Source organism: Tasmannia lanceolata, unplaced genomic scaffold, assembly GCF_043159265.1.
Source record: "Tasmannia lanceolata isolate RefF3 unplaced genomic scaffold, GAP_Taslan_0.1 ptg000008l, whole genome shotgun sequence".
Lineage (NCBI taxonomy): Eukaryota > Viridiplantae > Streptophyta > Magnoliopsida > Canellales > Winteraceae > Tasmannia > Tasmannia lanceolata.
In genome coordinates this window covers 23,359,054-23,429,741 of record NW_027518685.1, presented here as the reverse complement: position 1 = coordinate 23,429,741, position 70,688 = coordinate 23,359,054, and the positions used below count along the sequence as shown (strand labels likewise).

At 39.3% G+C, this 70,688-nt stretch overlaps 4 protein-coding genes across 9 annotated transcripts; 3 read left to right on the top strand and 1 right to left on the bottom strand.

Annotated features, from left to right (window-relative positions):
- The first annotated feature begins 15,925 nt into the window (after window positions 1-15,925).
- On the top strand, window positions 15,926-20,758 carry LOC143884871 (WEB family protein At5g16730, chloroplastic-like). Of its 3 annotated transcripts, none has more exons than XM_077388703.1 (4): window positions 15,926-16,245; window positions 16,669-16,873; window positions 16,980-19,472; window positions 20,394-20,758. In XM_077388703.1, exons 1-3 carry the CDS (start codon window positions 16,226-16,228, stop codon window positions 19,455-19,457), a joined length of 2,703 nt encoding a protein of 900 aa, XP_077244818.1. In that variant the 5' UTR covers window positions 15,926-16,225; the 3' UTR covers window positions 19,458-19,472; window positions 20,394-20,758. The 3 variants fall into 3 exon arrangements, with proteins under 3 accessions (XP_077244818.1, XP_077244819.1, XP_077244817.1); XM_077388704.1 differs by lacking the exon at window positions 20,394-20,758 and adding an exon at window positions 20,235-20,390; XM_077388702.1 differs by lacking the exon at window positions 20,394-20,758 and having other exon boundaries at window positions 16,980-19,727.
- Window positions 20,759-29,004: 8,246 nt separating this feature from the next.
- LOC143884867 (plasma protein) lies at window positions 29,005-40,727 on the top strand. 4 transcript variants are annotated; one of them, XM_077388699.1, is made up of 8 exons: window positions 29,009-29,472; window positions 29,604-29,705; window positions 31,374-31,488; window positions 32,292-32,407; window positions 33,402-33,590; window positions 35,431-35,570; window positions 36,876-37,104; window positions 40,518-40,727. In XM_077388699.1, exons 1-7 carry the CDS (start codon window positions 29,348-29,350, stop codon window positions 37,055-37,057), a joined length of 969 nt encoding a protein of 322 aa, XP_077244814.1. In that variant the 5' UTR covers window positions 29,009-29,347; the 3' UTR covers window positions 37,058-37,104; window positions 40,518-40,727. The 4 variants fall into 4 exon arrangements, with proteins under 4 accessions (XP_077244815.1, XP_077244814.1, XP_077244813.1 ...); XM_077388698.1 differs by having other exon boundaries at window positions 40,503-40,727; XM_077388700.1 differs by lacking the exon at window positions 40,518-40,727 and having other exon boundaries at window positions 29,005-29,472; window positions 36,880-37,348.
- Window positions 40,728-44,288: 3,561 nt separating this feature from the next.
- Window positions 44,289-48,648, bottom strand: LOC143884868 (cinnamoyl-CoA reductase-like SNL6). Its single transcript, XM_077388701.1, has 5 exons — window positions 48,435-48,648; window positions 47,690-47,841; window positions 46,507-46,698; window positions 45,510-45,841; window positions 44,289-44,724 (listed from the first exon to the last, which is right to left on the bottom strand). Exons 1-5 carry the CDS (start codon window positions 48,553-48,555, stop codon window positions 44,628-44,630), a joined length of 894 nt encoding a protein of 297 aa, XP_077244816.1. The 5' UTR covers window positions 48,556-48,648; the 3' UTR covers window positions 44,289-44,627.
- Window positions 48,649-66,653: 18,005 nt separating this feature from the next.
- Window positions 66,654-69,032, top strand: LOC143884866 (uncharacterized). The gene is made up of 3 exons (XM_077388696.1): window positions 66,654-67,329; window positions 67,828-68,000; window positions 68,569-69,032. The coding sequence occupies exons 1-3, from the start codon at window positions 66,706-66,708 to the stop codon at window positions 68,672-68,674; spliced, it is 903 nt and encodes a 300-aa protein (XP_077244811.1). The 5' UTR covers window positions 66,654-66,705; the 3' UTR covers window positions 68,675-69,032.
- Window positions 69,033-70,688: the final 1,656 nt, after the last annotated feature.

The following is a 70,688-nucleotide window of genomic DNA, read 5'->3' as shown; positions in this document are numbered from 1 at the left end:
ATCCCTAAAATTCCGCACGAAATTTAGGAAATTGGTCGAAAATTTGAAATTTCGCACGAAATAAAGCCACGTTTCGGGTCTATGCCATTCCGGTTTCGTTCTCCACCGAAACCCGAAATTTAAAACTATGGCTAAAGTATATCAACGAAATTGTGTCATTTTTGTCAACGTGACCTCTTTGTATCCCTTTGTTGATGATTAGTCAGAGATGGCTGGCATTTCTAAGTTGAGAGAACTATTGTTGATTATAAGAGAAAAACCTGGTTCTCATTCATACGGAGAACCTCACATTTAAATAGCACTGCTTTATTGAATGCCAATAATCACCCTCCATGGTTGATGGGAACCATCTTAGGGCACATGTTTTTTTATATTTAATTGTCTTTCAGGTGTTTTTTTAAGTCTTTTAAGTCATAGGATGGTAGTATAGTCTTTTTCCATCAAAATCAGTTAAGTTCTTTGCACTGTGGGTGTTTTAAATAGGCCAAACACATGCACTGCGGAAATTAAGTTGGGGAGAGTCTCTTTAAGTCATTAGAGGGTATTTTAGTCCCAAAGTGTTAAAAGATTTTGCTTAGGGATTTAGAACCTTTTAGTTCTCTTATTTTTCTTATATAGATGTAGCCTCAGGGCATTTTTCTTTTGTACTATGCGATAATGGAATGAATAACGATTTGAAGTTTTTACTCTCTCGTGTGGATGTGATGCCTTTTGATAGTGTGATGCTTTGTATTTAGTCAGTTTTCTATCCCTAAATTTATCTTTCTCTTTTTTTTCTTCTCTCTTTTCTCCTATTCTCCTTTTCTTCTAGTTCATCTTTCTCTTCTCTTATCGTCCCTTCATCTCTTTCTCCCCTTTCATATCTCATATCTTTACTTATTTGTTTTGTTCCTTCCCTATTTCTCTTCCTTATATCCTTTTTCATCCTCCTTCGGTTGGGTTTATAAACCACTTCCCTTTCTACCCCTATCTCCCCTCTTTCTTGATCTATCTCTCTCTTGATATTTTTTGGCAGGTATTTCTTTCTTTATCTCTTTCTTGATCTTGATCTTCTTCTTGACCTTTTTCTCTTTCTTGGTCTTAATTATCTATTCTTTCTCTTGTTTTTCAGGGATTCACATCAATTTGGTATTAGAGCTAGATTGGCACCAATTTGGTGTCATAGCTAGATTCACATCAATTTAGTATCAGAGCTAGATTCACATCAATTTAGTATCATAGCCATGCTCTAATAGCGTAATAGTGGGATTATGATAGGAAGATCCAAAACTATGAAACATAATCAATACACTATGAGGATTAGAGACATATCTGGATTTTGTGGAGTTAATGAAGCGTTAGAGACATATTTATGACAGCATAATCCAGACGATTGCTAAATGATTTACATTACGAGGATAAATTTGGTCATGCATGCCAACAATGCATAATAGACAAACCACTTGTTATTCGTGGGTATGATATAGGTGTATTTTTGGAAAAGCGCTCCTAAGACTTTTCAAGAATGTAAAATACTACGACCTAGAACGATTCGAGAGGTGAAAGCCAAAGCTCGTGCAATAAAATTATTTGCTTGCCTGAAGATCGAGAAGCCTTGGTAAATGTACCAGGCCAAGCAAACGTACAACAAACAAGTCACTCTAGCCATCTAGATCTAGGCTTGTGTGCGAGAAATGACAGTGCGAAGAGTGCTCGCCGTCTAGCGACATACCAAAGTTGCACTCATTTTCCAACGACAATTTAAGAGTGTGGCTCGCTCTTGCTACTTGAGGATTCAAAAAGCAACAATCCTCCTTCAAAGTTGGTTTCGTCAAAAGTTGGCCTATGAATACTATATGATGATTAAAAGGGCAACAACCATCATCCAACACGCCCGGAAGAGGAAAATCAATCGATTTAGTCAACATGAGCTTTGGATCCAGCCAACAAAGTCACAAATCGTATTGTTTGGATCCTTATTGAATATTTACTGCTTAATCAGAAGCACACGAGCGAGTGTCTACAGATCTAAGGAAATAGAAGAATCGGGATTTCTCCCTAATGCTCCGTTTGGTTGCTAGGGATGGCTCGGAAAGTAGTGGAATATGAAGTCAAAGGGAGTCAAACGGGATGAGACAAGCATTTTATTTGTCTAGAATTACCTTGGAGAATAGTAAACCAGTGTTTGGTTGCACGGCATATCCTCGGAAAGCAGGAGAAAAAGTAGGGGTGTCATTACCAATATAGGGATAGAGAGAAGAGAGAGAAAGAGAGCATCATTCCCTAGAAAATTCAACCAAATTTTTTTAGTCTTGGAAGGATTTGCTTTTAGAGGGGACAAGGAATCCACATCATCACACAAGTAATTATTTCATGGGTAAAATCCAAGGGAGTTCAATGCTATTTTGGCAACCAAACATGGAATGGGATGCCAAATCCAAACCAAATTCCGACGGCTGCCAAGCTTTTATGCAACCAAACGAAGCACAAGTTATCACGGTACAAGGAGAACATCGAAGGCAGACCTTGTAATTACATTACTTCAAATCGACACCACAATTGCCCAAAGCGCTTCTTGTGCGTTGTAAATACTTAGTTTGCTGAAAGGGCCAACCATTTGTAGATTGTGCGAGGATCAAAGGCGACAATCTCCCACCTTTTATGCCAATCGTTATATTCGACAGGATCAAATCTTTTGAAGCAAGTCTTTGAAGTCATAGGAGGGTAGTGGAGTCTTTTTCCATCAAAATCACTGAAGTTCTTTGAGTTAAGAGAGTTTTAAATAGAGGGTATTTAAAACATGTATTACGAAAATTTTAAGTGGGGAGAGAGTCTTTAAGTAATTAGAGGGTATTTAAGTCCAAAAGTGTTAGGTTTTTGTTTAGGGTTTTAAAACTTTTTAGTACTCTTTCTTTTATTATATATGTAGCCTCAGAGCATTTTTCTTTTATGCTATGCAACGATGGAATGAATAAATATTTGACTCTTGTATGGATGTGATGCCTTTTGATCTTCATCTTCTCCCATCCCCCTTCAATTCTTCCTCTTCTTTCCTATTTCTATCTCTACTTGTTGGTCTCATTCTTTCCCTATTTCTCTCCCTTCTTATATTCTTTTTACCACATCTCAGTTGAGTTCATAAACCGCTTCCCTTTTCTACATTAATCTTGATATCTTTCTTGATGTTGATCTTTGATGTTGATGTTGATGTTGATCTTCTTCTTGACTTTTATCTCCTTCGTCATCTTGATCTTTAAGACTTTCCAGTCCTTTTCAATATGGCTCTTGATAAAGAGAGTAGCATGTCTGACTCCTTTAGTGGAGTTAACAGTCATGTGGATTGGGCTGTCAGGTTTCGAAGGAATTTCTTTGATTAAGAGGTTGATATTGACTACCATTCCAAAAAAAAGAAAAAAAAAAAGAAAAGAAAAAAGAGGTTGATATTGTCGCTTCTTTCCTGTCTAGAATTAATTCAACGTGCTTAATGAGACATGGGGTTGATAGAAGAATCTGGAAATGGTCTTCAGTGGATAATTTTTGCTGCATTTTTTATTCTCAATTCGTTCCTCATTCGAATCCCTCGCCCACCTAGAGAGTTTGGAGATCTCAGCCATCCCCAACCACCAAGAAAGTTCATGCCTTCTATTGGTCGATGTGTCTTGATAAGATTCTCATTGTTAATCACCTTCTCCATAGAGGATCATTTTCAATCGCCGTGCCTTATGTCTTGCTGATGCCTATCAGCCACCTTTTGATTTGGCGTAGTTTTATGCTGGAGATTTGGTATTTTTTTGGGTCTGTTTGGAGTGAGGTGGGTTCTTTCTGGACATATTGTAGATCACTTTGAGCGGTGGACATTCGCTTCTTGGGCCTTCTAGGGTAGTGTTTTCTGGAACCTTTTTCTTCCCGTAGCTGGTCTAGAAAGAAAGGAACATGTGAGGTTTTAAAGGGCTTTCTTAGAGCTAGTGTAGCATTCATAGGCAAATCTTCTCTTTGATTGTCCGCTAGGCCACGCTCCTCCCTATTTTTAGGGGTTTCTCTATTTCCTTCCTCAGATTTTGGGAGGAGGTTCAGATGAGTAAGTTAGAGATGGGCGTTCTCGTCCCATGTGAGACCTGCTTTATGGGTTTATAATGCTAAACTTTGACAGTTCAAGCATCGACAATCCATGCCCTCTGCAGCCTTCAAAGCTTGGATCAATAGATTTATGGGATTTTTTAGGACCTATTGGCGAGAAGGATTCTAATGAAACAGAGGTCTCACTAGATTTATGGGTGTTTCTTCATGGAATCTGTCTCTTGGATTTCTCACAGCTTGACCACCTTATTATTGAGGACGAGAATAACAATGTATTTTGATGGGTGAGAGATGTCGCTTACTTCTTTGGAGATATGCACGTGCAGTCTAGATCCCTGATGCAATTGAGGGCCATGTTACGAAGATTGAGCCTGCGATCGAGGAGATCCATGATTGCCTCTATTTTCGCCTCATTTAAAATGATATTCTGTAAGTCGGGCATACCTTTGCCCCTCTAACATTGAGAGTTGTCCACCTTTCAGCTTGAGATCCCAAGCCTACATTTGAATTTTCGTCTTCCTTGTGTTGGGTCCAGCCCATGGCTTTTTCGTCTTCCTTGGGTTGGGTCCCACCCATGGTAGACCAATCACCAAGACCCCTTTAGGACATGGGCCCCCAATCCCCAAGATTTCAACCTTCAAGACTTCAACCTATTGTTTTCGGCCGTGAAAGAGGCCATCTTTTTGCTCCGACCACTGTAAACCAAACCTCTTTCTCTTGGCCCCACCCCCGACATCTCCTCTTTGACTTTGAGCAAAAATTCATCATTATCCACCTTCACAATGATGCATTTTGACTTTTGGCATTAAACTAGGGTTTCTTTTGCACTTGGCTTGAAATTCATCTCCAAAATCGTCCCTAGTGCCTCTCTGAAAGCTAAGATTGTCTCTGTCCCCCACCTTTGTAGCGGTACGCTGTGGAAGTGAAACAACAATGCCTTCTTTGTCACCTTTTCCCCGGACCATGCTCAAACCACACCTAGAGGTCCTGATAATCCCTTTTGGACATTGTCTCCTGGTCTACCTTGGTCTATTGATTTGAGGATAACACAAGGAGAATCGAGTCCATATTTCTCCTACAAATACCAACCCCTTCCTTCTAGTTCCATTTCACAGACACCCATGTTTTCAATTTGTTCACAGACTGTCTCTGGTTCATCTATGCTACCAGGCGCCTGCTCAAGAACTCCACCCTCTCACCATTTCACAGACACCCATGTTTTCAATTTGTTCACAGACTGTCTCTGGTTCATCTATGCTACCAGGCTCCTGCTTGAGAACTCCACCCTCTCACCATTCCCAAAAAAAAAAAAAAAAAAAGAACTCCACCCTCTCCTCCGCACTAAAATCCTCAATCTTTATCCTGGGTTGTTGTCTTCACCATATCGGTTATCTTGCAATTCTTGCCCTCGATTGGACATTAGCAGGGTCTCTGTGTTCTTGATTCGTGGTCTTACTCTTACCTAATCACCTCTGGCCAATTCTGCTTGTATGGTGGGTGAAAAGAGGATGGGGTTTCTTCCTCATTTTCTTTTCCATCTCTGATTTTCCTCTTACCTTCCACTCCATGAACTCTCAAAATTTGGCGCTCACACCTTTTTTCTGTCAGAGGTAACGCTACCCCAATTTTTGCCTCCGCCTGCAACTTGCATTGTCTGCAAGGCTTCCTGAAGTCAAAGTTGAAGAATTGTCACTTGTTGCACTCCCACTCTTCCCCCCATCAATCCTCTCCTTGTTTGCTTCTTCCTACACATCGTTTACCAATTCTCATCTTAACTACTGCCAGACCTGTTATGAGTCTTTGTGTGATCTGTACGAACTCTTCGATGGGAGGGTTCGATGCAATTGGATCTCCTAACTCTCTCCTCTTGAAGTTACTAAGTTCACAACTACACTTCTAATGAAGAGTTCCCCTATCCATCCATTCGCGCTTCCTGCATAGCGTCTGCCAGTTCTCATCTTGACGCTATGAGACTTGCTACAAGTCTCTGTCTCATCCACACAAACACTTCGCTGGGAGCATTTGATGCGACTGGGTCTCCCGGTTCTCCTTCGAATGAGACTGAAGGCAAAATTTTTGCCTCCTAAAGTTAGTAAGTCCAATCATGACACTTCCAATCCCTAAGCCTCCATTCATCCCCAATTTGAGCTCGACCTTCCTTTGTGATTCCATTCATCTTCCTCCTATCGACACCGCATCTTTCCACTTAAACCCTCACCTAGATTTCTCTATATCTAATATGAAAGTAATTTACATGTTATAATTGTCAATGATTGAGACTGAAATGCCTTAGTTGAGAGAAGCAAGTAAAGAACATGAAGTTAGGGATGATTCTATTTGATGGTTTTCCTTTTTCTTTTCTTTTGAAGCATATGATATCATGAAGTTAGGGATGATTCTATTTGATGGTTTTCTTTTTTCTTTTCTTTTGAAGCATATGATATCTATTCTCAAATCATCTTTCACCGTTGTTACATCCAAAGTGGAATCCGAGTTAGTTAGGTGTTTTGAAGCAGCTTTAACGAGAGGGTGAACTTCGCTAAACTGGTTATACTAGGTGGTGAGACCAAAGGATCACTGGTGGAGGATATGGCCAATATATTAGGTTGTGGCTGACCATAGTCTCCACGAACTTACCCTGGTCTCCTGCTTTGCATTTGAAAACCTTCAAAATCGTTATGGGATCCTGTGGTTGAAAGGTTTGTGAAGAAGCTATCAACTTGGAGTAATTGGATGTTGTCTCTTGGAGGGAGGATTGCATTGATGGTATAATTTACTAGTTTGCTATTTCTCGTTTTCATTTGCCAATTGTAGAGTGTCTTTATCATATTCAAAAGGACGCCCTCTAGAATGATAAAGATTTGTAGGAATTATCATCTTGTGTGTTGGGAGGTAGTTTACAAGACTAGTAACGAGGGGCTGAGATAAGAAGCTTGAAGTGGCAAATCAAGCACTTCTAGGGAAGTGGTGGTGGAGAAATGTGGAAGAGGAAGGTAATTTTTGGAAGTTAGTTTCAGTGAGAGAGTCATCAAGGCCCTTTGATCTGTATGGTCTGGGATTTGGAGGACTATAAGTAGGGTGGCTGATTCTTTTGCCAAAGGGATAAGGTTCGTATTTAGTGTGGGTGGTATGACTAGGTTTATTTGGGATGACCCGTGATTTAGGATGTTCCTATATAAGGTGGGCTATTTATCCTTTTCAGAGTAGCTGGTGACATGAGTATCATGGTGGATGACTCCTGCAATAGTGAAGGAGAGGGAGTTGCGTGGAGCCGTGGAAACCTCCGTTTTGGTGAAACTTTTTGGATTGAGAGTTATGGCCAATGGGAGTTTCTTGTTAGTTCTAGTGTTCAATTACATTAAGAGGTTGGGGCATGATAGAATGATCTTGAAGTGGTGTCCTAAGGGGGGCTTCTTGGTCCCGGTCTTTCTATTTCTAAATCGTCGCGCCTAGTGAAATGATTGCACCGAGCTACAAGCTTTAGTTGTACTCATCAGTACATTTTGTGGGACTGCAGGCCTTGGCATGATACGGAGAATGGACCACTTGATTCATGGCTTGTTGGGCTTCCCAGTTGGTGTGTCCTCATCCGCTCTACTTTGTTCTTCCAAGGCTTGGGATTTCATTCTCTTTATTTGGGACCTTTTGAGCTATAGCAAGTTTGTTTGTTAGATCTGTTGGAGGCTTGGGGTCTTTCTACTTGGGCACCGAGAGATAGGACCCTTGGAAGTTGAGCCTGCTGCTCATGTGTTGGTCCATGTGGAGGGTATGCAGCAAAATACTCTAGACGCAAGAGCAAGGGTGTTGGCTTTAATAGATATTCCTTATTACAAAATTTATTTTGGCAATTTCTGATCTCTTTTCAAGGAGCAACTAGTTTGAAGCCTCAACGCTCTAGGGACTACTTTTTAACTAGTACCGTGACCACAGATAGAGCTTTTCCTTGCTGGCCACTGCTTCCGCTTTACTCTCTAAAGCTGAATTTTTACGGTTCAGGATTGGGAACCTGGGTCAAGTGGCATCAGGTTCATTATGAGAGATCACGAGTGCTTGGTTAGAATTGTTTACGTTGCTTTGATAGGAGTAAAGGACTTTTACGAGGCAGAAGTGTTTTCTCTATTGCAAGGTATCGAGCTGATTGTTTTGTCCTTCAAAGGTCCCTTCCTTCCTAAAGAGGATTCTTCGTGTTACAGAATGAATGTGTTCTAGGCAACAATATCCCTGGAAACTAGCCAACATGATTGAAGAGAATCTTGGCCTCGTTAGGACAAGTTCTATTTCTACCAATTTTTTTAGATTCCAATTCGGAGGCAGATCCGTTGATTATAGGAGAGGTGACAAGAAGCTTTGGTTGTGTTCGGTCACTTTTCAATTGACAAGGTGATGCATGCCGGACGAAGGGAAAGAGAAGAACAATTTGTAATTCAATCTTATTCCAAAAACTACTCAAAGTTCAGTATATCAGGCCTATATATAGGCAACAAATAAAATAAAATAAATAAATAAAAATAAACTCCCTAAAATAAAATAAATGAAAGAAAATCCCTAAAAAGTCTAAAATGCCCCTATTAGGCTCCATGGGTGCCTAGAATAGGTCTGAAGCGGGCGCCTACGATCCCCATCACAAGGAGAGATGAGTGTGTTTTGCTTTTGCATTTCTGTTATCTTTGTTGCATAACTATGCTGGTCATGTCCTTGCATTTTTCTTTTTAAGCTTCTGAATGAGAGTGAGAATGAAGAGCGTATACGTCAGGATTGCTCTAGAAGGTTTTTCATGGGGAGGAATTCGATTAGCATAACATTGATACATCCATAGTTTGCCGGTTAGTGATTTGGTTGTACCAGCTTTTGAGCAGATGATATGCTTGTGCTTAAATTCATAAGGTTCTCGAGTTGTAGTCGTGGGTATGCATGGTTGCATGCATAATCAAGTCTAATTTGGATTGGTTTTCTGAGGCAGATTATTGGCAGTGAGGTACTCAAGTAAATTTTAATTGCTTCTTATGTGCATACCACTGTTAACTTACCAACTTATCCAAAAGCTTAAGCTGTTGGAGAAAGGCGTTATTTATCTTTTATACTACACTCCCCCGCACGTGTGGCCCACTTGGCCCACTTGGCAAACACGTGGCACATGTTGTCCCACTTTGGGCCAACCATCGCATGTGGATTTTTGCTATCCGGGAGGTTTGAACTCGAGACCTTTGGCTCTGATACCATGTTAATTTACCAACTTCTCCAAAAGCTTAACTGTTGGAGAAAGGCGTTATTTATTTTTTATACTTTACAACCACCAAGCAAGGAAACGCCAAAATAAGTTGGCTTTTTCTCCTGATGTATATAATGTTTGAAAAGTTGAATGTTTAATTCCCTTTCGGCATTTGCACTTGTAGTTATTTACTATTTTGATATGCAAGCTGGTATTGCATTCACATGCATTTTCTAATGTTTGGATTAGCACGTCTTTTATTTGCGTTGCAACAAGTATTTACCCTCACTCGGGGTGTCTTTGAGTCTTTGGCATAAGTTTATTCATGTTTAGTACACTCAAACGTGGTTTGTGAGCTTGGGTTGCAGAGAGTAGGGGCAGGGGATAGGTTAGATGGGTACTGTAATTCTGTAGCACATGACATTTAACCATCGGCTAAATGGGTATTCATAAAGCATGTAGCTGCTTCCTGAATACAGTTCGGTGTACAATTCTACATCTACTTTGTTGGGTTTCTCGGTTTTGGAAAGTAGAGAAGGCATTGGATTTGTAGAACAAACAGGCAAACAAACAAATGAATATAAACAATCTAGGACATAATCAGACCACGACAAATTTAGCAACTGAAAGACTATTACTTTAAGCACAAAACTGAGTTGTCCTTGGGAGACCCTCTATAGGACTCCTAATAGGTCCAGCCATTTGTTTTGTCCAATGTGTCTGGGCCCTGCCTTACAGGAAACACAGGTAGACCCGATGGACTTTTTCGCGATGCAAGAGTTTTGTGATCTCCTTTCTCTCCAACACTCAGGCGAGCACATCACCAACCTCTAAAACCAGAATATACTTCTCTTCTCACTCGTCACCGTCCTCCAAAACCATCATATGCTTCTCTATCTTCAGAAGAAGGCTTTCCTCTGGTTCTTGGCCATGGCTGCAGCCCTGCATGATCATCAACCCTCTGCTTTAAGAAAGCTGGAGACCTCGAACAGTACTTACGACTTTCTATTGTCTCTGCTCCGTGTTTTCTGAAAATGAAGGATTCGGATATGGAATTTCTCGCATCGGAGCTTGGAGTCGTCAAAATCTCCCCGGGGTTTAAGTTCTATTAGCCCATCAAATCTGTCAATCCAAGCCGGACTATTCAACCAATCGTGCTCAAGTTCTAATGTTCTGTTGATTTTGCATGATACTTTTTGGGAACTGATATTCCCCCATCCTAAACGGATAAAATCCAATCCCCCCCTCCCCCCTTTTTAACGGATTCTGTGGGAATGGTTCACTGCTCGAGGATAAATTCACCCACTTTAACGTTTTTCTTTGCCTTTAAAACTTAACGAATAACGTTAAAGAGGGGCGGGGGGGCGGATTTTATTTTTTGTGCTGCTGAAACATTAGGAAATGAGCCCCCATTGAGCACTGAAGGAATAAATTTGTAGGTCCATTCCATCTGATAATTTCTTGTCGAATTTAGACTCTGTGTTGGTTGTTTTTGCTAGTCTTTCGTGGGAGAAATTATTCCTATACTGGAAGATAGCTAGTCTTTCGTTTTTAATTTTTTGATTATGAAAACTCTTCCTACAGGTCAACTGGTTGTAATGAACTTGTTCTATATTCATTCCCACATCCAGCCAATGTTAAAAGTGATCAACTTTAAAACGCAGGAAGCTGCTATATTTCTTCTTCTCTCTTCTTTTGTAACATAAACGCCCTCAACAGATTCAAAAGGGGTGAAATTGAGAAATTATTGTTTGCGATTTGACTCTTATTGGCTTGGTAGGGTTTATGGGTGCTAGGATTTTGATTAGTACGATTTTTCTATTTTTTTTTTTTTACATTTTTAAAAGTCAAAAATAAAAAATGGTTTTTTGGTTTGAAAACATATTCAAAAGGGAAGTGATATATCCACCCCTTTTTTTTACTTGGGACAGCCAGCTCAAGTGTATCAATGGACTGCCCAGGGGCTGGTGTACTTCATGTGGGAAGGATTCAGCTGTCCTAATTTTCACGTTGGCTGTCCCATGTAAACAAAAGGGGGGAACATATCATTTCCCTATTCGAAAATGGGAGTGATAAATCCAGCCCGTTTTGGACCCCAGGGCCGGTGTACGTGGCAACAACGTCACTGAATCCTTCTTACGTAAAGTACATCAGACCCTCTGCAGTCATTGATGCACTGCTGCTGGGTGTCCCAAGTAATCAAAACGGGCGGATATATCACTTCCCTTCGAAAATAGATATATCCCTTCTAAAATATTGTATTGTGTTTGTTTTTGGTTTGAGGACATTATTCGGAGTTTTTATATGGTGGCCGACCGTCCACCAACAACGGTAGAGAGAAAAAAACTTTCTCCCTTGATTTTTGATCCAGGTCAAACCCCATTTTTTGACTTTGTACCTTGATAAAAATCAACGTGGTTGATATTTTCTCTCTCCGCCTTTTCCAGATATAATTTATCCATTATTGGAACTTGATTTCATACACGGAAAGGAAAAATAAGGGAAGTGATAAATGTGCCCCTTTTCATCACATGGGACACGCATTGCAGTGTACATGGCAATTAAATTCGTTGAATCCTTCTGACGTGAAGTATATCAGCCCATCTACAGTCAGTCAGTCATTGATACACTGCTGCTGGGTGTCCCAAGTGATAAAAAAGGGTGCATTTATCATTTCCCAAAAATAAATATATTCTTACTCTAGGAATCGTCCGGGCTGGTGACCTTAAATCCTTCACTCCCGGTGTGAGAGAGGAGATTTTAATTGATGTGTGTGCGCGGGAAAGTAAAGTATTTTTAAAAAGTACAACAGACCCACTTCATAGAATAATCTAAACCCACTTGTGTGGCAACAATGTAAATAGGCTGGACCACATAAATCATCTCCATGGGATGATCCTAACTCTCAGATCTAGAGGTTTCTATACTGTGCCTGTACCTATAAAGATCATAGGGCCCATGGTTTTAAATTTCGGTTTCGGCTAAAATTTTAGACTTATCCGAAACTGAAATTTCAGCTGAAATCCTGAAATTTCGAGCTAAATTTGGTACTAGCTCACGAAACGCCAGTTTTTTGGGACGAAATTTCAACCGAAATTATACCTGAAATTTCGGTAATTTTGTTCAAAATTCTTTAACGAAATAAAAGATGAAATTCCCGGAATTTCCGAAATTTCGAACAAAATTTGGTAAATTTTGGAAATTTCGGTTTCAGCACCTTTCCGTTTCGGTCTTCACCGAAATCCGAATCGGTCGAAATTTAAAACCATGGTACAGCCTAGGTACATCTAGTGACATTGGGGCCCCGGCAAATGAAAGGTTTAAACCATCCTATGAAGTGGGTTCCAGTGTAGTTTTTGAAAAACAATGTACTTCACGCGCACACCCCCAGAAAATATCTTGGTGACGCAGTATCCTAGAATTATATAAACTGAAACCTAGAATAACTACTCAGAAAATCACAAGTTTCTTAAATGATGCTCCTTAGCTCCACTCTTTCAAGGCATTTAATCCACTTTTTTTATTACTCAAAGCAGATTAACCATAATTCCACCCAAACAAAGACAAAGTATCAATGAACCTCTTCTCTTTTAACTTGTATTCTCGTGCCCAACATAAATACTCTCGAATTTATGATTTTATCCGCACTTTGGATAAGGTTGCACAATTCACAAGGGTTTTGAACCCTACCCTTGTTCGAAATTTGGAGTTCTAAAGTTTAAACCACAAGGACCCCAAGAATAGGATTGTCCGAGACTAGTCCTAGTTTTGCTCCAATTTGAACCCTACCCTTTTCAAGGGCAAATGGAAATTTTGAAGTGGAAACGGAATAAATTTTAAAAATGAGGTTGTTTCACTCTGTGCATCCCCAAAAAAATGAGGTTGTTTAACTACATTAAATGCCATTTTTGTTTCTAAGGATTGATGATATGAACAAGGTTTAAAATTTCGGTTTCGGTACCGGTTTCGGACCTTGAAATTTCGAAATTTCGGTCGAAATCTGGTACAAAAAAAAAAAAACAATATTTTATTCATTATTAAATTTCAGCAAATTTCGGTGAAATATTAAATTAATATTTTTAAAAACAGATTTTTTATGTCAAATTTAGGAAAAACCGAAATTTCGGCTTAAATAAATGACCATTTCGATTTTGTGTGGTTTCGGTGTCGGTCTCCACCGAATTTCAGTCCAAAATTTAAAACCATAGATATGAAAGCCCCCATGTAATGGTTTTATGACTTAACCTTTACAGTTTATAATCAAGGCAGTAAACATGAGGGTGTGTTTATCATATTTTTCCTTTTGAGGCAATTGATTTTGTTCCGTGCCAAAAAAAACCGAGGGAAATGACATGGCAAAAAGAAAAAGAAATGAAACCTAAAAGAAAAAGAAAAGAGAAAAATGGGCATTTAGTTATTAAGAAAAGGAAAGTAAATAACCCATTTTGTCATCTTTGTTGTTTTGTTCCGTGCAAACAAACCCATTACAGATGCCGGACATTCTGCTCTCGGATGCGATGGATAGAACTTTCCAATTACGAAGCGGCTGTGGCAGAGCTTTTGATCCTTCGAATTAGAGGACGGGCTCCTTCGGTCAGCGAATCCATCGTGGTTAGGGTTTTGGAGAGAGACAATAAAATGGTAAGAGGCAGATGATGGGTTAGGTTTTGGCAAAAAAAGAAGACAAAAATGGGCGAGAGTTGGGTTTGATACTTTGGGGGCACGATAGTGCAAGAGAGGGGTTTCTCCAAATGGGGTTTCTACAAATGGGGTTTCTGAATTAGGGTTTGGGGGTTTTGCATAGAGCAAGTGAAGAAACTAGTAAGAATTGGGGAATAAGAGTGCAGGGCAGGGGTCTCTGCAAATGGACATTCTGCCGTGGGGTTTGCATAAAGCAAGAGACGAAGGTGGGTTGTAAAAAGTGAGAAACGAAAAAATCATTGGAAAATGATCAAAATCCGTTGCTGGGAGATGGATTTTGGTGGGTGTCCACGTCATTTTCCTTCTCGGCTTTTAATGTTAACAGTACACATAATTTTTTGTCTTTTCGCTAAAAAGGATCATTTTCCTTTTCTTTTCTCACATAAGTTATGCAACAGAACGGAGCCTAATGATGTTTCCTATTCCCTTACAATTGATATAAGGGAAATGTTATTTCTACCCCTTTCTCAGCATTTTTACTCCCTTTTTGTTTGATTTTTTTTGTGAACATATAGCCGTATTTAGGAAAAGACAAACAAAAGGAGTGGAAGTGCTTGGAAAAGTGGTGAAAATAACAATTTTCCCTACCACTATTTTTCATAGCAAGTATTTTTAATGAGTGCTTTCATGGGGACCGAGAGTGGAACCTAACAAATCCCCACATGCCACATGGCATGGGAGGGGTAGTTTTGCCATTTTCAAGGAAAAAAAAGCCAAAAATCAAAGGAAAGATTGATAAGTTTCCTTATTCGAGATTCTATAGGAGGGAAATGATACGTTCGCCCCCTTTACTTCTTCGGGTCACCTACTTTGTAGTGTAAAAAGAGTAGTCATAAATATAGTAGAGGGGTCATAAATAAACTAGGTGGGGTGGCCTGGGAAAGTAAGGGGGCGAAGACTCATAGAGAGTGAAGTGGAGCCTACTTAATTAGATGATCTACCTGTTCAGTTGTTCACCCTAACTGACGGGGGAATGAAGTCTTGAGATTTTATATGGTTTAAGCCCGTATAGACTAGTATTTTTCAAAAAGTACTGTACTGCCCACTCCATAGGATCCTCCAATCTATAGTGGTTTTTATAGCATGCAGTTCCTCCATAGATAAGACGGCTAGGAATATCCTATGGAAATGATGTTTTTGAACAAAACCTATTTACTTTGTGGCCAATCAAATGACAGTTTGGATCATTATGTGGAGTGGACCGCACTGGAATATGGAATATAGGGGTGCTTATACCATATAAAAAGGGAAATGTTATCAACACTACTGTATTTTGATGATCGCACTTCTCACTTTATTAAAACTACAGTATGGCCCGTATCATAGGATGATCCAAACCGTTCATTAGATGGGCCATAGCCTAAATAGGTTGCGCCCCAAAAATCATTTCCATAGGTTGATCCTAACCCTCCGATCTGTAGAGCGAACCCTCTAACATTCAGTCCTGTACAGATCTTTTTGAAAATTACTGGAATATATGATACCATATAGAAAGGGAAATGTTATCAGCACTACCATATTTTGATGATCGCACTCCTCACTTTATTAAAAAGTAAGGTATGGCCCGCACCATAGGATGATCCAAACCGTCCATTAGATGGGCCATAGCCTAAATAGGTTGTGCCCCAAAAATCATTTCCATAGAATGATCTAACCCTTCGATCAATAGAGGGTTAGGATCAACCCTCTAACATTCAGTCCCTCTACAGATCGGTAACCTATGGAAATGATTTTTGGGTGCAACCTATTTAGGCTATGGCCCATCTAATGGACGGTTTGGATCATCCTATGGTGTGGGCCATACCGTAGTTTTAATAAAGTGAGGAGTGCCATCATCAAAATATAGTAGTGTTGATAACATTTCCCTATAAAAACTAGTGAAACCTTATCCAATTAATTGCACTTCTGTTAATTTAAGTTAGTTCAGGGGCATAATACTATCAGGACAAGCACTTTTTCCTACTTTCTGGAAAAGCATGGATATTGCTGTAATTTAATCACCATTTTCCTCTGAAATGGTGGGGAGGCTGGTAGTACTGCTACCTCTGTGAAGCGTGGGATTGCAAACCCAAGACCCAACTGAAATAATTACCTGTATTTCTTCTTCTGTCTCAGATCTCTTTTCCTCTTCTTCTAATATCCCCAAAATCTCTTACAATGTGGGCATTTTAGCACCTTCTTTCCCCAAATCAAAACCCTTTTGGGTCTCTCCACCTCTATTTCCCACTAACCAGGGGCCATTTACAGTTCTAAGCGACCATGCTTTCCTCCAAAACCAAGTAAGTATACTTTTCTTGCCAGATCTGATCTGGGTTCTTATTTTCCTTAACTTTCTTGCAAGGTAGGATCTTTTTACTTTGTTTTGCTGTTCTGATATGTATCCTTGTTCTTGTTTGGCCTAGTTGTAAGTTTCTGATTAGGGTTCTTGATTTTTCTTCATCTTGGATGCAAAATACAGTTTTTTTTTTTTTTCAAATTTTAAGGTTTTTATGAATGATTTGTATCTGGGTTTACTTTAGTTATCTGTTATTTTTTCTTTTTTCCCTCATCTTATATATGGGTAATTAATTTGAGAGTTGGATCGTCTAGATCTTTTTTTAATTTGGGGTGGTGAATGGCATTTTGTATATGTATTTGTATTTGTATGTGTATTTGATGGGTCTGATCTTGTTATGGAATGCTGAGATTTTGCTTTTGAACAGAACCGGTTTATCTGAAACGATACCCAACAAAACCTCACCTGCAACTCCTAGGGTTAGCAAATTGGCAAAAGGAACAGCTAAATCAGAATCCAATTCACCCTCTCCCCTGCAAAATCCACGTCTATCAATCGATCGATCCCCCAGATCCGTTGATTCGAAGCCTGCTGTTGATCGCCGTTCACCCAAGATCAGCACTCCTCCTGATGTAAGTTGAAGAAAAAACCCTAATTTCTATTGTATGTTTAGTTTTTTATGAGATTTGTGTGATTTTTCATTTGGCATTGTGTTTGGCATTTGGGTTTTGATTGTAGAAACGAGTGGTGAAGGGATCAGAGCTGCAAGCGCAATTGGATCTAGTTCAGGAGGATCTGAAAAAGACGAAGGAGCAGTTAACTTCTGTTCAGAAAGAGAAGGCAAAGGTTTTTGAAGAATTGAGAGAGGCGAAAAGATTGGCCGATGAGGCAAATGAGAAGCTCAATGAGGCTATGGTTGCTCAAAAGCGAGCCGAGGAGAGTTCTGAGATTGAAAAGTTTAGGGCTGATGAATTGGAGCAGGCGGGTATTGAGGCAAATCAAAAAAGGGAAGAAGAATGGCAGAAGGAAATTGAGGCTATTCGGAGCCAACATGCCGTGGATGTCACGGCATTGCTGTCTACTACTCAGGAGCTCCAGAGGATTAAACATGAGTTATCAATGACCTCTGATGCGAAAAATGCGGCGTTGAGTCATGCCGATGATGCTATGAAGATCGCGGAAATTAACGCTGAGAAGGTTGAGTTTTTGTCGGCGGAATTGGGTCTCGTGAGAGCCTTGCTTGACTCAAAAATGGAGACAATAAATAAGGAAGCTGATGAGTTAGTTAAGAAGCTGAATTCTGAGGTTGATTCATTGAAGCAAGAACTTGAGAGGGCAAAAATGGCTGAAGACAAATTGGGCGAGATGGAGGGTTTGATTGAAGAGCTTAGGATTGGGGTTAGTGAAGCGAAGAGGGCTGAATTAGAAGCGGGTAATTTAGTGGATGAATGGAAGGAGAAAGCCGAGCTTTTGGAGGTAAAGGTTGAGGAATTAACTCAATCTGAGAGAGGTGCATCTGAGTCACTTGGTTCAGCGATGAAGGAGCTAGAAGGGAAAAATCTTTTGTTGCAAGATGCGGAGTCCAAGATTGTTTCTCTTAGAGGGCATGTTGAATCATTGGAGATTTCACTTGAGAAGCATAAAGGGATTCTTGAGGAGTCAGATCGGAAACTTGAAACAATGAAGCAAGAAGTGATGGGCATGGCAATAACAGTTGAAAATTTAAAATCTGAGCTTGAAAGTTTGAAGGAGGAGAAAATGCGGGCATTGGACAACGAAAAGCTTGCAATTTCTAATGTTCAAAACTTGTTAGAGGAGAAGAACAAATTTATAAGTGATCTTGAAGCCTCTAGAGATGAAGCAGAGGAGGGTAAAAAGGTAGTGCAAAGTTTGCAATCGGCATTGAGTGAAGCCTCCACGGACGCCAGAGATGCAAAGGAAAAGCTCTCAACAAGTCAAGTCGAGCTTGGAAATGCAGTCTCTCAAATTGAAGATCTTAAGTTGGTTTTAAGTAGCACTGAAAAGAAGTACAAGGCGATGCTTGATGAAGCGAAAGAACAGATTGATCACCTTAAAAACACACTTGAAGGATGTGAGCTTGAAGCCAAAAATGCAAAAGCTGAATTGGGTGAAAAAGAGCTTGATTTTGAAATTGCTATTAAGAAATCAGAAGAGGAAATCGCTTCTGTTAAAAGAGAAATGGATAGGGTGGCCAAAGATTCGAAGGACGAATGGGATGAAAAAGAGCTTAGTTTTGTGAATGCTATAAGAAAATCAGAAGAAGAAAATGTGACTATGAAAAGTGAAATGGATAGGCTGCTTAGTTTAATCAAAGAAACCGAGGAAGAGAAACAGACTGCAAAGGAAAAAGGAGTAAAGCTTCTGAATAAACTAAAGCAAGTAGAATCTGAGGTGACTTTCGAAAAAGAAGTTGCTGAGAAAGCTAAGGCTGAGAGTTCTCATCTGAAAGAGATATTATTGGACAAAGAGAATGAGTTGCAGAGCGTTACACAAGAGAACGATGACCTCCGAATTAGAGAGGCCAAAGCCCTCGGGAGAGTCGGCGAGCTTTCTAAGTTGCTTGAGCAGGCCTCAGCCAAGAGGATGGAAGAGGACGAGCTTTCTCATCTGAAGGAGTTATTGTTGGACAAAGAGAATGAGTTGCAGAGCGTTACACAAGAGAACGATGACCTCAGAATTAGAGAGGCCAAAACCCTCGGGAAAGTCGACGAGCTTTCTAAGTTGCTTGAGCAGGCCTCAGCCAAGAGGATGGAAGAAAATGGTGAGCTATCAAATAGTGAAAAAGACTATGATTTACTGCCAAAGATGGAAGCATTTGCGAATGGTAATGGGAATGGGAATGATAGAGAACTGGTGTCAGAATTTCCCGTGGAACAGACTGTGGATCACACAGAAATAGAGGAGACTGTGAATGGAAATGCCAAAGAGGAGGACACTGTTGAAGTTGAGGTTAAAATGCGGGACAACTGCAAAATTTCGGAGAAGGACTTGTCGCCTGAAAGGGAGCCTGAACAAGAATCATTTGATGAAGAATCGGACTCAAAGATTGACAGTGATAGCTTTGATCAGATAAATGGATCAGAGACCATCGAAAATGGTGGGAGCTCTCCATTGAAGCAACAACAAAAGAAAAAGAAGGCATTACTACGCAAATTTAGTAGTCTGTTGAAGAAGAAGAGCAACCCAAGTAACTGATATCCCCGATTTTAGGTATTTTACTCTTTTTCTGGAGAATGTTATGATTTGATAGTTGTTATGCTTTGAGCCTTCAATTGTCTCTATCGTGTTTGCTGCTTGCTACAATTTTCTTGCATACTGCCTGTAAATTGTAGCAGTATAAGAGTTGTATCTGAGATTATCTCTGTGGTTCCCTCGCAGGTCATATATGTAATGAGCCTTGAAGTTTGTTTTCTTGGTTTTTTTTTCATGGAGAGGAATGATGCTATATAATTGTATGCTTGTCATGCTTTTTAGATCAGATTTACTCTTCTCCTCGTTAAATGAGAAGTGATTAGCTTGAAAACGTAATGCCATAGTGACGTTGAGAAGGTGGTGGTGTTTGCGCTCTACAACCCCATTCTGTTGTGGGGTGGCAACACAACTTTGTGCTACTACAATCCTTTCATAATTTTCTCTTGACAGAATATACAGGGAATAAAATTACAATAATTTCCTAATAAAATGGATTATGAATACTGCAGAATATTGTTGCATTCTATTTCACCTATCCAAGAACTGGGCAGCTAAGCTGAATCTTGCATTTCAATTCAATTTTGTTTGACACAAATTTTAATATTAAGCAGTACTTTCTAAGCACATATAGATGCACATTGACTCATGCATCAATCCAGTAAATTGTTTTTTTTTTTTTAAATTTTTTTTATTTTTTATGAATGAAATAGATTGTTATGGATCTCTCCTGTTTCTATATATTTTTTAATAACGGGGGCCCTTTTTTCTTTGGTTTGTTAGTGTTGACATTTATGTGGGCAGCTTACACGGATCTGTGTCTGCAATATCTGGATGACCTGAGAAGGAAGATTGTAAATGAATACCATTGATGTACTCTATATTGTTATATGATATGTGGGTATGGGTGTTATTTAATTAAATGGTTTGTTGATGGAACAGATTCTTAATGCCCCTCTCTCTCTCTCCATTCAGAAGCTGTAATTCTATCACCTTCAGTCATGTGAAGTCTTCTGTCATCTTTTTATTCAACCAGTTTATGATACTCTCTGGCATTGCCTGGAATAGTACGGTATGCTGAGGTATCCATTATACCTCCCAAGATGACCTAAATGCCCCAGATGGCACTAATTTGGGTTATTTACATTGGATTTCTACCTCCACCAGAATCTGCATGGAGTGCAGGCATCTAGTTTTGTCGTGGGGTGGGTGTAATTTGGTCATTGTCCAATTTCTTGTTTTGCTTTTGTAATCTTCTATATCTCTGCAATTGTGAGGTCCCAGATTTGCCTTTTTAGCAAATTCCATTTTAACCCTTGAAGTGGGTGTTTCTGGTAATTCTTAAGTCTCTCATTTGCCTTTTCCAGGCCCTTTGAAAATGTTTTAGAATTCTGATAGGTAGCCCAATAGTGCCTCTCATTTTCATGATAGAGTGGATTTTGTAATAGTAGGTCCTATTGTCTGCACCAACCGTGACAAAGCATCATAATTCTCTATAATGTGTTGTTTTCGTATGGACGGCTGTGTAGCCAAAAAAAATACAGCAGGGTCCTCATAATTAGGTGATCTAAACCATTCATTTGTTGGGGGCCAGTGTAGATAGGCAGTGCTCCAAAAATCTTCTCCATAGGATGATTAATCTAACCCTCCATTAATTTGTTGGGGCCCAATGTACACAGGCAGTGCTCCAAAAATCTTCTCCAATGGATGATCCCAACCCTCCAATAAGTAGAGGGTTTTATATCATGCCATCCATTCTAATTCCCCACAGATTGGAGGGTTAGGATCATCTTATGGAGAAGATTTTTGGCAATGCTTATCTACGTTGGTCCTCAAAATCTATTGGTTTAGATCACTAGAGGGGGTGTCCCAGGAAAGAAAAGGGAGCAAATACATCACTTCCCAATAACAAGGACTCCAAAGTCCCTCCCAAGTATTTGGGTAATTTTAGGTGTATCTCATGAATGGCCTACAGCTACGAGGATGGTACCAAATTGTCAACTTCGTAATGAGCGAGACGTGAATCCCCTTCTTGTTTCTATCTTTTCTTTAATTCTGAGAAGAATTGTCGTGTTTTAGTAAAGTGGGCTGTAAACAGTTGCAGAGGCATTCATCCCCACATGGAATGTCCGATCTCTCCATCTCTTTTCTTTTTCAAAGGTACCTTTCTTTAATCATCCACATGTTGATCCCCACCACTGGAATTGACAAGAGCTGAAAAATTACAAAAGAAGGGGAAGAGAGTCACAGACCAGAATACAAATAGGGACCAAAAGGGCCAATTCAGTACACAAAAAGCAAAGGAGAGCCAAAGTTTCTTACCCCCCTCCCTTTTAAGTAAAATAAGTATTATTGAAAGGGAAATGATACAATTAGAACCCCTAATAGGGGAAGCTTATGGGGGAGCTTCATCTCTAGAAAGAATGATCCAAATCATGCTAAATCATGTGGCTAGACCCAAGTCAAGCTTCTCATAATGTCATCTTTTCCAACTATCATTCCCCATCTATTTAAGGACTTTTTATATGGTGAGTGCACGGTGAAGTCCAGTATTTTTTTTTCAAAAAGTGCAGTGGGGCCTGATTGATACGATGATCCAAGCCGTTCATTTGTTGGGCCACTACGGAAATAGGCTTAGATCATTACCATAGTATGACCGTAACCCTCCAACCTAAACTGCACACTATAGAAAACTCAACAGATCAGAGGGTTAGAATCATCCTATGGGGATGATTGGTATAGCCTAATTACGTTGTGGCACAGTAAATGAACGGTTTGGATCATCCTATGAAGTGGGACCCACTTTACTTATATATATATATATATATATATATATATATAAACTAGACTTCATAGGTACACACCATATAAAATCTCCTATTTAAGCTCTATTTTTTTTTTTTAAATATTTCTAAATGCCCCCACCAAGATGAAAAAGTTAGTAGCCCCTTCATATCCTTGAAGAAACGGTTGGTTACCTAAAGTTCAATAGACATTTGTTTGCTGATTAGATGTGCCAACTTTTTCTTGGTAGATATGGTTTCCCAACTGCCAAAATCATCTCACACCCAACCTCCTTGAGTTAGATACAAAAAATAAACAAAATAAATAAACTATAATTACATCACTTGATTTTTAATCAAACTAAGTCAAGTTCTTATTTTCCAACTTTAATTAATATACACTAATAAATCAATATTAGAAAACCCCAACATAAGAAGAATCTTATGTTAGAATTTGAAGCCAAAATGTTAGAATTTTGAATTCAAAATTTTGGAGGGAAGCTTCAAAATAAAGAATCTTCCTCTTGTTTTTTAAATATCTTGTCTTTAGTGGTGATTGATACTTGAACCCAAAACTTAGTGTGGTGTGTGGGTGGGTTTGAAATCCAATGCATGTTTTTAATCATATTGGAAAGCTGAAAAAACTTTCACCTTTATATAAGAGGTAGTGTGGAGAGAAAGGCTCGGGCCTTTTAGGGGCATGGAATTTGTTGAGAAAATCTGCCGGGCAATCCGATCCGATCGTGCACAAATTAAAAGGAAAAGTAAAATAAATACAAGCAAACAAGCTACAAGATGAACACCAAGATTTTACATGGTTCGGCCAAGCCTACTCCACGGGCGAGAAATACGATCTTCCACTATGAGAAAACAATATACAAGGATTACAATGGATTTAACTCAAAACCGACAAACCCGCAACCCTTTCCTTGCTTCTCACACCCAAGACCGTACACAAGAGATAACGCGAGAGATAAACCCGAAAAAGAACCCAAGAGAAAACCCCGAGATGAAAAACCTCTTCTCCCTTTCTCTCTCTCTTTCTTCTCTCTCCTTTGGCAATCGACACAACAAACACGTCTTGCATCGCCGCAACATAAGAGAACAACTCTTTTTATAGTTTAGTTTTCCCCAAAAGTTAAAAATAGAAATCTCTATTTTTGCCTTTGCCTTCCCACCCAAGCAACCACCGTGGGTGAGAAATAAGGCAACTTTCCCAACAATATCCACCTTGGCTTATTTCCCAGCCACCTGAAGATTTTCTGTTGATGTCGCCACCGGTCCGCTATAGCAGCAAACCACCATTGGTCTTCTGAAGTACCAGCTACACACCCTCGAATCACCTTGGTTCTAACTCCTCCCGATTCGATCAACACGGCCAATGCACATGTGTAGCTGCCAACCCGTTGACTCACCTAGTCAACCTTGGAGAGGGATCTCGATCCATCCTCTCCAACGCAGATACCATCATCCTCTCACGCTTGCCATCCTTTCCCTTCAACGCCTTAGCCAAGCCTTGTTGAACTATGATGTCCTTCACCCCCATCTGCCATAGGGTGAAATCGCCATTTCCGTCAAATCTGTCGATGTTGAACTGAGTAGAACTTGATTTTACCGTAATCTCATATTACTCCGCTCTTCACGGTGTAGCACTCCACATCAAACGAGAATCTTTCTTTGACAATCTTTCTACTCCAAAAAATCGCTCTAACCGCGACCCAATCACAACACCCACGATCACTCCACCCGGCCTCGACGATCGCTCCACCTGAGCTTTGATACCACTTGTTGAGAAAATCCGCCAGTTAAACCGATCCGATCGTGCACAAATTAGAAGGAAAAGTAAAATAAACACAAGCAAACAAGCCACAAGATGAACATCAAGATTTTACGTGGTTCAGCCAAGCCTACTCTACGGGCAAGAAACACGATCTTCCACTATGAGAAAACAATATACAAGGATTACAATGGATTTAACCCAAAACCTACAAACCCGCAACCATTTCCTTGCTTCTCACACCTAAGACCGTTACTCTCTCCTTTTCTTCTCTCTCATTTGGCAGCAGACACACCAAAGACGTCTTGCGTAGCTGCAACCCAAGAAAACAACACTTCTCTCTTTTTAGTTTAGTTTTCCCCGAAAGCTAAGAATAGAAATCTCTATTTTTACCTTCCCTCCCAAGCAACCACCGTGGGTGGGAAATAAGGCAACTTTCCCAACAATATCCACCTTGGCTTATTTCCAAGCCACCTGAAGATTTTCTGTTGATGTCGCCACCGGTCCGCTATAGCAGCAAACCACCATTAGCCTTCCGAAGTACCAGCTACACACCCTCGAATCACCTTGGTTCTGACTCCTCCCGATTCGATCAACACGACCAATGCACATGTGTAGCTACCAACCCGTTGACTCACCTAGTCAACCTTGGAGAGGGATCTCGATCCATCCTCCCCAACGCAGATACCATCATCCTCTCACGCTTGCCATCCTTTTCCTTCAACTCTTTAGCCAAGCCTTGTTGAACTAGGATGTCCTTCACCCCCATCTGCCATAGGGTGAAATTGCCATTTCCGTCAAATCTGTCGATGTTGAACTGAGTAGAACTTGATTTTACCGTAATCTCATATTACTCCGCTCTTCACGGTGTAGCACTCCACATCAAACGAGAATCTTTCTTTGACAATCTTTCTACTCCAAAAAATCGCTCTAACCGCGACCCAATCACAACACCCACAATCACTCCACCCGGCCTCGACGATCGCTCCACCTGAGCTTTGATACCACTTGTTGAGAAAATCCGCCGGCCAAACCGATCCGATCGTGCAAATATTAAAAGGAAAAGTAAAATAAACACAAGCAAACAAGCCACAAGATGAACATCAAGATTTTACGTGGTTCGGCCAAGCCTACTTTACGGGCAAGAAACACGATCTTCCACTATGAGAAAACAATATACAAGGATTACAATAGATTTAACCCAAAACCTACAAACCCGCAACCATTTTCTTGCTTCTCACACCTAAGACCGTACACAAGGATAACGCGATAGATAAACTCGAAAAAGAACCCAAGAGAAAACCCCGAGATGAAAAACCTCTTCTCCCATACTCTCTCCTTTGGCTCTTTTTAGTTTAGTTTTCCCCGAAAGCTAAGAATAGAAATCTCTATTTTTACCTTTCCTCCCAAGCAACCACTGTGGGTGGGAAATAAGGCAACTTTCCCAGCAGAATTTATGTGGGTGAGGTTGTTTTAAGAACCAAAGTTCATAAAAAATACAAGCGTGCTGGGCTGTGTCCAAAGTACAGATTCACATTCGGGTAAAAATTATCTTTTTGGTAAAAAACGGTTTTGTTTTTCTTTAATTAGCTATGGGCGTGTTCTATCTATAAGTGTTCTTCTGGCCAAGATATAGAAGATCTAGTTACACAAGCATGCTGTTCTACAGAAGCATACATATTTCTCTCCTTAAGCTTTGCTCTTTCTTCCTACGTTCCCGTTCCGTCGCTGAGCATAGTTCTAAAATAGTTCAAAGTGGGACTATTAAGCGAGTGCATTTCTACTAGAGCCTATGGGGCTGTTTTACATTGGAGTGTCAATTCGTGAATCCCGGTTGCACCGTAGAGGACTTATGAGATTCTTAAGGAGAGTGACCAAGTGGCATAACTCGGCCATTCTTCCTTCTACCTTGGACAATCAGATTTTCAACGGGGTTTTATCTTCAAATAAATCAGTTCTATCTGCCTTCTCAAATTTTTATTTATATTCTGATTTCCAACAATACCAAATTAGTTCGGATTAGCACCAAATATTGGTTTGGATCAGCCACCGATCAGTTCCTAATAATCTAATTATTATTTTCCAACATCTTATCTCAATCTTACGAATTTAACCCACGTTTCTTTCTATATTGTGCTTTCCACCAAAGTACAAACCTTTGTTATTGTGACATTATTGCGGAGTTGTAGCGAATCAAGGGTTTGACTGGGATTGGAAAAAATTAAAATTTTAAAAAGAGTTCTCGTTCATGCCTACTACCATGGTGTGAATCTGAAGACGCGGGTGAAATTTTGTCCAAATAATTGGGAGGGAGATCTTTTCCTCTTCTCCATTGTCATCATTTAAACTTCTTCAAAGAAGAACGAGTGGGTAAAAGTGTGGTGAAGCCTAGGACCACAGTTAGACCCTGTATAGAATTAGGGATATCTTCTTAGAGTCACCACCTCAATTAGGGTCTGGGACCAAAGTTTGACCTTGTATAGAACTAGGCACATGTTCTTAGACAGGTATGTTGTCTGATTAGGGGATTTGGAAGGTGTTTGGCATTAAACCCATCCAATCTAAACCGATCTCTACTAGTATATGTGATCAACAATCACAAAGCATTATTAAGTTAGAGAAAGCCATTCTAAATTGAACAACAATTTAACTATGAAAAGAGACATGTATTTTCTAACAATGTGTTCAGAAGTTTACATACGTGACCCCTCTGCCATGGATGGAAGGAAGTCACATGGTTGATAAAAAAAATTTAGGGGGCTGCTAGGGAGATTGAGAGTGGAACCGAACGAATTCCTACATGCCACATGGCATGGGAGGCGTAGTTTTGCCATTTTAAGGAACAAAAAAGCCAAAAAAAGAGGAACATGATTCCTAAAGTGTGAAGAAGCTATTTGTTTGGTTTCACTCTCGGTCCCCAAATTGGTTTCCATATCATTATTCAAATAGTTAATATGTTACTAAAACTTCCATTATCTGAAAGCAGTGCAGAATAAGGGCAAAAATACATCAAATACAATATGAAGAGAAAAAAAACTTTAAGAAAAAAAAGAAAAGAAAAGAGTTTGCCTCTCGGCGTGACCGATAGTAGTGATGTCTGACTGATCAGTTAACCATTTAGTCGGGAGGGCTTGCAATTGGTTCACTTGATCAGATTGTGGAGCATCAAGTTGACCAAAAGCCCACTTAGGCGGATTTTAGATGGATAACATTTAGTTTGAACTTCATGTAAGGTTAAAAAAAGTGTAAAACACAGTGAGAAAGGCTAATGAAACATTTGGAAAGAAACTAACAAGAATGAAGAAACAACTACTTCAACATGCAAATAGGAGCTGAAAATAAAATAAAGTCCTACCTCTTGAGAGTAGACTGGAGCAGCGATCCTCAACTTTCCTTTCTGAATGCCCGAAGAGTCGCCTAATGATCATTCATTCAAAGAGCACTTTGGCCGCAGCTAGGGAATGACATTAATGATGTTTGATGTTTGAAGATGCCAGAGTTCCCTTCTCCTCTGTTTGGTTATATGTAATTTTACCTAGTTAATTAGTGGTGTAAGTAGTCAGCAGGCAGGAGACGGGCTTTGGGTTTACCTGGAACTTACCTCCTAGAATAGTGGTATGTAGTTTTTGGTTGTCAACTTCATAGAGTAATGGTAGGGGGTGTCATTACTAATATCGAGAGAGAGAAAAAAACATCATTCACAATAAATCTAAGCAAAACACTATGTTTTTGTGGTTTTTGGCTTGGATTTTATAGGGATGAGACAAGGGTGACACGTCAGCAGACAAGCCATGGTTAACCAAGAAATATCCCCGGTAGTCTCCTGGGATTTCAATGCTATATTGGAAACCAAACAAGGGGTTTTGTTGATGTGGCATCTAAATGCCAAGGAAAACCCCTAAGCCACCCGACTTTTGTGGAACCAAAATATAGCATTATTTCTTTATCCTTTCTTCCTCTATTTCATCTATTTTTCATGTTGAAAACAAGTCTATCCTTAGGTGATCAACTCAAATTTAAGCGTTGATAGGTTCTAAACCTAAATTTAGGAGAGTTTTGGGCTAAAAGCACTGTGTTTGGGTAAGATCAATATTAGCTACGATCAAGGTTTTGATTGGATGCTATGGTGATAAACTTTGATTTAAAAGACTCTTTATCATGCCCCTAAACTCAGAAGAGGTGTGGAAAAGAGAAAAAGTTGGATCAAACTCGTCTTCTTAGTATCTATTGAAGTATTTATCTGAATCCTAATTTGTCATTAAGCTATCAAAACCCTCATTAATTGATCTTTGGATATGCAATTGATCGATTGGACGTGCCTACAATCAGTCATGTGGGCCCTACCTTTTGATGGATGGTCCTGTTCAAAATGGATCATGATCTAGACTCAGAAAGTAGATTTTGAAAAGCACCCTGTGTTGTCCTATGTGGAGGCTTGCCTATGTATGAGACTAGGTGGGATTTAGCCTGGCATGAAACAGGTTTGAAGGGCCTAGCCTAATGCGTTATAGCATGAGCTTCTGGCATATTGGTTAAGTACATAACATTTGGTATCAGAGCAATCACCTCGTCTGTATTTGAGTCATGTAAGTGGTGACTTGTGGAGAAGACTGCTTAGAAAAGGCTTCCTATTATGGATTAGAAAGGAACCCTAATGAAGTTACTATGGAAGGGGCTGCCTGGAAAAAGAAAAAAAAAATCCGAGGATGGTGAATGTGGAAGTGTGGTGGAATGTTAATGGTCTTAAGTAGAGGCTTTTCTAGGCATAAAACTAAGTAGCGCACAACCCCAATTGTAATCCCGAACCTATTATTGGGTTCAAAATGAAATGTAAATTTGAGCCCAATAATAGGTTTGGGCCTACAATAGGTTGTCACAATCTAAAACAAACAGGACATTAGCTCGTAGAGTAGTGGAATAAGAAGTTAAAAGGGAAGAGACAAGACCAAGCATTGAATCTGTCTGAACCACCTCTAGGAGAATAGCGAGAGATTTGCAGGGCGGAGAGAGAGAGAGAGAGAGTCACGCGTTTGGCTAAAGTTTTCTGGTGTCGGTCGCCTCATACAAGGGAACACGTTCAAACTGAGAAGCATCAACTCCATTCCTTCAATACCACGGTGCGGGCCCCACCAAATGGACGGTCTTTATTGAAGGACCCCAACACTAAAGTCGTTCTGTTGCGCGTGTGGCGGACATTACGACTACCAAGAGCGAGACCACCATTTTAAATTTCTCGCCTTTTCCTTCTCATCGAAGAAAAATCCTCTTACCGCTGCGATTTCCGTCCTTATTTTTTTCCGTTCAAAAATTCCCGTCGATAGGAGCATTTAATCAGCATGTGGTTGCAGATTCTATGTGGATTGGTGATTTTTCGATGTTTCCGTAGTTTTTTTTTCGACGATGATGAAGCGGTCCAAATCGAGAGCAGTGATTCCCACATAATCTTCCTCGTAGCAGACAGGTTCAAACCCTAACCCTAATTTCGAACCCTCCCCCTTTAGAAATGAAATTGTAAATGTACACACCCTTAAATTCTTACATCCTTACAATTCCAACCCTAATTTACAAAGCTTTCTTATTTCTACTCTCCAGGCTTGAGAAGCTCTATGGTGGGAAAGTCTATACTGGGCTTCGAATTCCCGATGCCGATACTGGTACTCGACAGACTATCGACATGGTTCTCGTTACCAAAGGGTAATTTTTTTTTCTTCTGAAATGGCTACTTGTCTTCTCGTAAGAAATTACAAGAATTGCCAAAGTTTTAGTGTTGTTTTGATCCACAAAGGGAAAGGATCATCCTATACTTCCTGTTAAACAACAACAGAAAATATTTCTGGAAGAAACAGTCTGCATACCTTCTATTATTATTATTATTATGGGGGGATTCTAAACTCACAGGCGCCCTTGCAGATTTGAGGTGAAAGGGTGCTCGCATTGGGTGAAAATTCAAAGAGTAATAATTGCACTCTAGCGTTTTTCACTAAAACCAATGGGAGTGAGTGCCCTTTCAGCTCAAATATGCAAGGGCGCCTGTGAGTTTAGCATCCCTCTTCTTATGATAACTACTTAAATATAGTCTACAACAACAAATAATTCAACGTACAAAAACAGTTACAAAACAAGAACACAGCTATTCAAGTAGTTATTTTGGAGGAAGTGGTTATAATGCAAATACCTACTTAGCACTAGCCAATCACGTGCAATGTCAAGGATGGCATCCAAACACCAAAGCAACAGGTTTGGATATAACTGATAAATTACTTCTCCGAATAGTCTAGACAATGAATCTTGCAATCATATCCCATGAGTTTTGCAAGCCATTTCTGTTGTTCAGGTATTGAAGCCTTCTGATCAATTAAGAAACCCAGACTTTGGTGATCAGTTTTGATCAAGAATTGTTTTCCATTTACCTATGGTATCCATTTGATATATCATGCAATATAGCTAGCATCTATTTGACATAAGTAGACAATGTTAATTTTCTCCCTGAAAGTGCCTTGCTTGTATAATCTATTGGTTTGTTTTCTTACAACAGAACTCCTCCTATCCCATTTCCACTAGCATCAGTCTCCACTATGAGTGGCTTTATAAAATCAGGTAGGGCCAAGACAGGGGCGGTAGTCATGGCTCTTTTAAGAGCAACAAAGGCTGATTTGGCTTCAGGCCCCCATTCAAACACATTCATCTTTAAAAGTGCAGTTTAGGGAGCACTAATTTTCCCATAGTTCTTTACAAATTTGCTATAATATCCTATCAAACCCGAAAATTCTCTTAATCCTCGAACTGATGTTGGTCGTGGCCACTCCACCATGTTTTTTATTTTTTCTGGATCAGCCCCAATTCCTTGTTCTGAAATTATATGCCTGAGATACTCCACCTCTCTTTGGCCAAACAAACACTTTGTTCTCTTCACATATAGTTGGTTAGTTCAGAGGAGTTGTAGAACTTCTTGAATATGCTCTATATTTTCCTCCCAATCCTGATTATAATTTAAAATATCATCAAAAACTACGAGAACAAATCTCCTGAGGTAGGGTCTCAAGATGTCATTCATTAAACTTTGGAAGGTGGCCCAAATTTTAATGATTTTAGAGGGTTGATACTAACCCCCTATAGATCGGAGGGTTAGGATCAACCTATAGAAATGATTTTTGGGGCACAAGCTATTTAGGCTGTGGCCCATCTAATGGACGGTTTGGATCATCCTATGGTGTGGGCCATACCGTACTCTTAATAAAGTGAGGAGTGCTCTCATCAAAGATTCAAAATGCAGTAGTGCTGATGACATTTCCCTTTTATCATTGAAAAAAGGATAATTAATTTTTTTTTCTATATTTTTTTTTTCCATTTTTCTTTTGGCAGGGAAGCCATGGTGATCGCAGTTAGGAATTTTTCCGGATTCGTTGATGTAGACACCGATGGTAGTTGGGTTTGTACTGGCGAAAAGAGACACAAGGGAGAAAGGCATCCGGATCCCGTAAGTGCATTTTTTCTGTTTATGTTTTTCTTGTTTAGCCTGTTCTTTTTTATAATTGGGTCATTATGGACATATGGAAACCTTGGCTTCTGTTATAACTGTTAGGCTCAAATTCATAATTTGAATGAAATTGACTATGAATTTTGCCTCTTAGTTGCCTGGTTTGCAATAAGTTTGCATCCACTTGTTATGTAGTTCAATGCTTCCCATTCAAATTAAGAAATAAGAAGCTTAAATTAGCTGATGCAGTTGCACCTTTGTCTCTCTCCACAAGACATTCTGGAAAAAAGAGAAGAGAATTGGAGATTTTTTCATTGTTTTTTATATTACGCAGGTTTACCGGGGTCATATCAAGGAATTTGATTAGATCACTCTTTCGTAGGAAGTCATCGGTCTAACGTTCAATATCTCAACCCCGTCATCTTCTACTCCTAATAGGATGCCTGGATTGCCTTTGTGGAAATAATAAGAGAAGGAAACATCTAGCTTTAAGCATTCATTTGGAGACCCTGCCTTCAAGACCTTAGAAGATGGCACCAAAGTCCATAACCTTGTGGAAGCCAATAAAACATCCGCTTCAACTGTTGTCTAATATGCATGTTCAAAAAGAAACTGAAAAACAAACCACTTTTCCGGTCTATTGTGGGACATTATCTCAAATGTCACTAAAACCTTCTGTCAACACTGTCTTTTTCTTTTTCTGGACCAATCATTAGGACTGGTCCTCCCTAAGGAGTTGGGATCTTGTGTCTTCCTGTCAATATTGCAAATTCACACTACCTTTTGTTTCTTCTGTACTTCAGGTGGTGGAAACTAAAAGACAAGTAGCGATTCTTGAATCATACTTGGAGCACAGGGGTGTAATTTTGCATGAAGGATATTTGACTGGTAGAGTTCTTCTCCCAAATCCAAATTGCAGGTGGGTGTCTAAATTATTCTAATGCTAGCGGAGATCATAATAAATTAATAATGTAGTAAATATAACTGATATGGTTGCTCATCATGTTTTGGTATCTGTGGTTGTGTTCATCAAAAAGGTCAAATGATGGTTAATTAGTGGCATTTTTGCGCCTAGTTTTTCCCTCGTGCTCCATCAAGCCAGTACTCAAATTATTTGTGACGCATGGATTTGTTGGAACACCATATGCCATAAATATTTATCCCTCATGATTTAGTAACTTGAATTTTTGTTCATCAGAATTTTTTTGCCAACTGACTTATCAGTTTGCAAAAAGATCAAGTTTTGGTCAATAATTACTGGCATTTTACTTGCTTAATTTTGCCTGTCATGCAATTTCCTCAATTGCAACGATATTCCAATTATTCTTGATACATGAATTTGATGAAACTTGACCATATCATGATGTGGCAACATGGATTTTTGTTCACCAGAGAATCTATTGCCTACTGAGCTATCATTTTTAGATGCGGTTTTCATCAATATTTGAGTTGTGAATGAAGTTCAAAATGCTATCTCTCCCAGTGATTTTAATTATGCCATTCTTATCTCGTCCCAAAAACTTTCATTCATTGAGCTCAAAATCTTAGAAATTCACCCATGCTGTTGAAACTTAAATTTGACTTAGTTATCCAATATGCCAAGTGACAACATACAAGCAAATGATTAGTTTATTTATTCTTCCATGACACTAAAGTCACTAACAGTCACCACCAGACTTTGGCTGAGTTGGCTTGGTTTTTAACTTGAGTACTGAGTACATATATAGTCACCATGTTGTCCAAAGATCGTTAATTTCTTCTTTGTCTTGGATGAGTTTTATGTCAATGAAAGACCAACGTATTTTCTTCAGTAGTTGTTAGGTGATTGTTGATTTTCTCTGCAAAGGTTAATGTTATATATTGTCATGTATTTACATGAACTTAAACTCTTTGTTTCTGTCCCATTCGTCTAGGACTATGCATTCAATAAATTTTCTTCCGGAGGTCATTTCCTTTGATAAATGGACTCAACTTAAGCCCGAACAAAAAGGTGGACTATCTAGTTGGATTAAGGATGCATTTCGTGCTGGAAAGAGTGAGAAAATGGATGGCATCTATCAAAAGCTTAATTTCATTCTCAGCACAGCACCAATGTGGGATAGGTTTGTTCCACTCGAAACTTAAATATACCTCTTTTTTTTCTTAATTTTTGAATATAACTCTGTTAAATTGTAAGTTTGATCTCTACTTTGGTTGAAACCTTTTATTCTGGTCATTTCATTTACAAAATTATATGGCCTTATGTTTCTAGGGCGTGGTTTTTTCTTCCATTGTAAAAAGAGAAGGATTTCATGGTAACATTACCAATTAGGATTTGTGCATCTTTTCTATGTTTTTATGGTTTCTTGTTTGGGCACGCTTGTGATTACTTTTCTTTTTCTTCAAAGGTTCTGAATCGAAAGGATACATACATGCAATTCTTCATTTTGATGAGATGGAGTCAGTTTCTATAAATATTTAAAGCTTATCTGTTGTAAACAATTGCACAATTTTGTCTTGGACTTTAACTGGAGAAATGAAATTAAAAGTTAATTTCTTGAGGGAAAGTATATGGGTAATTTCTGCCACCTCTATGGTAATAATTAGAACTTTAACTAGAATTTGCTCCCAAGTTGTTGCCTTGGTGTTCATCTTGTGGTAATTCCAAAAGAGAATCAGCCAGACACTGAAATGATACGAAGCAGCCATATCAGCAATACACCTATGAATCGAGTGATATAGATTCTCAATTTCTCATGGTCTCTGAAATCGTGTGATACAAAATGATTCGACCACATATTTGTGTTTACCTGTATTTTTTATTTTTAGCATATTTACTGCTAACTTAAAACCAAGGTTTAAAATTTCGATTTCGGACTTCCGGAAAATTGAAATTTCGACCGAAATTTCGAAATTTGGTAATTTGGTTCCAAATTCCGGACCCAAATTTCGAAATTTCTGCCGAAATTTTGTAACACTTTTTTTTTAATTATTAAGTAATGTCATTAAATCGAAATTTCGGGCCGAAATCCGAAATTTGGTAAATGGCGAAAAATTGAATTTCGGAAAAATTCGGATTTCGGTCGAAATTTAAAACCATGCTTAAAACTATGATTTAATATTTAATGTGATTTGTGAGATTCGACTGTGCTGGTGAGCATATCAGTTGCATGCATGGTTTAAAATTTCAGTTTCGGTACCGGTTTCGGACCTCTGAAATTTCGAAATTTCAATCGAAATTCCAAAATTTCGTAATAATTAAAAAATCTTATTTAATTCATTTTGAAATTTCGGCCGAAATTTTGTAACATTTCTTCTTTTTTTTTTAAATTGCATTTTCTCAAAATTTCAGACCGAAATTCTCGAAATTTCGCCAAATTTCAGTTTTGGTCCCCACCGAAGTCCGTAATTTCGGATTTCAGTCGAAGTTTAAAACCATGGTTGCATGTCTATTTCTTTATCTATCAATTTTTTTTGTTAATTGGGATTGAGCCTTTAGCTCATTGTTAATTGGGATTGAGCCTTTAGCTCATTGTTAATTGGGATTGAGCCTTTTGAAGGCCAACATGTTAAATAGAGATTTTTATTTTCTTGTTACTCAGCAAATTATGTAGCCAAATGGCCATAAATGAGTTTTTTAATCTTAACCACATAGTTGCAACCAACTCCTTTGGGGAATTTCCCCATCTTTTTATTTACAGTTTGCCAGTTGGTTGTACAACTCATTGTTTGTTGTAGAAACCAATGAAACGATTTCACCTAAAAGACAGTTTGAAATGACGAAAACAAGTGGCTGGCAAATACTATTTTCTATCTGATATTCAGTGAGTCATTGTTTGTTTCTTTTCCACCACTAAAACATGTGAAAATTTTGATACCTTACTTTATTTCCCTGTTTTAATTCTAATTGGATTTTATGATAAGAAAAAAAATATCTAATTGTACTTTTCAATTGCTGTGCAGGTTGGAGTTTAAAGGCAAGAGCATTCTTGGAGAATTTGTAGAATTTAAGGGAAATACAGAGGATATGCAGGCTTTGAGAAATGTAAAAAGATCAAAAGTTAGTCGTTTGATCATCCAAAAGTCGACTATGTTCAAATTAGGTAACTTCCAAATCATTCACTTGGACACATCCTGCTAAAGTAATGAACCAACTAGTATAATAATGTTTTGCATATACCAAATTCCATGACAACCCAGACTTAAAATATGGATGTTAACTCACAGAATTTAACACTAGAAGAATAATGAGGACCACCTCAAACTCCCAGTCCATTGAACATGGGACACTTCAAGTGAGAGAAATGAAGGTTAGGAGTAAGACCCATACATAAAACAATGCTCTTCAAAACCCACTTAGTAACATACCATTCCGAAAAAAAAAAACCACTTAGTTGCATAAACTATGGGACTAAGTCTGAGTGTCCCAGAAGCCTTAGATCTTTCTAAATTTCTTATGAAAATTCTTGTGAAACAACCAATTACTCCAAAAGCTTAAACTGTTGGAGAAGGGGTACACGTGTGGCCCCTCTTTCTTGGGGTTGGCCTACACGTGGCACATGTGGCCCCACTTTTGGGTTGACCATCGCATGTCGATTTTTTTGACATCGAGGAGGTTTGAAGTTTGAACTTAATACCTTTGCTCTGAAACCATGTGAAACAACCAATTACTCGAAAAGCTTAAGCTGTTGGAGTAGGCATAATTTATTCTTTTATACTTTAACAATTCTATCTTGGAATGTTTTCTTAGGGGGGGCCTAGGGAATGATCCATCTCGTATATGCTATTAACTATGGGAGTAAGTCTTACCCTCTTAGGGTCCTAGAGACTCTTGATCTTCCTAAAATCTTTATGAAGATTCCATTTTGGAATGGTTTCCCAGGGGCCCTAATAGGAAATCTATAGTCAAGAACTTTATTTTGTTCCGAAAACAAAGCTCAAATCGGTCCTTATCCCTGTTGACGTTTGGCTTGGGGTCTCTCAGTCATGAGGGACCCCTCCTCAGATCAGATTGGTTAGATTAATATAGGGGTGCAACTCGGTTGGATCGGGTTGAGGCCAACCCTAACCCAACTCGAGATAGCATTCCCTCAACCCTAACCTGATCTAACCCGAGCTTCTGTTTGAGGATAGTCAACCCTAACCAAACCCACCTCTAAATCTCTCAACCCTAACCCAACCCATCTAACCCAAAATCGTGTGGGGTTGAGTCGGGTTGGGTTCGGGTTCACCAAAAGCCAAACAGAAAAATACAAGAAAAAAACATAACCCAAAGAAAATCAAGATAAAAATAGAGGATGACCTCTTTATATTCTTTGGAGGCAATAACTAATCTGTTTTGGTTTTGCTGATTACCTGCATATTGCGATCTTTTGCATTTGTAACTAATCTTTTCAACTTGAATCCAGGTAGATCAAAAGTCCAAGTGTTGTATGCTCCTCGTGATTATCGAAGTGAAGGAGCATCTGTTTCCGAATGGAATGAAGCAACGGTGAGATCAAGCACTGAGGTTGTATTTCAGCCATTGAATTCGAAGAAAACCCGAAAGATCAAGCTTTCTTCTATTATATCAATGTCGCTGAGTGCCTGAGAAATATCCGCATCACCTATAACTGCTTTGGTGCTTTATTTCAAAAGGTAACTCTGTGAAATTGTTGATTGTCTGTTGCTTCAATATTTAAATCCTTGTATGCTTTACATGGTGAGAATTTGGGCTGTATATAAACAACATATGTAGAGGGCTGATTTATACACCCCTTGCTATGATGGATCAACCAGGTCCTTTTTTTAAAAAACTTTTTCCCCCGGATGTTACTATTTCATTGCTTTATAACAGCAGAAAAACTTGTCTAAAATAAAAAATGTGGCTTTTCTATTCAAATTAGGCAGTGTATATATCCTTTTCATCCCTGAAGAATATGTTTCGTTATGATGCATATTATTACAGGAACTTTAACTGTTTGGTTCTTGTATTTTTCTTTTCTTTTTGGGGCAGTGTTTAAGGGGCTGTTTGGATACAAGGATTTTAAAATACTGGATTTCCTCAAAATCTTGGATGGGGAGATGAGAGAAGGAGGAGCCATCCATCTTTTCCTGATTTCTCACCCCTCTTTCCGTCAAGTGAGAGAGTAGGAGATCGTCCAGTGTTTCCAGGTTTCAGAAATCTCAGGATGGGGGAGAGATTTCTAAAACCTGGATTTCTTACTTAAAATCCAAGAAAACCATTGATATCCAAGATTTTAAAGTAGGAAACCGTACGTCATCTTTCTGATTTCTCTCCCCCGCTACTTTCAAACTAAAACCTCCTGGATTCTAAAATCCACAAATGATTTTATGGGTTCCAACTTCCAAGCCAATTCTGTTATCTGATCGTTATTATTATGTACTGCTTTTGAAATATTACCAGTGAATGCCCACTCTTTTGCATCCCAACACCCAAAACCCTTCACCTTCTTCTGTCTTGATAGGTAGCACGACATGCTTCTTTCACCTCTTCGAACCAATCTGTCCAGTAGCAACATGACATTTACCTATTTTGCTTTTCAAGGCCTAACGGGTTATGCTCTCTACGGACAATCAAATTGACGGTCTGTGTTGGTAGATGTCCCATCATCATTTTCTATTTCTATGGATAAGGGTGGCTTTATTGATTTAAAGCAGCCATGCAGGTAAACGGAGGGGACAAGGTTTTCCCCTCCCCAGTTGAGGTACAGATATAACTATAGGGAATAACAAAACCCCTTTCACCTAAGCCTAGACGCCTGAGATACAATGAAATTACTCTCTACCACACGACTGCTGTCCACTCCGGCCTTCACTAGCTTGTCGGCCTTTTTGTTAGCAGACCTATAGGTATGCGAGAAACTCGGGCGAATGACATTATAGCAGTCCTGAATTTCCAAAATGATATTAGAGTTTCCAAGGGCCTGGAGCATCACCTATCGCACAAGAAATGATGTTGGAAGAATCTCCCTCCACTATTTAGGGTCCAATGTGATGGATAAAATAATACATAAGATCATGCAATAAAGCTCTTGCTTCCACCCCATTCGATTCGCATATTTCAGCCAGGCTGGAATATGAGAATATGGTATTGCTCTTTGAGTCACAGATGAGTCCTCCAATTCCTGAGTTTACCTTTAGCACTGCCATCTAAATCAAGATGGTTAAAGGGCGGTTTTGACTCTCTTTTCCCAAATTATAGCCGGCCAGTCCCTCAGAATGCCGGCCAGTCCCTCAAAGTTTTATTCTTTCAGCATTTGAATGTAAAGATCGCGATCTGGGGTGAATTTGTATCAACCTGTAATTTGGTATCGTTTGGCCATTTCATATTGCAGTTTATGCATATGAACTTCAACTAAAATAACCTTTTCAGATTGAAACCCAATCTTGTCATGTATATACTGTAAATCTCCTTTGATTAGTTGTTGCCTTAGCAGAATTTTGAGTCTTGTATCTTTTTTGGTATATCACGATCCTAGCTTCCACCCACCATCAATCACAAACATCACACAGCCCATCTCTGCCTCCTTGGATCCAAATAATTTTCTTCAATGGTGGATCCAGCTTTCCTATTCTTCTTAGTCAAGATCTTTGTTTTGTTGACGGATCTTCACCTTGTTGGCCTCCACTTTATATCTTCTATTTCATCTTCCTCAATACTTTTCCCTAATCCTGATTATCCATTTTGGGAACGCATTGATGAAACACTAAACTGAAATTAATTCCTCCCTCTGAACTCCATGCTCTCTCAGGTCCTCAGTCTCGACCCCTCATGCGGTTTCGACAGCTCTTGAAACTACCTTTTCTGTCCGGTTCCTCTGCTTTTATTTATCCAGCTTCCTCAACAATCACCAAACAATATGAAAAGGAGGACTTTCAATCATGGAATATCTTCAACATATCAAAAACTATAGTGGATGCTCTCCATTACTCAGGCTCACAGCCCCATCTCCGATTCAGATCTTTATATTTATGCACTCACTGTCTCGTACCCCTGACTATGAGGGTTTTACTACTGCTCTCTCTTTTCGCAACCCTCTCAATTTTAATGAGTTGAATTCTCTGTTTTTTTTGTCATGAGTTCAAGAAATTATTCAATCTACTGCCTTTGTGTGTTCAACAATCTCGAAATCACGGCCATAATCATGGACACAAGTAGAGAGGCTCCACTCACGGTGGCTCCACCCCACGACCAATCGGCAACCTAACAACCAACAAGGTCTACTTAGTCTTGCGCCCTCTGCACCCAAATGCAACAATCCTTCTTGTCAGATCTGTGGCTGCTGTGGACATGAAGCCCTACAGTGCAACAAACGTTTGACCAACCTTACCTAGGTGATGATTTGGCTTAGTCCTTTGTGGGACTCAACGTTTGTATCATTGACCAACAACGGTACTTGGGCATAGGTTCCACAAACCACATTCTCGTGCTGATGTCTTGTATTCTGGGATTATACAGGACCTTGACGGACTAATGTGCGCGATGCACACCCGGGTTGAAACCAAGGTATTTAGTGTTAAACTAAAGGGTATTTCGGTAAATTTCTTAAATGCAGTGGCATTTGATATATAAGCCACATGTTATGGTTACGGGTTGTGACATTTCCTGTGTGTTTTCTTGGCGAAGTAGTGTTTGTAACCTTAGAACCAAAATAGTGAAAAATCTTCCCCCATGGACGTTGGCATACTGCCGAACCATGTAAATCTTGTGTTTTTTTTGTATCCTTTTTTCAACGTTTGATGCAAATTGTGTTTGATCCTTACTCAAGAAGGTATTTCTCGGCTTTTCTACGAATAACCTCCGATCCTCAGACCTTGTGAAATCGTACAAACCATATGGGTAATTCATCAATTTATGTTGGCAATAGATCTGCATTACTGATCCCTCGCCCTGGTTATATTTGTATTCCAACTCCAACATCTACCATTCCGCTACTTAATGTATTATATGTGCCTTCTATTAAAAAAACTCTAATTTTTGGTAGCACAACTAACAGTTGATCTTGATTGCACATTCACTTACCTGCTCGCAGGCCTTTGTAATACAGGAACGAGTGTTGGGGATTGATTTGTACCTCTGCAACCACTATCTGCCACTAGCACTATAAGTGAGATCTGGCACATGCATCTTGGACAGCTGTCCAATAAGGTGTTGTGCAAGTTAATTTCCAATAATCTAGTTGATATTTTAGTTGTTTCTTTGGGCATGACGTGTTCGAGTTGCTTATTTGGAAAACATTGCAAACTCCCTTTCGCTTCCTTTGGCCCTACTCCTAATTTAAGCCGTGAATGTATATAAGTAGAGAAAACGGTTTCTACACACAAGTGTAGATAAGTTATCTACACACTAGCTTAAAATACAGTGGAGGGCATATTCTTTGGGTGATCCAAATCATTTATTTGATTGGCCCTCACATAGATAGGGTGTCCACAAAAAATCAGCTCCATAGGATCATCCCAACCCTATGATTTTTGAAGGTAAAATGGACGTGTATAAACCTTCATAAATCTGTCCATTATTTTGCCTCCACGGTTCGAAGGGTTAGGATGATCCTATGGAGCTGATTTTTTGTGGACACCCTGTCTATGTGAGGGCCAATCAGATGAATGGTTTGGATCACCCAAATAATGTGGGCCTCCATTGTATTTTAAGCTAGTGTGTAGATAACTTATCTACACTTGTATGTAGAAACCGTTCTCTCATCATTCCAACCCTACGATTTGTGGAGGTAAAAAGGGACGTGTATAAACCTTCACAAATCTGTCCATTAGTAGTGGGTGATTTCTTGAGTTTTTCCGTGGATATTTTTGTTGTTTTAGAAAAGTTATGTACCTATATTTTCTCTCAATTTAAAATCATAATTGAAATTCCCTACGCAACCGTATTAAATCAATACAACTTGCTGGTGATGGGAACTACTCTAGGCACACATCGAAATTATCCTCTCATAATGGTATTCCTAACTTTTTCTCACGTGCCCACGTTGTTAGAGCAAAATGGGCTCGCCAAACAAAGACATTGTCATATTGTGGAAACTGGGTTGGCTCTACTCGATCAATCTTGCCTGCCAGAATTGTTTGGTTAGGTGCTTTTCAAAGTCCAAACTGGCCTTCTACTTGGTCAATGGATACCCCTACCTCTACTCCTTGTGATCCTCTTTGGTACACCACGCTATACTTATCTATGCACCGTTAAATGTGCATGTTACCCTCTAATGATATCCTACAAACAAGAACCTGACTTGATTTTGAAGAATCGAACTCCTTGTGATCCTCTTTGGTAAACCACACTACTCATCTATGAACCTTTAAATGTGCATGTTAACATCTGATGATATCCTACAGACAAGTCAACTTGATCCCAAGACATTTTCATTTGACACCGGGGGCGATCGTAAAGGATATAGTTGCCTTGATCCTCACTCCACTTGAATTTGTCTTTTGCATTTGATGTTTCTCTTTTCCCTTTAGCATGATCATTGACACTGCTTCCACCAACATCATTTACCTTCATTGGGTTACCCCGTCCAGACCTATTACTAAGCACATGGTCCATGATCGAGCACGGATTGAAACCTGGCTCTGATACCAAATGTTAGATATCCAAACCAATATGCTAAAAGCTCCAGAGCTGATGTAATTTGTTAGGCTAGTCCCTTTAAAATTGTCAATACCAAGTGGGTCCCACCCAGTCCGATATCTAGGTGGACTGGAGAGGTTTGTTTCCTACTTCGGCCGGCACCCTTAGCAGTGGTTTAGTCGTTCCGTTAGGTCTGAGGGCCCTCACTATGCCAGGGTGTGGGCCGGAGGACCAGTGCTGAGTAGGAAACCAAAAAGCTTGGATCACACGGGACCGGAGTATGGAAAGGGAGGCATTGCCGACCGCTTTTAGAGAACAAATGTAACTAAAACCTCCGAAAGGAGTATTCCTTGCAGCAGTGAAGTGAGGGCCCTCGGATTAGGGACCGAACAAAATGACTAAACGAGAGGGTGCACGCGTCGGTAGGTAGGAAAACCTATCTCTTTCTTGAGCAGAATAGTGGCGTTGAGTTTCTCGACCCAGGGCAACATCTATAGCTGATGCATTGATTCGAGAGAGGAACTGAGGAAGGTGGTTGCGCTTCATACGGTCAAAGGGTATGTTTTGTTTATGATTAAAGTGACGTTTATGACCTCCCTATGAATTAGTTCCAAGAAAGCAGTCGTTCACTTCTAGTTGTAACGTTGCTTTGAGTTTTGTTTGTTATCATTGTGATTTGGTTAGATATCATTATGAGAGAAGTTGATCGTTGAAATGATAATTGATACGATAGAAGTACAAGCTATCAATTCTTTTTCTAGATCGGAATCTTTAAAAGAAGGCTATGGCCTTATAGGGATGCTTGTCCCTATTTTTACTCCTAGATCGGAGATCAAAGTAGGGGTACTCGTGATTGTGTGGATGGATCTTATACGAATCGTATGATGAAGTACCACATGAGTGGATATATAGAAATCCAAATCTGCCTATACAACCCAGTCCCATATCACTTAGAACCATAACTCTTCCACAACCAATTCGTTCATTTCTTCAACCTCATAATCTCCTTTAGAAGTATCATCAAGGCCCTCTCACCCATCACTTCCCCTTCCCACTGATCCATCTCTGTTTCCAATCACTATTACCTCCATCCACGACTTCCTTCCCAACTATCCCACCTCTAGCAAATATCTATACAATGATCACTCGCTTACCATGGAATCCAAAGCCTATTTTCCATTAAACATCCCATTTCCCAATATTTTCAGCTCTCCATGGATACCCCACCTGACCCCACATGCTTTTACCCAATGCTTCCAAGTAGGGGTGGACATGGTTCGGTTCGGTTCGGTTTTGGGCTAAACCAAGAACCGAACCATATATAATCGGTTCCCTGAAATTGGAATGCTTCGAAGTCAGATCCTTGCGTTGACCCTTTCCTGAACCAGAACCGGGGAGGGGGCGGGAGGGGAGTGTCGGTATTGGAAATGTCCCTACCAGAACTAAACCATATATGTGTGGAACCGAATCAAACCAGAACCATATATGATCGGTTCGGTTCTGGGTTTACCCAACCTTCACCAATGGCCTTGTTTATATATGAATTACAAGCACTAACAGTAACAGTAACTGGCACAAATTTGGGCAATGCAAAACTTATATGAAGTATGAAGAAGTATAAACAGGTGGGATAATCATGCACAAATTTTGGCAATGCATAATTCCTCAACCTGCATATAAAAGTCAAGTTCCACAAGAACCTATCTTTAAGGGAAATAATCAAGCACAAATTTGGGATAGAGGGTCGGTTCTTGGTTCGGTTTTCGGTTCCGGGATCCCAAACCTAGAACCGAACCGAATTTGCACCGGTTCCCTGATTTCTGAACCGGAACCGAACCATATAGAAATGGAACTAAACCGAATTGAACCAAATGTGCCGGTTCGGATTCAAACCGGAACCATGCCCACCCCTACTTCCAAGCTTGCTCATCAACCACACGAGACTGACTTTGAGGAATCTTTCAATCTGATTGACAAAGCACCAACTATTTTTGACATCTTGTTCGCTGCTCACATACATATCCTCTTTGTCAACTCGACTTTAAGGATGTCTTTCTACATGATCATCTTCATGAAGAAGTCTACATGCACCAACCTCCCGGTGTTTTAGATGCCACATAGCCCACTCATGTTTGTAGATTACATAAGGCTAATCTACAGCTTAAAGCAAGCACCAAGGTGATTTCCATTTTCTTACGTCCCCATAAAAAAAATACATGGTCCATTTTGTAACATATGATTGTGTAAAGAGTAAAATAAAGAGGAGTCCCATTATCAAAATTTTCATTTATTCCTTTCTTTTTTACATTTGGATGTAATTAAAGAAGGGTCTGGATCTTGTTGTGACGTCCACTTCCAAATGCTTGACTTCCTAAAGGATTTTCGTCTTTTGCTAACCACACCTTCTTTATTATTATGGTGCCTAATTTTCCTTAGTTGAAAGTTGAAACATCTCATATGACATCTTCATGTCAACCACTCTACACATAAAAACAACTCAAACATATAGGCATAATATTTGGATGACGTGTACACTTCGAACACCATTGATCTTGACTCGTAATTAATGGACGGCCTACTATACTTTCAGCTGGATCCCGCTTGTGAAATCCACCATTAATTTGTTCAACTTCTTGTTGCTGATTCGCTGTTGGAATATCCTCGAATCCTCGCAGCTGAAAATGTAAATGCAAGGGAGTTTCAATTCAGATTTTATTTAACGTATGGTGTAAGCCCGGCTGGTCCAGTATTTTTCGAAAAGTACAGTATGGCTTCCAACGTAGGATAATCCAAACCGTCCATCTGATGGGCTCCGATCTATAGAGGATCTGCATATTGTAGAAACCTCTATGCTCTGTATGGTTGCTTGTGGATGGGTGGGGGATTAGGAGAAGAAGTCAACGGGAGATCAAAAGGAGATAAAAAGAAGATAAGTCAACAAGGAGATTAGTGGTGGATATAGGAAAGGTTCTTTGGTTGCTTGAAGATTTATCCCAGATCTTCCAAACGTCTTCTCAACTCTATCTCCCCAAGATTTTCTCTTAAAATTTCTTCGTTTTCGTAAAATTTGGCGAGAAGATTTAGAGGGGGCCACGTCACCCCAACCGGCTTCCAACAACCCCGGTAGTCAAAGTCTCAGAAATTGCTAAAATGACAACCAAACAACCTTCGGCAAATTAGGAGAAGATCATTCCCCCATATTTTTCTCAAAAATAAGCAACCAAACAGAGCACTATAGATCAAAGGGTTGGGATCATCCTATTGAAATGATTTTTGGGGCACAGGCGCACAACCTATTTACTTTGTGGCCCATCAACTAGACGGCTTGGAACATCTTACGGTGTAAGTCGTACGACACTTTTTGAAAAATACTGGACTACAGGGGCTTACACCAAATAAAACAAATCATTTTTAATTTTATTTTTGTGAGAGAAAGGTAAAAATTGTAGTGTGAATTTACCTTTGAGGGTAGGGGGTGGCGGAGACCAACATCTGGGCAAGCTTAACTGAGTCTTCGGGGCGATTGATGAGATGATTGAAGCAAAGATAACGTCCGTAGGTTGATGGATCTTCGAAAACACAGATGTGGGCGTCGACCAAGAACTTGACGTCCACCGTCACCAAAACTCCGCCCTCGTACATCTCAGCCGCTCCTTTTAGGTATGGATTGGCGATCGAGAGATCCGGACCCGTCAAAAGACCAGCGTTGATTGACACCATATTCAAGCCTCTGTCCATCGCCATCGCCCATGCCGTTTTCTCAGCCACCGTCTTTGAGAGTGCATGCCACAGCTGTGAGTGGGTGGTGGCATTTCCAAATATCAAGGACAGAAGATATGTAAAAACCGTGTTTAATGGGGGTATTTTCGTACATTTACTCATGAAAGGAAAATGGGTGTTGGTCAATACTAAGGTTGCAGCTTGGGTCCAGATGAAAAGGAAATGGGTGTTAGTCAATACTAGGGTTGCAACTTGCAATGACCCGACTTGAAAATAACATGGATTGGGTTTAGAAATCATGGGTCTTGGGTCGGGTCGGATTTCAAATTGAAAAATCTGAAACCTGACCCTACTCTTATAGGTGTGCTATGATTTTCTTAAGTATCTCGTAAGTAACCTGTCGAATTATTTTCAGGTAAATTGATATAAATGCTTTTTTATTGAGGTGATCAGGTTTACAATTTGAAAAAAGTAATTTCCTTCTTAGATTCATGCGCTTCACAACTTAAACATAGAGATTTTTGGTGTGAAGATTTACTGTTCTCTACCATTTTTGAAATTAATAACTATAGTAAGCAATGCATTAAAAACCCGACCCGACATGAGAAACTATCTTAGGTAGGATCGGGTTTATGAATCTTGGGTTTTCCCATAAAGACTTAACCGAACCTGAGATAATTTCTTGGGTCGGGTAAGGTTATGGAAAACACGACCCGAGTTGCAACCCTAGTCAATACCTTGAAATTTCTGCAGAAATTGGTGTCGCTCCAATTTTTCTCGTCCAAATCGGCCGTTGTGGTATTCCTGTTTTCTCTCCAAATGGCTGCCGTCACCGAGGAAGTGAAAACCACCTTTGCCATGGTTTCTGTTTGAGCGCAAGCTTCTAGCACGTTATGAGCAGCTCTAACCTCTACTTCTGTCATAGATTCCTGTTAGAAAAAGAAAGAAAGAAAAAAAAATGATTTATCCCGGGAAAAAGAGTTCACCATGCTCATGGTGCGCACTAGGCACCTTCATATAATTGTTACAGATCAGCCAAGAGAAAACAAAATTACAAAATGCATCAATCTGAATGCCAACTTTGGCTTACACCAAATACGAATCTCTCTAAATACAAAGTTTTTTATTTGTAGGTCCCATAGTTTGTTACAGGGAAGAGGGAGGACAATCCTAACCGTTGGATTAGAGGACTTGAATATTGACAATTGTTCAAAATTAAGGATTAGTTGTTCACTCATAAGCCACCAAACAAATGGTTAGGATTGTTTAATCGGGATATGTTTCAGATATGAGATCTAGAGATTTTATGTAGGGTGTGAGCGTGAAGTCCAGTATTTTTCAAAAAAAAAAAAAAAAAAAAACTGTGGGGCCCACTTCGTAGTATGATTCAAACTGTTTAGATAGGAAGTACACTGTAAATCATATACATATGATGATCCTAACCCTCTGATCTTTTGTTAGGGTTATGTTTCGATCGGTTTGTGGATCATCTTAGGAAGTGGGTCTCATAGTAATTTTTGAAAAATACTGGACTTCGCGCGCACACATCATGTAAAATCATTCACACCTATACAGGGAAGATATTCTTAGGTCATGTGCGTGGGGTCTGATGAAGCTTCTCATGAACTTTTCCACTCTCAACCAAGATCTGAATAGGATTTAAGTAAGACATAAAAATAGGGAAATGATATATCCGCCGGGGAACACCCATGTCAGTGTATCAATGACCAAAGAGGGGCTGCTGTACTTATGTCAGAAGAATTCAATGCCCTTGATTGGCAGAAACACTGACGGGGGTGTTCCTGATGATCAAAAGGGGCGGATACATCACTTCCCTAAAATTATTCTATAATAACAACATTATTAACTAAAATTGATTAAAAAATAAAATGGAATTTCAACAGAAGTGATGATGCTCACATCGTAGTTTAATTGGTCTTGTGGAGGCTCAAACGTGTAGAACAAACCAGAGCAACCCTTTATGGCATCCATAATACTCTGATAATCAAATGGATCAGAGCGGAAAATTCTCAGGTTCTTGTTTTCATACCCCTTGAAGGGTTGCAAATCCTCTGCACAAACCACGTAATGATGTTGGAAAATCAGCCCATGATAGAAAAATTAGGAAAAAAATTACCACAAGAATAAGTAGAAGAAACTTTCTAATACAATATTTTGTTGGGTTACATGGCAAGGTTTTATGTCCTCCTCTAGTAACTTTTTCTTTCTTATTAATAAAATTTAAGGTGCCTCTCCAAGGTTCCTACAAAAATTCCGGGTTAAAAAAAAAATTCTAATACCAAAACTCAGACAGACTCGACTTAAATCTTCTCGAGTTCTTTTCAATTCTCTTGTGACTCGGTCCGGCAAATATTCCTGGCAGTAATTAGTTTTCAGCTGCTTTTATTACTTTCTAGGAGCCCTCACGTGTGGCTCCTCTTTTTTAGGGTTTGCCATTACATGTGGAATTTTAATATCAAGGAGTTTTGATCCCGAGGCAAATTGCTTTGATACCATGTGAAACAACCAATTACTCCAACAGGTTTTACCATTTAGCTTCGGATTGAGGACCATCAGTATAATTTTTACCTGCGGATTTTTGTACTTTTATGGGCGGGTTTGTGGCGAGGAAGAAAAGATTGAAAAACAGAAGATAATAACTAACCATGGTTTTGGATCACGGCGTGGATGGTGTATCCTCTCTCTAGGAGCCTCTCCACGAGGTTAATGCCTAGGTGACTCGACGCGTCCATCACACATACGGTCTGTGCATGGGGAGAAGCCATGAGAGAGAGAGAGAGAGAGTTTTTCTATTTACAAGGGGGTTAAGAGGGTGTGTTTGTATTTAAAAGGAGGGAGAGAGGGTAGAGGGAGCTAGCATTCAAAGAGAGTGTGGAAAGTAGTTGTGAGAGAGTTAGATGTAGAGAGTGAAAGAGAATTGAGAATTGGTGGGGAGAGTTGATGTGTTAGCTATACTGTTCCACACGATACTAGAGGTTGGTACGTGGCCCTATTTTCAACTACTCAGTTTATAAGGGCAAAGACCTCCATTTTCTACCAAAAACAAAGAGAGTTTGGGGTCCATACAGCTACTCAGTTAACTTAATGAAGACGAGTATTGTCTAAGAGGCAGTGGGACCCAATGTCTCAATGCAACTCTGTGCTAAGTTTTTAATAATAACAAGGGATTTGCTAGGCAATTTTGGGGAAAGCCATTTTGAGGCTGGCTTTTGCACGTGAGAAGTCCCACGCAGTTTGACTTGTTGGCAGATTTTGTCTTATTCGTTTATTCAACTGAGGTGGCTGTTCTATCATGCAAAAAGCCAGCCGCGAAATGGCTCTCCTCGAAATTGTCTAGCAAATCCCAAACAAAAAATAGGGATTTGGTAGGCAATTTCATAGGAAGGCATTTTCCTACTACCTTTTGCAGGAGAGAACGATAACATCAGATGAATTAAATGAATAAAACAAAATCTGTTAAAAAGCAGTCTGCAAAATTGCCTATAAAAAATACCTAATAATATAGCTGCCTCCACCTTTCTTAGTGTGAAATGGAGGCCAGTTGTAAATGCCCGCTGATGGATAGATTGTGGGCCCAAATGTGAATTGGTCAAAGTTGCACTTATTAGATGATTTTAATCATAATTTTACCGGTTCAATGGGGATTTTTTGGAGCTAGGGAAAAAGAAATTATGGAAAAGATATTTTTTTTAGAAAATGAAATTACAGGATCTAGTGGGTTTGCCGTTTAATTTCCTTGAAAAATAAGTTTTGGGTTTTGGAAAAAATTCCCAAGAAAAATGAGCTTAACGAACACTTGTGCTTATACTCCAACGTTGCTGCATATAATACGGTTGCGTCTTAGGTAGACCTTGGTTAGTTTGAGATTGTGACAACCGATGGTGAGTCCTCGAACCGATTACGTTCGAGGACTCACCATCGGTTGTCACAATCTCAAACGAACAGGACCTTAAGATTATGACAACCGATTGTGAGTACAAACCCGATTATTAGACTCAAATTTAAGTGCCAGTTTGTTTAGATTATGACAATCGTTTGTGGAATCCCTAATTGATTATTGGACTCAAATTTAGGGCAATTTTGGGTCCAATAATTAGTTGGGGAGTCCACAAACAGCTGTCGTAATCTAAAACAAACATGTACTTAAAATTTGAGCCTAATAATCGGGTCTGCACTCACAATCGGTTGTCATAATCTTAAGGCCCTGTTCATTTCAGATTATGACAACCGATGCTGAGTCCTCAAACTGATTATTGGACTCAAAATTATTGCAATTTGAGTCCAATAATTGATTAGCCACATACAATCGGTAGTCCTAATCTCAAACGAGCAGGGCCTTGATCCAACAATAGCTGTCTTCTTAAAAGGCTTTCGTAGGATCAAATATCAAGTGTACCAATTGTTTCTTTCTCCCAATATGCTGAGCGGATACATGTAATTTCATACCAAACACTTGAAAATTTATTTTCAATGGTCAAAAAAATTTCCATATATCCGATCAATAGTTTGGTAAATCTCTTTAAGATTGAATCATGAGTGCAACCCCACATTTAAAATAAAACCAAGGCATGTGCTCTGTGCGAAAATCAACAGGCCACAATATTTATATTGGTAGCAGAACCAGTACCTCACTTTAGGGTTTTATTGTAAGAGAACTATTTCTGATATTTTAAAAATTGTAAGAGAACCAATGCCCTGCATGTGGGCTCTTGTCCAGGTCCTAGGGTCTTCTTCCAGTGTCTTGTAGCTCCTGCTAGAACTTACTCATGACTTTTAGTATTTTTCAGAGTTATTAACTGGTAAGATGCGTTGGCACATTTTTCTTTGGACAGGCAAAGGTAGATAGGACAAAATATCATGTGTCGTTACTAACTTTTAAGGGCATGTTTGGCAGCCATGAAAAAATATTCCATGGAGGAGCCCCTAGAAAACAGGAAGAAAAACCCAATTTAAAGTAACCCCTAGGGCTCGGAGAGGATTCCTCATGCTTTGTATATTCTCTCCACTCATGCATTATCAGTTCTCAACTCTCCCTTCTCAGCTTGTCTATTGCAAATGGGCTCACTGAGCCCAACACTAGCGTGTTTAGGTTAAGGGTTGGCCCAGCTAAGTCCAACACATTTGTTCCGCTACACTTCATACTGTTCAAAGCAATCCCACTTGTTAGAACAGAAAATAACTCACATGTGTCCCTTCTTTAGGGCTAACATTTTTTTTTAGTAAACAATTATTTTAATAAAACTTTCTAGGGTTTTACTGGAAAAGTCTTAGCTAAAAAATTACTTAAGAATAAGAAATATTAATATTTGGGAAATTCATTTTTGAATGATTTTTTTCCTTTCTATTTTCCCTTTTGAATGATAGAGAATATTAATAATGAAGAGAAACATGGGAAATACCCGCAAAAAGAAATTGAGGGGACTTGACCAAGCCTCTGAATATCCTGGCATTTCTTTCCTTCGACAGCATCCATATGGTAGAGAGTAGTATCACCTTCCAAAGTCATGTGCCTCTGCTTCGCCAAGGCACATTGGACTAGCTTTCCGATAGCACTAAAAGCTTGGGATAGAGAACCCATGACTAAGGGTGTCAAAGGACCCAGCCGGTTCGATGGATCATCCGAATCCGAACTTAAATGGATAGGATCCATGGACACATTTCGGGACCTATCGTAGGATCCGAAATGATTACCAATCGGATCCATACAACCAACGTACAAAAGTCACCCTCGTAACTACCGGTCACGTTTGCATTCACCCTCTTTTGAGAATTTTAACTTTATAAATTGTAAGTAGGACCTAATAGGACACACCGATGGACGGTCCGATCTGAAATGGATTGTGACCGAGACTTAGGGAGTAGGATCCAAAGAACGCTCCGAATCCGATCCTACCGGTAAGAAATTTGAATGGATTGTGACTAAGACACAAGTGGATCTGATCTGAAGTGGATCCATTGACACTTCTACCACGACATATCAAATCGATCTGCAAAGAATATGACTCCACACGAATCTGGCCATCTTACAATGAATGAATATGTGGTCAAGTGACGCACCTGCCACCACTCATAATGCATAATGGTTGATGATCCATATATTTCTATTGTGCAGGTGGTCCACTGTAAGGATTTTATCTAGGATTGTCGTCTAAGCAAATGAGCAAACTCTAGGGGGAGCTAGGGTGTTTCAGAAGATACAGAATCGGATGCAATCATATCATAGAACATATATGTAGAAGGATTTGATGCTTAAACTTACTAAAGAGCATTGGATCCAAAGCCTTTTGCCTTTTCCAGATTTCTTTACATAACCTGGCGCTAATCGGTGTAAGATCCTTGCTACTCTCTCCCACTCCCTTACAAAAAGATTTCTTCAGTGATTTTTTTTCTTGATGTTCTATTATGGTTGCTAAACATTCAACTAGTAATTTAAGCATTTCAATGACCAGCACTAGAGGAATGCTAGATTCACAGGCGCCCTTGCAAAATAAGGGGCAAAGAGCACTCCCATTGCTCAAATATCATTAAAGATGGCACAGAAAATTACAATCATAACTATCTTTAATGGTTTTTGACCAATAGAGCACCCTTTGCCCCTTATTTTGCCAGGGCACCTGTGAATCTCGTATTCCTCTCAGCACTATAGCTTGAAAATCAGTTGGATCTTATAATCATAAACATTCAATTGCCAACCCTATAACGGTCTAGGAATTGAGGAACAATTGAAGTTCAAATGCTCCGATCAAATGGATATATTATGACAGAATGATTTTAAAGTTATGTCATCTAAATGGTGGCCCCCTCAAAGATGAAGGGTCTAAAATAACTCATGCTAGGCGTAAATCTCAAATCAAAGAATAGATATTGTGTAAATAGAAAACAAAGAATACGGAAGAAGGGAAATTGGGTTCACAAGAAAAAGGTTTTAGATTAAAGAAGGTGCACAAGAAAAAGTTATAGATTGAAGAAGCTCAAGTACATATGAAAATGGGAAGGGAGGTGGGCGGGTGAGATCGGATGGGCGCAAAAGGGAGGTGGACTGGGAGTGCTTTCTTTGCCACTATCACAACTTTGGCTGGCGGGGTAAGTGTAGAAGATGCCCTCATGCTAGACTCAACCCCCCTCCCCCCTCGCCGCGGGGTGGGGTGGAGAGATCTTCAGGGAGGCCTAATAATGGTAATAGATCAGGAGCATGGTTTTGCATCTTGTCAATACCTTAACTTTAGATGGAGGGATGATTGCCGCTGGTGTCATAAGACCAGAATCCCCTCAAAATGGATCTCTCGTACTAGCTTATCATCTAAAGCTGATCCCATCTATGGGGATGTTGACCTTGGGCTGGATTCGGGTAATGTCTATCGCCACAAAAATTCAGGGAATCAAACTTTATCTATCTCAGGCAAAGAAGTGGATGTTCGATTGAGCTCCCTTAGAACCTGCTTAATAGGGGAAAAAAGAGACCACAATGAATCTCTACAGGAGATCTGGGAATGGGCAAAGAAGATCTGGGGAATTCCTTCTTTACATTGTCCATCCCTGCTGGCGAATAAGGATGTTCTTTTCATGTTTGAATCAGAATCTCAGATCCTCCCTATAGGTTCTTTGGCGTTGGTAACCATTTGCTCTCCCTCTCACCATGGACAAAGGATTTTATTCAAGGAGAAGAAGCTCTTTGGGTTCACTTTTTTTGGCATCCCACTGCACGCCTGGGCTGTATCAACGGTGGAGGCGCTTGGGAGCCTTTTTGGTAAGGTTGTGGAAACTAAGATGGAAGGTTCCCATCAGAATTGTATGAGCTACGTTTCGACTAAAATTTTAGCCTCCCGTTAGATGTTCCCTACCTCTGGTGTTAAGCTCAAGCTTTTAGATCAAACCTACACCATTGGGGTTGAGCTCTCGAAGAATAACCTTTCTTCGCCGACGGAAAGTGCTCCGGTGGTTGTCAGGTCTTCCCCTTCTGATCCGGTGGGCTTCATTTGATTAGTGAATGAGGCTTCCTTTGTTGGCAAGCCGTTGAACCCCGTAGAGTTTTCAAATTTTAAATCTTCATATGAAAAAGCTTCCGTGCGGGGCTCTGACTTGGACGGGGCCCAGGATTCGTATTTGAAGTTCAAAACTCATAATCAGCTGTCTAATCGAAGTGGAGTCTCGGCCAGCCTTCAGGGGGCGTCAAGGACAAGCCTCCAAAAGGTTTCGAAAGTCAAATCCAAAAGCACAGGGGGCGTCAAGGACAAGCCTCCAAAAGGTTTCGAAAGTCAAATCCAAAAGCATATAAATTGCTGGGGAACCTTTTGAGTAGCTTTTTGGGCCAAAATCTCAACCCACGGACTTCTTCTTCAAAGTTTGGCCTGTTCCGGACGTGTCAATTTATGCAGCATCTGTTGGGTCGTCAGGCTTGGAGAAAAGCCCTCTATCCCCTTTAGTGTAGTCTTCCTGGGTCAAAAATAAATCATAGGTATAGGGCTCCAAATCGGGTTTTTGGGAAGAGGGTTAGAGGTAAGGAATAAGTACTACCTCGGGTTTTGCTACAATTGGCTTTTTCACTGCCGTATTGATTGCTGGCGGTGGCTTCTCTCTTAAATTCATGATTAAGATTTTTGGCATGTATCTTGCTCGGTACGTCTTCCTTCCTTTATAAGGAATTGGTAAATGGAAAGCATAAGGTAGCCTACTGTTTTTAGGTGAATACGGTTTCAGGTCGGAAGAGTTGTTTCAATGGATCCTAATACTCCGGAATCTTACTTTATTAGATGAAGAAGGGTGGAATCGGTAGATTACTCTCTTTGGATTCACACTTCGGATGAGGTAAGAGCGCTTGCGTATAATGAGATTAGATCATCCATTGAAGACCCTACCCCAAGCGAGCTTGCAAGACGGGAGTTTAAGAGGCAATGGAAGCAACTTAAAGAGGATGCTCAACAAAATGTGAAGGAGTTATTTTCTTTGACTGGCACTCGAAATATCAAGAACATATGTGTACCGGTTTATAAGCTTCAGTTTTTCAAGGACAAGCTGAACTTCGAAGATAGTATGCGTCGGTTTTGGTGGGAGGCGGACCAAATTCTCTGTATCAGAAAGCTGGAGGAACTAATTGCTACTTTGGAGGGTCCAATGGAGGAAGTCAATATACCACAATTTGCGAACGTGTTTTCCTCTAAGGATAAGAGGTTGCAGAATTGTGTTGATTTCCTCCTTGGCAAATTAAGGAACTACTCCCTGTTTTGATTGACTGGTGCATGGAAGATTTTGGTTTTTTTGGGGGAATCCTAGGTTTGGATTCCTAACAGAATGGGACTTTTGTTGGTTTTTTGGATTTTGGATTCTGGGATTAATTAGTAGTAATTACGTAGTAATGTTTTAGATTCTCAATAGTTTTTAACACTGTATTGTAAATGGGTGGGTGAAATAGTGGGAGGAACTAGCCCCTATAAAGTCAAACTTCAGGGTACTCCTTTTTCGCTTAAGGAGTCCTGCTTGCTCAAAATCCAAAGGATGGAGGAGGTGATGGCTTTGAAATATTGGGGTCGGACGTAAGGAGGATCAACGGCGATATAGGTCTCAAGAATGATAATGGATGCTAAGGGAAGCAGCGGCAAAACGGTATAAAATCTTGGGTGTGATTGGGGAAAATCTTTGTTGGATAATCTGTAGGGTAATATCTGCAGGGTTGGATAATCTTTGTTGGAATGAATAGGAAGTAAAGGTCTATATGGTTCTTTAGTTTGTGGTTCAGGGTTCATCCTGAGTAGCTTTAATTGATACTTTGTAATGACAGTTGGGACTCCTGGTTCCCAATGCAAATTTCATAGTATCAATGAAAATATGTCATCTTTCCGAGAAAAAAAATAACCCATGCTGATTCTCATATGCTCCTTATCGTAAAGGCTCCTCGTATCATCATTCCTCTTTCTATTATGATAGTAAGTCAATCTATATTTATTGTTGGAAACTGCCATGTTTGTACAAGATCTCAGCCATACGATCTCAGCTTTGGTATCTAATCAAACATTTGCAGGCAGGCAATTGACCAATGATGTTGTTCGGATATGTTCACAATATATGCCCCACCAGCTAAAAGGATCCAGATATGAGTACTTTGATCATTACCATGAGACAGGGATATTTTGTTAATTTTATATGATAGAAGGGTATTAATTTATGGGATAGGGATACTTTGGTTGCCGAATATGATATTTGTGATCAATTTTGTGGTAATGGACGCCTTGAGAATTTATTTTTTTAAAATGAAATGAAAGTCCTAAATATTAATATGAAATGGATAATACAATGGGCCACATTGATTCTGATAATCCAAACCATTCATTTAGCGGTCCTCATCCATGACACAATAAACTTCTCAAGAAGATGATCCAAATTCTCTGATCCATCTGGTATAAAATGGACAGTTCAAAAAAGTTATAATACAGCATGTGATCACTGCAACATTTGAATCCAAATGCTATTGGCTTATCTTCCACATCAGAACAGTAAAATTTGAATCAAGGGTATTAGAAATCAAATAATCTTAGGCCCTATTTGGATTGTAAGAAAAAAAATTCTTAGATTTTTTTTCTTTCCACAATTTAGAGGAAAATGTTAAAATTATGGTTAATTTACGGGGATACAGTATTATCATAAATTGAACGCCCCTCTATGCAAAAATGAATATGGTTGGTTCAAGTTATGTTTTTTCATATGTTAAAAAAAGTAGAATATTTTAATAATATTTTTCCATTTAAAACATTTCCAGAAAATTCCTGCAATCCAAACAGGGCTTAGTTTACCTTGCACATTGGCGGCCCAGTGCACGAGGCTCCTGCAGGGTCTGGCAGGCCTAGATGTACGCAGCCTTAGCCCTACCTTACAAAGAGGCTGTTTCCGTGACTCGAACATGACCACCAGGTCACAATGGAGCAACCTTGCACATTGGAACAACAAAAAATAATCTAAGGGAAAACCAATGCAGGGTGGAATAGATTACTTGGAATATTATAACCCATAATAGCTTATCTCTTCCCAGCTACCCCATCAGAACGGACTTTATGGGCATGTTTGGGTGTATGGATTTAAGTTTCACGAAAAAGCTTTCTTGAAAAATGCGTTTTACAGGGATTTCTTATAGGGTTAAAATTTTCTCCGAAAAAATATAGAAAACAAAACACCTGTCTTGTGGAACACCCTTATTTATCATCCAGATTGTGTGTGAGTAAAATTCAAAAAATCCTAACATAAAGGAAAAATCCTAAAATACCCCTTATTTTATAGGAAATGACCAAAATGCCCCGATCTTATAGTAAACAACCAAAACAACGTTGTCTAATCAATAAAGATAAAGAGGGCTGCTAACAAAACGGGAATCCCGTTTGGAAAAAACGACGAGAGCCTCTCTCTTGACACCTGCGCAAGATGACAAAAAATGGGGCACAAATCCCCACCAAAGCCAAAAATCAATTTGAAATTGACCAAATCATCGGTCAATTTCACCTATTCTTTATTTTCTAAATGGGTCCCCTTTTAGAAGCGTTTTTCTAAAAATAATTAAGGCCACGTTTGGATACCTCGTGTTTTAGTATTTGGAATTGGATTTGAGTTTTGGATACAAAATAGATCAATCATCCTCATGCTCATGTTGTACGGGAGGGACGTCAAGGAATAGCGAGAGTGAAGGTAATTGCCACAAATATTGATTTCCAAATAATGTCTTGCAGAACAGATTTTTTTCACTGTTGTAGCTGGTTTGGAAATTTAAGGATTTGGCCCAGATCCAAATCTCAACTGCAAAATGTAAGAAATCCAAATCTAATTCTTGTCGGTATCCAAACGTGGCCTAAGTGCATTGTGGGTGCATATCTGTGCCTGACTTTCTAACCACACGATACTAATCTTTCCATTGCCTGTAAAACAAACCAACAGGTGCGTTTGGTAGCAATTCTCATTCTGTTTCTTGATTTTGATTTTGATTCTTGATTCTATTTTTATTTTGATACTGATTCTAAAGAATCAGAATCATGTTTGGTAACTGACAAAAAAAATGAACTTTTTTTTTGTTTTTGAAACATAAACGTGTTTGGTAATGATTTTCTTTCGTTCCTTGATTTTGTAATTCTAACTAGCATTTTTACATCTTTTTTTGGTTTAGAGAAGTTGTGTTTGGAATTAAGAAAAAAAAAGGCCTTAGCTAATTGTTTGGTATTTGGCAGCCCACAACATAGTTTTCAAAGCTGAAGGGACATTTTCTATGAGATGGTTGTGAGTAGCATGACAGAGATGTAGCAGATACATTTTAACACCATTTTGAGGACTATGGGTGCCTCTGCTTGTCCAAGTTGTAGATAAGAACTAGCTGGCCACAGGCAGATGGAGTGTTCAACACAGCTTTTCATGAAGTCCGCTTTCAGCTAGTCACCTATGCATAGTCTTACACTACTTTTCTACACAGCAACTTGGGAATTGATTAACAAGCTTTATATTGATTCAAATCACGTTCCAGATCAAAATTTATTCCAATTGCCTATGGTCCAAAATGAAGGAAAGTCAGGCAATTTAATTGTCTTTTCATTTTTTTGACTTTTGTCAGCAGAGACTATCCAAAATTTTCTTTGATGGATTTACTCAAAGAAAATTTTGGATAGTCTCTGATGACAAAAGTCACCAAAATGAAGGAAAGTCGTCCATTAACAAGCTTTATATTGATTCAAAACACATGATGTGCAACTCATAAAACAATGCATATAGCAAGATAATGGGTTGTAAATGCATTGAAACAAAACAACTGCAAATCAATGAAATGGAGAGAGAGAGAGAGAGAGAGAGAGAGAGAGAGAGAGAGAGAGAGAGAGTAAAATGGAAGGTTCAGGGTCGCTGTGCTACTAGTTGGCTCCTTGGAGAGGGGGTTAGCTCTTTGGAAAATAGTGTGGAGAAGACAATGGTAGTTGGAGAAGAAAGTTGGGAGAAAGAGTTAACGTAGAGGTCGAGAGATGTGCTTGATAGAATAAAACGAGTTGTAGAGGTCGTGCACTCGTGCCCGATAAAACGTTCCACCAATTTTGTTTCGTTTCGTTTCCTCCAAGAAACGTCAAATATCTGCTCCAAATTTTTCCATTTTCGATCCGAATAAAAAGCAAAAAAAAAAAAAACGGTTACTCAAAATCCATCCAAACACGTTTTTATATTTTTTCTATTTCGGAAATCGGAAAAAAAAACCACCAAAAATTCTTTTAAAAAACGATGCCAAACACAGTTTTAATTTTATTTTTTTATTGTATGGTATGAAAAACCAAAAACTTAAAGCTTCTCTTGTCCTGCGGTAGGGATCTCCAAATGCTGAACTTCACTGAAAGGTTAGAGAAGACATGAGGGTGAGTTGAGACCCGAGAGAGATACCGAAAAAAAATACTAAAAATAGGAACAATTCAAACAAAAAAAAATACTTATGGCTTATTTTTACTAAAAGACACTATAATTAAAGTTACAAAAAATTACAAGGCATTTTCGTAAAATAGTATAATAAAATCGGATTCCTGACTGTCCCAATTTTTTGTTAGTTATCTAGATCCGATCGGGAATAATTTCGTACCCTATGACATGATCACTAAATGTGTCCATTGATCCTTGTAATGTGTCTAGGTTCGGATTCAGATGGTCCACCGACCGTCTAGGTCCATTGACACCCCTACCTGTAACTAACAAAAGAGTAAAAGATATGTTCCACAGCCATCTTTGAAGTTTGCATGTGATGAGCTTCGTGACCTAGCTGGGTTCGCATAATGTGACGTGAATTTAAAACTAGCAGAACTACCGTGATGTTGAGATCTTCGCCGTGCATCGTTTTCTAATGACTTTGACTTTCAACGCCACAAATATTTTCACTATACTTTTCTGTCAAATGGGATCCAGTACAAAAGTGAGGAAGATTGACCTACTCCATGATTATCGAAGGGTGATGATATTTTCACCCCTGCAGTACTTGCACACCCCCCTAATAACGTGATTTGACATAAGTTGCCCACTTTTCATGTCAAGTCAGGCTAAAAGGGGGTGTGCACGTAATGCAGGGAGGTGAAATATCAGCTTCCTTATCGAAATGGGATCCACGCCCCCATTTCCTTACCTTGGCCACCCCCCTGTAGTGTAAAGAAAATAGTCATAAATGTGAAACAACCGGTTACTCCAAAAGCTTAAGCTGTTGGAGAAGGCGTTATCTAATCTTTTATACTTTTAACACTCTTCCTCCAGTGTGACCCCTCTTTTTTAGGGTTGGCCGGTATCTCCATCAGCTTAAGCTTTTGGAGTAATTAAGCTTTTGGAGTAATTGGTTGTTTCACATGGTATCTGAGCAAAAGTTCAAACTTCCTTGATGTCGAAAATCCACATGCAATTGTGAACCCAAAAGTGGGGCCACATGTGCCACCTGTTGGCCAACCTAAAGAAAGAGGGGTCACACGTGATGGGAAGTGTTGAAGTATAAAAGAATAAATAACGCGTTCTCCAACAGATTAAGCTTTTGGAGTTAATGGTCGTTTCATAATAAATGCACAAGCGGTGGTATAATCTTTTATGGTTTGTTTGCATGAACCGGTTGGCCATGGACATCATCAATCACAGATTGAGTGGCGTTCTCTGACTCAAACTGAGCAAACCCAAAACAATTTCTGCTTCCAGGTCAGGCTGTATTATAATTTCAAAGTTTTACTTTGGTCGTTTTCTTTTCTGTATTCTTTTCCCACAGTCAATCAAGATTGTTAAAGTATAAAAGATCAAATAATGCCTTATCCAGCAGCTTAAGCTTTTTGAATACTTGAACATGGTATCAGAGCAAATGCCTGGGTTCAAACCTCCTTGATAGCAAAATCCACATGCAATGGCCAAACCCAAAAGTGGGGCCACATGTGCCACGTGTAGGCCAACCCAAAGAAAGAGGGCCACACGTGAGGGGGAGTGTTAAAGTATAAAAGATTAAATAACGCCTTTTGCAACAGCTTAAGCTTTTGGAGTAACTGGTTGTTTGACAAGGATTATTGACTTGCCCCATTTATGGCTTAAATTTTAGCATTTAAGCATAAATAATTGAATCACACCAACCCTAAGGGCTTAATCTTTTAGAGTAATTGGTTATTCCACATGATCTCAGAGCTATTGCCTCGCGGCATGTCTTAAAAATCCATGCGTATGGCTAACCCGAAAAAGAGAGGCCACACGTGTGGGGGAGTGCTGAAGCATAAAGGATTTGGTTAAATAACACCAACTCTAATGCCTTAAGCTTTTGGAGTAATTGGTTGTTTCATATATAGTTTCATCAATTAGAAGACAATACAGGAGGGATGAGAGAAAATGCTCTGATTTCGAGGGGTATCTTGTTTGGCCGGGAGGGGAACATGACTGATGAGCTCGTGGAAGTTGGAAGTGAGCCAACCAAACCAAAAGGCAAAGTTTATGCGAGATGGGCTACAGAGACGGAGATGTAAGGGGAGAGGAAACTACTTTTAATGGTTTTTAATGACGTTTTAGAAAAGTACAGTAAAACCCTCAACCGACTCATCTGGATGCTCAAATTAAAAAGTCAACACCGACTTAGCAAAATTTAATTCATCTTTTTACTAGAACTTTTGTTATAGTATAAAAGAAATTTATCAACTTTAGTCCTATTCCGAGTGTGATGCAAGTAGTCAACAGGGAGGAGACAAGCCTTGGAATCTCCTCGTATTTACCTCGTAGAATAGTTGTAAGTAGTGTTTGGTTGTGAAGTGTCATTGCAGAGAGAGAGAGAGAGAGAGAGAGAGAGAGTAAACATCAATCTCAAGAAAATCCAGGCAAAAATTCACATTTGTGAATTTGCTTGCATTTTGTTGGGAGTTTGCTGGTATGACATCTCACCAAACAAGGGGACCACCAGATTTCATTCCTCTAATGGCACCCAAACAGAGGTTTTTGATGACATGGCACCCAAAACGTGAAGTAAAACTCCTACAAAAGCCCGGCTTTTGTGCAACGAAACAGAGTGTAGATGTTCTATAACACGACACAGAATAATTTTTCAGGTTCTATTGACTACTGATGTAATTGTTGGAAAGTTGCATTATTTCCTAGTGTTGGTGGGAAGGCAGAAACCTTAAAAAAGGAAAGAGTTGTTTCTTTAGCTTTTAGAAACACCTAGGCATAGAGAGAGTTTCTCTTCTGGTAGGTGTGGTGCGGCAGGAGTGGAGGTGAGAACCCTTTTGTGTGTGTTGGATGCACAAGGGCTGCAAAGTGGGAGAGAGAGAAGGAGAAAGAATGAAAAAAGAGAGAGAGAGAAGACAAAGAAGAGAGAGAAAGAAGATTTGTTTCTTTTTCTTCTTGGGTTCTTCTTCTCTTGGTTTTTCTTTCGGGTTACTCTCTTGTACGGTCTTGCTTCCCTTGAGACGCAAGAAAAGGACAGCGGATTTGTGGGATTGGATTTAATCCATTGTAATTCTTGTATATTGTATTCTCATAGTAGAAGATCATGTTTCTTGTCTCTGTATGTAGGCTTGGCCGAACCACATAAGATATTGGTGTGGCTTATTTCATTGTTTTATTTTCCCCGTTTAATTTGTGCACAATCTGATCGGAATTTGTCCTGCAGGTTTTCTCAACAGTAATTTCATTGGCCTAGAAGAAAGGTACGACATTTCTAATCATTCTTTTATTGCATTACCTACTTGTTTGTTTGTGCATTTATTATACATTATCATCATATCTTGAGACCTTATCTTCCATAAAGTAGAATATTTGCCTTTATCACATCATACAGCAACCATGGGATAAGATAGAAATGTCATTTTCTAATTACTTTCTACTCATCTCCAATATAGAAAATTGACATCATTCGAAATAAAATATAGGTAAATATCTTATCCCATTATCCTCTTTCCTGTTTAGTTCATACACTGTAGTCCCACTCTTGATTTTTTCTTCTCAAAGAAATACGTAACGATTTGTCTTATACAGACATGATTGATATTTTTGTTATCGTCTGGGATTAGAGATAACCGGTTTGTCTTGTTGTAAGGACAAGAGATTGGCTGTGAAAATGACCCTTCTCTTCCCTCTCCATTTGGCACAACGCTTACAATTTTTGCTCTGGGGCGGTTTGATGTCTACTTATTAGACTATGGTGGCTCTATGATACACTCGATAAACTTCATAATTCTTCTATTTGACCTTAACTCTAACTTATTATATGCCAAAGAGAATAAAAATAGTTTTCAGTGATCACTAGTTTCCTTTATTATCCAGTGATCACTGAAAAAACCCATGGTACATTTTTGGAGCAATTGCTTTAGTTCCAATGAGCCCCAATTTCAATGTCAATGGATAGAAAATCCAACCATCACGATTCAATCATCTGTCTGCAGTCTACCGATTGGACCGCTTAGGATATTGAAATGATCAAATCTTTGTAGTATTTCACCATGCCTTTGACAAAAGGATGTTTAGACTGTTTAGTTAACATGGGACACCATTTCTAGCCATTTATTTTCCTCTCTCTCTCTCTCTCTCTCTCTCTCTCTCTCTCTCTCTCTCCACACTTGACCACCATCTCATCCACCCAGAAATCAGCTCCTTAGATTCTTGGAACCAAACATAAGTAGGAGTTGGAAAATCCCAATCTCCATTCCTTTCCCTTTTCAGGCCGGCCAGTCCTTTCCCTTTCTAATAATTTTCCGGGCAACCAAACGGGACCCCATAAGTCACTCTTACAACTTCACAAAAAAGTAGGTGAAAATCAATCAAACAAGACAGAAAAATATTAATAAAAATATAAACTGACTCCTATAGTGTAGAGTGGCTTCCATTAGCTATTAGGTGGGATCCACTTGGTCTGGCTCATAATTGGCTGATGAGTGGGGCCCTTCATTGATCAATTGGGGTTCCAATAATGTGAGACCAAGGGATACGTTTCCAATGAGCAATGTGGGGGAAACAATACTACTTGCTTGGAGACACAGTGCAGAAAAATTATTCTTAGGATAGAACGATAGTGTTGTCTCTCTGGCTAGGCAGAAAACAAACGATAGCTATTCTTCTTGGGCCCACCCTCGTGTTTCACAATTTGGCATTTGGTGCGACCCATAAGGTGTGACATCATTAAGAGCATGGGTCTCCCATACCTCCGTCGGCACGTGTCACATCGATGATCGACCCCTGTGCAGTCCCATGCAAGCACGTGACGATTTAAACTCGTAAATGGCGAAATGTTGGCCCCACACCCATAACCAAGCCAGAAACCACGTGACCCATCAAAAAAACAAGCCAGAAACCACGTGATACTGCTTAATTAGGCACCTTCTCCGCCCGCCCTCACGTAAGCACGTTGCCTCCTAAATTTCGAAAATTTTAGACCGCCTCCAGGCATAGATTCATAGAAATAAAATATTGGGAAGCAGACGTTGACCCACGATTGCACACTAAATCATGATCAGCTCGAATAATTTTAACCGTCCGATGGAAGGACTCATTTATCAAATGATCATAGCAATTAATAAAGAGGAATGATAGAATGAAGGGCGTCCTTATTGGTTTATTTATGCAAAATGCATTTATGGTGGGGCCGAAAAAAGTGGAATAGGGCCGAAAAAAGTGGAAACCACATTAACTTTGCATAAATCAACAATAAAGGGGCTCTTGAACCTGATTTTTGCATGGACGCCCTTCATTCTATCATTCCCTCAGAAAGGTACATAGAGTCAAAAGTCTACTACTTTTTATCATGGGAAGTGCCTGAAAAAATTGATCGTGATCCATAACAAAAGCAACCGCTTGCTTTTATGGGTGTCTACCCTAACGGTCCGATCTATTGGAACTATTCAAGTATTAATTGTTGGAAAATTTTAAATATTTTAAATAGAAAAGTCATAGATGCTTTTGCTTTATGTTTAAAATTTGGAGAGAAGATTCAAATTAAAATTTTCCCCTCTTTCTTTGAAAGCTAGAATCAATTGCTTGAATGGGGACTTGAACCCAAAACCTTGGAGAATGTGTCTATGAAGTGAGCTCTCAACTACAAGCAAAATTAAATAGTCCCACATGAGAACTTGTGAGAAATTTTCTCATCCATATAAGATGGAGAGTTGGAGAAAGGCTTGAGCCTTCAAGGGGCTTTAGAATTTGTTGGATCTTGGGCTTTTAGAAGAGCACAAGCCTTTGTGTAAAAAACACGTGCGCACATGGTGTAATTTCCGCTCTGTTTCTGCTACTTTCTTCCTCCGTTCCGTTCCCATTTGCAAAAACAGTCAGTGAGTGCGTGTTGATCATGATAGGTTTTGAAGAACTTAGGTTAAAAAAAAAAACCAAAATAATGTGATTTTGGGCTGCTCTCCTCTTTTAAAGTGTCTAAATATTGTTCGACGATCTTACTATTTGTCAAAACATAACACTCATTACAAAAGCTCACTGCTTCAAATTTGCTATGGCATCGCTGAAAAGCACTGTGTATACTACAGTTGATCATGATAGGTTTTGAAGAACTTAGTTGAGCTGCATCAGGAAATGCAGTGGTGACTGGTCCATTTTAGAGGCATTTGAAAATTTTCAAGTAAATTTACTTCCAAGAAATTTACAGGTAAATTAAGCTCCAAGAAGGTAGAAATTTATAAAGACTGCTAAACTGAAGTAGTTTTACCTTCGCTTCCAAAATGGCTTATTTCGTTCGGGAATTTGAGATTCATTCGGGAAACAGTTTGAGATTCATTCTTGAATCATACAAAAAAATGGTTGCCGGGTTACCTGCAGGTATACGCGGCCTGCCCGGGTAAGGTACGGGTACGCCAAATGGCTACCCATAGAAGGTACGGGTACGCCAATTTACGAAAATGCATTTGATGTTTTCATGTAATTATGAGCGGTATTTTTATACATTTAAAATTCATACTAACGACAAAACAACAAAGTAAGAAGGAATTAGGACAATGTAAGATGGAATTAGGACACTCTGATGGTTGGACCGATTGGAAGTCGAACATGACTCGGACTTAGAAACTAAGAACCAAATAACACTTCAAAGTGGATGTAACAATAAAGAATGCTAACAGATCGAGACAAGGCATAGGTGAATCTAATCAAAAATGAATCCATTGACACCCTTACAAAACTTTACTTTTTTGCATTTTCTAATTTGATTGTAAATTTAATATTCAGTAAAAACACTTAGAAAACCCCCTAATTTAATAATGAGAAACTCCATTTGAAACCTAGGTTTTGATTATGACAATACCTTCTCAACCCTTTTCGATAATTAAACCATTTTTCATGTAAAAGCTCCCTTGTTTTTTCTTTCTAATGACGACTTTCCATTGATTCTTGTCAACCAAACACAGAATTTTCGAGAATTTGATGGTACCCAATAAAAGCAATATGAAGTTTCTAGCTCATGAGAAATATATTGAGAATAGCAAGATAAGTTGGTGGCAGTACCCATTTTCCCCTTAACATTAAGAAAAGCATAAGCTTTCAAATGAACCTTATCTTGATCTACTCCAAATGGTATAGTATACATTAATCATCATTTCTTGCCTTCAATTTTAGATCTCATCCGTCCAACGAAAACCAAGGGTAATTTTGGTAATTCAACAAACAATGTCAACTGATCCGATTCGAACTCCTTCCGTGCGCGTACGTAGACCCTCTCTAACATGGAAGCTCTTAGAAGGAGCTATCCACGTGGCAGATGACGTCATACTCACTGCCCAACCCGACACGTGTAAACCCCTACGCTCTCGTCTATACAAACTGAGCGCTGGACGGCATAGTGCAGTCACGTGCAAAATTACACGTGGCATAATTTCGATTGCCGTTAGTAACGCCGTCAATATCTACAAACGGCGAACAGACGATTATAAATCACAAACTGTAAAGAGCTTGTTCTGTGCGTCTCGCGGGTTTTCTCGATCCGATACGCGATGAAGGCGATACTCATAAGAAGCGTTTCGGCTACATCTTCAGCACTCGGTTCACCGAGAGGATTATTTTCCGATCAAGATTCCGGCACCGGAGTCTCGTTTCTCGGAAGAAACGCCTCGGCTTCTGCCAAATCAGCCTTGCATTTCGAGAACAGAGAGAAAAGGCAGGTTCCTACGATATTCCGGCGAGCTTTTTCCGAAACTGACCTTTTCCGATCAGGAATCGGTAGTTTCAACTCGTTTCGGAGCTTGAGCCAGAGCTTTTCCAGTATAACAGAGGAGGATGATCTAGTAAAACAGAGCCCCGATCTGCAAAGAGAATCAAAGGAGGATGGAGGATCGTTGAATCTGAAGGCCAAGGCCTTGGATCTCGGAATTTCAGATCGCGCTGCCGGAATTAGGCAGGAAAAAGAGGTTTTTACGGAGGAATTAGAGTTCTCAGATGGTGGAATGGGGAAAGGTAGGAAAATCGGTGGAGGAAAACGTGGGGGCAGTGACGGGAAAGGATCTTTTAACGGCGAGAGCGCAGATCAGAACAGGATCGGAGCTTATTACAAGGAGATGTTGAAGGCTAACCCTAGGAATCCTCTTCTTCTAAGGAACTACGGAAAGTTCTTGCACGAGGTAATTAATCTTTTCTCCCCTTTCCTTGTATTTGAATTCAATTGATTATGAAGAAGGTGAAAGAATCTATCCGGCTCAAATCTACTCCTCCTAACACCAGTTGAATTCTATCATTTTTCTATTCTATCATTTTTCTTTCATTCTATACTATCCAAGGTCATGTTCTCTGTTATATCTTTCTACCCAAGTTGTTTTTAGTTTGCCCCTACGTCTTTTAAACTCCATCAAATTTGCACTAGTCACTTCTCTCTTCACCATCCAAAGGCCTACGTTAGATATGCCCAAATCATCTTAAGCAGTGCTCTGTCATCTTCTCCTTAATTGGTCATGGTATGGTGTCACCTCCACCTTTTTACAGATGTTTTCATTTTTAATTTGATCTAACCTTGTGTGGCCAAACATCTATCTAAACATTCGCATCTCTGCTGCACTCATCTCACGTATTTTTCTTTTGTTGAATTCATTGTTTCTGTTGTGAATTTTTCACTTTATGTGAAGGTTGAGAGGGATTTGGAGAGAGCGGAAGAGTACTACGGAAGAGCGATTTTGGAAAGTCCTGGGGATGGAGAGCTTTTGTCTCTGTACGGGAAACTGATTTGGGAGGCAAAAAGGGACGAGGGAAGAGCCCAAGGTTACTTTGATCAGGCCATTAAAGCCTCTCCTGATGACTGGTAAGAGATTTGGATGTACTAAATTTCCCGCTGTTATTTTTTTTTCTTCAATTCGCAAAAATGAGAAACCTTTTTCTATAAAAGATGGTGGTTTTTATTTTTTGGGGTTTGAAAATTGAAGATTGAATCGCCTTACAAAGTAAAGTATATGAATATCTATGCATGCATGACTAGTGGAGATGAACGGTTTGGATGATTGAAAAGATGGGTACCACCATTAAACCCTGTTTATGTAATTCCAACTTTCCAAGGAGTATATAGGCACGTGCTATATAATAGCTTTTAACGAGAGACACGAATAGGAATTTATGTGCATTTTTTTTTTTTTCGTGAAATGATATCTGCACAACCATATTTTGATAATGACACTAACTCATCTTGTCTTATATTATTTAACAGTTCCGAAAAAGCTATCACAGTCCAATAAAAAAAAGAGAAGACAAGCTGATTTCGTTAAACTATTAAAATATAGTGGTGCCATTATCAGTATCCTTTATCCCCCAATTTTTTTATCACTATTCCATTTTTTTTTTCTGAAATGAATTGTGTTGGACTGTGGCTGATGCAGCTATGTGCTTGGATCATACGCTCATTTCCTATGGGATGCGGAAGAGAAGGAAGAAGATGATATAGAGATGGAATCGAAGCTCTCCCCTTTAGTGCAGGCCTTTTGACTCTCTCTCTCTCTCTACTGTGCTGTGAGCTAATTCACCCATGACTAACGATTTATCATTCTATTTATCTAATTAAGCAGAGGAGAGGCCCTGACAAGGTATTAATAATAAATCTAACTACTATATATAAAAGCAAAATGATGGGTTAAGTTCTTCCACCCTTTGCCGTTATTTTCGCTTGTGTCCCACTGCCATAATTCTAATTGTATCCCACATGTAAGGGTATTAATAATAAATAAGTTATAATGGCACGGTAACCCAATAACCAGGCGAAGTCGTTGTAAGTAAGTAAGATGTGCATGTTTGGTTTCTTGCACACTAGTTTCCTTCTTTTTCTAATGGTAATTTTCTTCTTCTATTTTGAGTAGAAACTAGATTCCAATAACATTGTATGTTTTTCTTCTGTTTCATTCGTTGTGAAACTACCAATTACTCCAAAGGCTTAAGCGGTTGGTAAAGCGTTATTTATTCTTTTATACTTTAACAGTGCCCCTCACATGTGGCCCGTCTTTCTTTGGCTCTGATACCAAATGTTAGGTATTATGAATGTTATTTTTTCGTGACTAGCGGTGTTAAGAAAAGTATTTATTTTCTGTTCTTTCGAGGTCAATGAATGGAGAGAATAGAATTAACTTGATCCACAAGAGACTTGCGAAGTAAGGTGCTACCTTTTTTATCCCTATTAGACAGTGGGTTTAGTGGGTTTATGCTTTGGTCATTCTGGAATGTCATACGGGGTGGCTCATGAGTTATATCACCTTCTTGTTAAAGTATAAAAGATCAAATAACGCCATCTCCAACAGCTTATGCTGTTCGAGTAATTGGTCGTTTCACATCGAATGGAAGGTCCAAAATGGGAAAATTAATGAGATCAAGGGGTGGCCAACTGGCCATATCAAGTTTAGGAGTGATCTTTCCAAAGGCAGAAGGGAGGGATGTAGAGGTCAAGATAGGGTTCTTGTTTAGCTAAAGACAGATGAAGGGTGTGATCATACTAGCACAAATGCACCGGATCCCATTGCTCCATGTGAAACAATCAATTATTCCAAAAGCTTAATCTTGTTATTTAATCTTTTATACTTCAGCACTCACCCTCACGTGTGGCCTCTTTTTTTAGTGTTAACTAAATGTGGCCCCTACATGTGGATATTTTAATATCAAGGAAACTAGAACCAAGCTCAGTTCTGATACCATGTGGTTTGGCCTATGCACCAAGTGCTTGGTAAGCTAATTAGTTTACGCCCCCACAATACATTGCTCTCTTCCTAATTATATGTGAACTTATGGGACTTAATCTTAATTGCCTTAAACACCTTAGTTAAAAGTCCTAAACCTAGATTATCTAAAACATACTAGATCTAATTCTATGCCATCAAAAAGGGGGGGGGGGGGGGGGGGGGGGGGGGGAGCACCAGTGCATGCAGATAATTCCCCAAGAAGAGGTCCACGGTTGTTCTTAGTGAAATGTCATCAAACCAGAATGGCAAACCCAAGGTGAGGCTAGTTCTACTTCTCCAATATCATTTTTTTAAAATGAAAGATAACTATATTCTGAGAATAAATAAGAGATTACATATTCAAATCAAAGGGGAGAGTGGACCCGTAGTAAAATGAGCCCCTCATTGCTCCCGATTTAGCTAGCCAATCCACTAGATCATTGACACTCCTAGGGACATGAACAAATGAAAGGAAACTAGCATTGATCTTTGAAGGGTGAGTATAACCAGTGTCCAGAACAAGGTAAACATCTGTCTAAGAGCCTAGTACGTGAAATCCTTCAATATTTTCAAAATATTTTGATTTTTTTTTTAATATAAAACTGAGTAAATGAAAGTCACTTCTTTTGTGGAATTGTATTTCCATTCAAAGGGCACTTGTGCTGGGTATCTTGTTATTCAAAATACACTTGCTGAGTTGCTGTAAAAAGGTACGTTCATGTTTCCTTCTTTGATCATTTGCATCTCCATAACTTGATCACTTATACCAAAGTAGTCTAAACAGAAGTTTGAATCCA

Coding starts and splice junctions, on each gene's coding strand:
- LOC143884871 (XM_077388703.1), top strand. CDS start 16,226: ATGCTTTCCTCCAAAACCAA. Junction 16,246..16,668: donor ATGCTTTCCTCCAAAACCAA/GTAAGTATACTT, acceptor GCTTTTGAACAG/AACCGGTTTATCTGAAACGA. Junction 16,874..16,979: donor AGATCAGCACTCCTCCTGAT/GTAAGTTGAAGA, acceptor TTTTGATTGTAG/AAACGAGTGGTGAAGGGATC.
- LOC143884867 (XM_077388699.1), top strand. CDS start 29,348: ATGTGGTTGCAGATTCTATGTGGATTGGTGATTTTTCGATGTTTCCGT. Junction 32,408..33,401: donor CTCCCAAATCCAAATTGCAG/GTGGGTGTCTAA, acceptor CCATTCGTCTAG/GACTATGCATTCAATAAATT. Junction 35,571..36,875: donor GTCGACTATGTTCAAATTAG/GTAACTTCCAAA, acceptor ACTTGAATCCAG/GTAGATCAAAAGTCCAAGTG.
- LOC143884868 (XM_077388701.1), bottom strand. CDS start 48,555: ATGGCTTCTCCCCATGCACAGACCGTATGTGTGATGGACGCGTCGAGT. Junction 46,699..47,689: donor AAGACCAATTAAACTACGAT/GTGAGCATCATC, acceptor TTTTTCTAACAG/GAATCTATGACAGAAGTAGA. Junction 45,842..46,506: donor ATTTCTGCAGAAATTTCAAG/GTATTGACTAGG, acceptor ACCCACTCACAG/CTGTGGCATGCACTCTCAAA.
- LOC143884866 (XM_077388696.1), top strand. CDS start 66,706: ATGAAGGCGATACTCATAAGAAGCGTTTCGGCTACATCTTCAGCACTC. Junction 67,330..67,827: donor ACGGAAAGTTCTTGCACGAG/GTAATTAATCTT, acceptor CTTTATGTGAAG/GTTGAGAGGGATTTGGAGAG. Junction 68,001..68,568: donor AAAGCCTCTCCTGATGACTG/GTAAGAGATTTG, acceptor TGGCTGATGCAG/CTATGTGCTTGGATCATACG.